A 72,089-nucleotide genomic window follows, 5' to 3' on the forward strand; every position below is an offset into this window, starting at 1 on the left:
CTCTAGAACTGTTTCACATTAGTCACACTAACTACACATTACATAAACTCTAGAACTGTTCCACATTAGTCACACTAATTACACATTACATAAGTAAAGAACTGTTTCACATTAGTCACACTAACTACACATTACATAACTCTAGAACTGTTTCACATTAGTCACACCAAAATCACACATTACATAACTCTAGAACTGTTTCACATAGTCACACTCCAACCACACATTACATAACTCTAGAACTGTTTCACATTAGTCACACTAACTACACATTACATAACTCTAGAACTGTTTCACATTAGTCACCTAACTACACATTACATAACTCTAGAACTGTTTCACATTAGTCACACTAACCACAGAATTCATAACTCTAGAACTGTTTCACATTAGTCACACTAACTACACATTACATAACTCTAGAACTGTTTCACTAGTCACACTAACCACACAGTACATAACTCTAGAACTGTTTCACATTAGTCACACTAACTACATATTACGTAACTCTAGAACTGTTTCACATTAGCCACACTAACCACAATATTACATTACTCTAGAACTGTTTCACATTAGTCACACTAACTACATTACATAACTCTAGAACTGTTTCACATTAGTCACACTAACTACACATTACATAACTCTAGATCTGTTTCACATTAGTCACATTAACTACACATTACATAAACTCTCTAGAACTGTTTCACATTAGTCACACTAACTACACATTACATAACTATAGAACTCTTTCACATTAGTCACACTAACCACACATTACATAACTCTAGAGGTGTTTCACTTTAGTCACACTAACTACATTACATAACTCTGAACTGTTTCACATTAGTCTAACACTAACTACACATTACATAACTATAGAACTGTTTCACATTAGTAACTACCCAACTACACAGTACATAACTCTAGAACTGTTTCACATTAGTCACACTAACTACACATTACATAACTCTAGAACTGTTTCACATTAGTCACACTAACCACACATTACATAACTCTAGAACTGTTTCACATTAGTCGTCAACTAACTACATTACATACTTCTAGAACTGTTTCACATTAGTCACACTAACCACACATTACATAACTCTAGAACTGTTTCACAGTCAGTCACACAATCTACACATTACATAACTCTAGAACTGTTTCACATTGGTCACCTAACCACACATTACATAACTCTAGAACTGTTTCACATTAGTCACACCAATTACACAGTACATAACCTCTAGAACTATTTCACATTAGTCACATTCAACCACTTATTACATAACTCTAGAACTGTTTCACATTAGTCACATTAACTAACACAGTACATACCTCTAGAACTGTGTCACATTAGTCACACTAACTACACATTACATAACTCTAGAACTGTTTCACATAAGTCACACTAACTACACATTACATAACTCTAGAACTGTTTGCACATAAGTCACACTAACTACACATTACATAACTCTAGAATTGTTTCACATTAGTCACACTAACTACACATTACATAACTCTTGAACTGTTTCACATTAGTCACACTCCTTACACATTACATAACTCTAGAACTGTTTCACATTAGTCACACTAACTACACATTACATAACTCTAGAACTGTTTCACATTAGTCACACTAACTACACATTACATAACTCTAGAACTGTTTCACATTAGTCACACTAACCACACATTACATAACTATAGAACTGTTTCACATTAGTCACACTAACTACACATTACATAACTTAGAACTGTTTCACAGTAGTCACACTAACCACACATTACATAACTCTAGAACTGTTTTTACATTAGACACACTAACCACATAATTCATAACGCTATAACTGTTTCAATAAGTCACACTAGCTACACATTTACATAACTCTAGAACTGTTTCACATTAGTAACACTAACCACACAGTACATAAGACTGGAACTGTTTCACATTAATGACACCAACTACACAGTACAACTCTAGAACTGTTTCACATTAGTCACACTAATTACACAGTACATAACTCTAGAACTCTTTCACATAGTCACACTAACCACTTATTACATAACTCTAGAACTGTTTCACATTAGTCACATTAACCACACAGTACATACCTCTAGAACTGTGTCACATTAGTCACACTAACTACACATTACATAACTATAGAACTGTTTCACATTAGACACACTAACTACACATTACATAACTCTAGAATTGTTTCACATTAGTCACACTAACTACACATTACATAACTCTTGAACTGTTTCACATTAGTCACACCAATTACACATTACATAACTCTAGAACTGTTTCACATTAGTCACACTAACTACACATTACATAACTCTAGAACTGTTTCATTAGTCACACCAACTACACATTACATAACTCTAGAACTGTTTCACATTAGTCACACTAACCATACATTACATAACTATAGAACTGTTTCACATTAGTCACACTAACTACACATTACATAACTCTAGAACTGTTTCACATTAGTCACACCAACCACACATTACATAACTCTAGAACTGTTTTACATTAGTCACACTCAACCACATAATTCATAACTCTATAACTGTTTCAATTAGTCACACTAGCTACACATTACATAACTCTAGAACTGTTTCACATTAGTAACACTCAACCACACAGTACATAAGACTGGAACTGTTTCACATTAATGACACTAACTACACAGTACATAACTCTAGAACTGTTTCACATTAGTCACACTTACTACACAGTACATAACTCTAGAACTCTTTCACATTAGTCACACTAACCACTTATTACATAACTCTAGAACTGTTTCACATTAGTCACATTAACCACACAGTACATACCTCTAGAACTGTGTCACATTAGTCACACTCAACTACACATTACATAACTCTAGAACTGTTTCACAAGTCACACATACTACACATTACATAACTATAGAACTGTTTCACATTAGACACACTAACTACACAGTACATAACTCTAGAACTGTTTCACATTAGTCACACTAACTACACATTACATAACTTCTAGAACTGTTTCTTACATTAGTCACACTAACCACACATTACATAACTCTAGAACTGTTTCACATTAGTCACACTAACTACACATTACAGCATACCATTCTAGAACTGTTTCACATTAGTCACACTAACCACACATTACATAACTCTAGAACTGTTTCACAGTAGTCACACTAACTACACATTGCTATAACTCTAGAACTGTTTCACATTAGTCACACTAACCACACATTACATAACTCTAGAACTGTTTCACATTAGTCACAACTAATTACACAGTACATACTCTAGAACTCTTTCACATTAGTCACACTAACCACATTTACATAACTCTAGAACTGTTTCACATTAGTCACATTAACCACACAGTACATACCTCTAGAACTGTGTCACATTACATTAGTCACACCTTACATCAGCTTACATAACTCTAGAACTGTTTCACATTAGTCACACTAACTACACATTACATAACTCTAGAACTGTTTCACATTAGTCACACTAACTACACATTACATAACTTCTAGAACTGTTTCACATTAGTCACACTAACCACACATTACATAACTCTAGAACTGTTTCACATTAGTCACACTCAACTACACATTACATAACTCTAGAACTGTTTTACATTAGTCACACTAACCACATAATTCATAACTCTATAACTGTTTCACAAAGTCACACTAGCTACACATTACATAACTCTAGAACTGTTTCACATTAGTAACACTAACCACACAGTACATAAGACTGGAACTGTTTCACATTAATGACACTAAACTACACAGTACATATACTCTAGAACTGTTTCTCACATTAGTCACACCACTACACAGTACATAACTCTAGAACTCTTTTTCACATTAGTCACACTAACCACTTATTACATAACTCTAGAACTGTTTCACATTAGTCACATTAACCACACAGTACATACCTCTAGAACTGTGTCACATTAGTCACACTCAACTACACATTACATAACTCTAGAACTGTTTCACATAAGTCACACTAACTACACATTACATAACTATAGAACTGTTTCACATTAGACAACACTAACTACACATTACATAACTCTAGAACTGTTTCACATTAGTCACACTAACTACACATTACATAATAACTCTTAGAACTGTTTCACATTAGTCACACTAACTACACATTACATAACTCTAGAACTGTTTCACATTAGTCACACTAACTACACATTACATAACTCTAGAACTGTTTCACATTAGTCACACTAACTACACATTACATAACTCTAGAACTGTTTCACATTAGTCACACTAACTACACATTACATAACTATAGAACTGTTTCACATTAGTCACACTTAACTACACATTACATAACTCTAGAACTGTTTCACATTAGTCACACTAACTACACATACATAACTCTAGAACTGTTTTACATTAGTCACACTAACTAACCACATAATTCATAACTCTATAACTGTTTCACTAGTCACACTAGCTACACATTACATAACTCTAGAACTGTTTCACATTAGTAACACTAACCACACAGTACATAAGACTGGAACTGTTTCACATTAATGACACTAACTACACAGTACATAACTCTAGAACTGTTTCACATTAGTCACACTAACACAGTACATAACTCTAGAACTCTTTTCACATTAGTCACAACTCAACCACTTATTACATAACTCTAGAACTGTTTCACATTAGTCACATTAACCACACAGTACATACCTCTAGAACTGTGTCACATTAGTCACACTAACTACACATTACATAACTCTAGAACTGTTTCACATAAGTCACACTAACTACACATTACATAACTATAGAACTGTTTCACATTAGACACACTAACTACACAGTACATAACTCTAGAACTGTTTCACATTAGTCACACTAACTACACATTACATAACTCTAGAACTGTTTCACATTAGTCACACTAACCACACATTACATAACTCTAGAACTGTTTCACATTAGTCACACTAACTACACATTACATAACTCTAGAACTGTTTCACATTAGTCACACTAACCACACATTACATAACTCTAGAACTGTTTCACAGTAGTCACACTAACTACACATTACATAACTCTAGAACTGTTTCACATTAGTCACACTAACCACACATTACATAACTCTAGAACTGTTTCACATTAGTCACACTAATTACACAGTACATAACTCTAGAACTCTTTCACATTAGTCACACTAACCACTTATTACATAACTCTAGAACTGTTTCACATTAGTCACACTAACCACACAGTACATACCTCTAGAACTGTTTCACATTAGTCACACTAACTACACATTACATAACTCTAGAACTGTTTCACATTAGTCACACTAACTACACATTACATAACTCTAGAACTGTTTCACATTAGTCACACTAACTACACATTACATAACTCTAGAACTGTTTCACATTAGTCACACTAACTACACATTACATAACTCTAGAACTGTTTCACATTAGTCACACTAACTACACATTACATAACTCTAGAACTGTTTCACATTAGTCACACTAACTACACATTACATAACTCTAGAACTGTTTCACATTAGTCACACTAACTACACATTACATAACTCTAGAACTGTTTCACATTAGTCACACTAACCACACATTACATAACTCTAGAACTGTTTCACATTAGTCACACTAACTACACATTACATAACTCTAGAACTGTTTCACATTAGTCACACTAACCACACATTACATAACTCTAGAACTGTTTTACATTAGTCACACTAACCACATAACATAACTCTAGAACTGTTTCACTAGTCACACTAGCTACACATTACATAACTCTAGAACTGTTTCACATTAGTCACACTAACCACACATTACATAACTCTAGAACTGTTTCACATTAGTCACACTAACTACACAGTACATAACTCTAGAACTGTTTCACATTAGTCACACTAACTACACATTACATAACTCTAGAACTGTTTCACATTAGTCACACTAACCACACATTACATAACTCTAGAACTGTTTCACATTAGTCACACTAACCACACATTACATAACTCTAGAACTGTTTCACATTAGTCACACTAACTACACATTACATAACTCTAGAACTGTTTCACATTAGTCACACTAACTACACATTACATAACTCTAGAACTGTTTCACATATAGTCACACTAACTACACATTACATAACTCTAGAACTGTTTCACATTAGTCACACTAACTACACATTACATAACTCTAGAACTGTTTCACATTAGTCACACTAACTACACATTACATAACTCTAGAACTGTTTCACATTAGTCACACTAACCACACATTACATAACTCTAGAACTGTTTCACATTAGTCACACTAACTACACATTACATAACTCTAGAACTGTTTCACATTAGTCACACTAACCACACATGAGTACATACATAACTGTTTCACATTAATGACACTAACTACATATTACATAACTCTGGAACTGTTTCACATTAATCACACTAACTACACATTACATAACTCTAGAACTGTTTCACATTAGTCACACTAACTACACATTACATAACTCTAGAACTGTTTCACATTAGTCACACTAACTACACATTACATAACTCTAGAACTGTTTCACATTAGTCACACTAACTACACATTACATAACTCTAGAACTGTTTCACATTAGTCACACTAACTACACATTACATAACTCTAGAACTGTTTCACATTAGTCACACTAACCACACATTACATAACTCTAGAACTGTTTCACATTAGTCACACTAACCACACATTACATAACTCTAGAACTGTTTCACATTAGTCACACTAACCACACATTACATAACTCTAGAACTGTTTTACATTAGTCACACTAACTACATAATTCATAACTAACTAGAACTGTTTCACATTAGTCACACTAACTACACATTACATAACTCTAGAACTGTTTCACATTAGTCACACTAACCACACAGTACATAACTCTAGAACTGTTTCACATTAGTCACACTAACTACACATTACATAACTCTAGAACTGTTTCACATTAGTCACACTAACTACACAGTACATAACTCTAGAACTGTTTCACATTAGTCACACTAACCACACATTACATAACTCTAGAACTGTTTCACATTAGTCACACTAACCACACATTACATAACTCTAGAACTGTTTCACATTAGTCACACTAACTACACATTACATAACTCTAGAACTGTTTCACATTAGTCACACTAACTACACATTACATAACTCTAGAACTGTTTCACATAAGTCACACTAACTACACATTACATAACTCTAGAACTGTTTCACATTAGTCACACTAACTACACATTACATAACTCTAGAACTGTTTCACATTAGTCACACTAACCACACATTACATAACTCTAGAACTGTTTCACATTAGTCACACTAACTACACATTACATAACTCTAGAACTGTTTCACATTAGTCACACTAACTACACATTACATAACTCTAGAACTGTTTCACATTAGTAACACTAACCACACAGTACATAAGACTGGAACTGTTTCACATTAATGACACTAACTACACAGTACATAAGTCTGGAACTGTTTCACATTAATCACACCAACTATACAGTGCATAACTTTCGAACTGTTTGACATTAGTCACACTAATTATATATTACGTAACTCTAGAACAGTTTCACATTAGTCAGACTAATTATATATTACGTAACTCTAGAACTGTTTCACATTAATGACACCAACTGTACAGTACATAAGTCTGGAATTGTTTTATATTAATGACACCAGCTATACAGTACATAAGTCTGGAACGGTATCACATTAATCACACCAACTATACAGTACATAAGTCTGAAACTGTTTCACATTAATGACACCAACTATACATTACATAAGTCTGAACTGTTTCACATTAATCACACCAACTATACAGTGCATAACTTTCGAACAGTTTAACATGAGACAAAATAATATTTTAAGTGCTTCCATTGATCAATTTTCGTACTAAATTGTGGGTTTGAAACTCCATGAGTCGCATTCGTTACCCTAAAAAAAATCGCAGTCTTCACTTGGGGTTAGCAGATATGTAATAAGAGTAGCTGTCAAATCCTATTATACAGTCTGAGAAGAGTAGTCCAATCGTTGACGGTGGGTGATGTTGACTTCATTCAAGTCTGTTATTTTAAAATTAAGGACGGTAACGCAGATAATAATACCTCCTGTACCTTTGCGCAGAACCAAATAAACCAATCAAAATCGGTTATACATTAGTCACACTGACTCTACGACAACAAGAGAATGGTTTGTCTCACCGACATTATGATAAACACAAAGTGGATTTACCCTTACCCAGAGGTTTTAATAACACTTAAGGTCTCCTCTGTAATTTGAGTTAACCCTAAGAACCCGCATTTTGTCCTTCGACCTACTTCTGTTGGAAGAGCGGCATGTCTTTGTACTTACATTGCTAGAAACCGGGTTTCGGTACCTGTTTTAATTACAAATAGCCCATTATGTTGCTTTGTGCTTAACTACAAATAATTAATCAATAATATTACCGAAATATTCTATTAAAAAATTTTAAATTTATACATTTTGACTCTATGACCCCAGTCACGCAACGCTGGTTCTGTGAAAATGCGAAAATAAAACGGAATTATTATTTTATGTCCTCAGTTTCCAACAACAGAAAACTGTTAAAGTTTCCATGTTTAAAATCACGTGGAACACTCGTATTTCACTTCCGTAAACAACTTATGAAATCAACGTCACAAAATTAGGCTTAATAATCGAGAAAGTTCATATTAAGCAGAGGCCAGGTGGGTTAAGGCGTTCGACTCGAAATCTGAAGGTCGCGGGTTCGAATCTCGGTCGCGCGAAACGTCCTCCCCTTTTCAACCGTGGAGGTGTTATAGTGTGACCACTATTCGTTGGTAAAAGAGTAGCCCATAAGTTGGCGGTGGGTGGTGATGACTCGCTGCCTTCCCTCTGGTCTTACAATGCTAAATTAGGGATGACTAACACAGATAGCCCTCATGTAGCTTTGCGCGAAATTAAAAACAAATAAACTGTATAGATGAACGAAGGCCGATGTCTTACTTTCCCTGTTGATACACGTGGTTTCATGTAATAAACCACGTGGATTCACATGGTTCATCTACTAGATAACTGTTGTACTTCTTCATTCATCTTTAAAATTTAAATTTTGTTTCGAAGTTCTTTGCAGACATAATTAGCTTTAGAATCAGGGTAATCAAATAGAAATTTCGCTGTGTTTGTATCTATGTATGTGGCTTTCGTTTACTAAGTGTCCCGACATGAGTAGGTCAGCTGAGAGAGGTAATATCCTTTAAAGTGTAGGGTAGAGACTGATTGAAATGATCCGGTTATGCACACACACTAAGTTTGTGGTTCAAACTTACTGAAATGATCCGGTAATGTACTCTAAGTTTGTGGTGAGTGTGTGGTTCAAACTTACTGTAATTATCCTTTAATGTACTCTATGTTTGTAGTTCAAATTTACTGAAATTATCTGATGATGTGTCACTATTGTGTGCTGATTTTCACGCCCTTAACTTTGAATTAGAAGAAAGGCAATATCTAAAAGCACCCACCGCACGCTCTTTGGCTACCCAACAGTGGGGCCTGTCTGTCACGCTCGTAACGAACTCAAAACTTCAAAGTGTGTAATGATTTTTTGTGGGGTGGGGGATTGAACTACAGAACTTCGAAAGGATAATCAGTCATGTTAAACAATTGGGCCGCACTCGACCTAGAAAATGACTGACATAACCTTGCAATGTACTCTGAGCGTGGAGTATAGAGAGATGAACTGATGGTGGGCTCTACGCGTGAGGAACATAGCATTAGAAATCGTTGAACTTTTTGTTTAAAATTAGATCCAAACCTCTAATACTTTGCGTTTCTTTCTTTTATATAACAGTAAAAACAATTTATAATTATGTTTGTTCAACCACAGCTATCAAAACTCGGTTTCTCGCACTGCAAGTCCACAGACTGTGGAAGAGAGGACTTTTAAATTCGAATTCCAAATTATGATTTCTGGATCAGCTACTAACCACGAACTTCTGATAAAAGAATATTTACTGACATCAAACAAACACCCAAGAGTAAACAACAATCGTAAATCTTTAAAAATTCTATATTGATTCTTTTTTGTAAAATACATAAAAATATTTTTTTTCTGTGAAGCTTACATCAACACATGGTACAGCTTGCCAGATTTCAATATATCATAACAATTGATATTCTCGGTGTACAGTAATGGCAATATTTATTGAATCACACAAGTGATTGAGTTATGGGCGCCCGCAGGGGGGTAGGGGCACTCGCCCCCACCAAAAATGAGAATCACAATCATTTCTTTATACATTCAGAACTTACATCTATGTTTTTCTCATAGCATAGCCACATCGGGCTATCTGCTGAACCCACCGAGGGGAACTGAACCCCTGATTTTAGCGTTGTAAGTCCGTAGACTTACCGCTGTACTAGCGGAGGACCTGAATTTACTTATGGGTAGTTTATTCATTTCCCAATTTCTTACTACTTTGCCCCCATCTTAAAAACTTTGGCCCTACCTGGAAATATTTTGAGGACTCCTCTGGATACAGAAGTCACAACTAATCAGAAGTGATGAATTTAGTAGTGGTCCAGAACATTATGACACAAACGTCACGCCATTCTTAATAACAATAGCTTGTTTCCTTGTTTTAGATTTTCCAGTGGGTTTTCCGTTGAGACAGTGGTAAGTTTACGGACTTACAACGCTAAACTCGAGGGTTCGATTCCCCCTCTGTGGACACAGCAGATAGTCCAATGTGGCTTTGCTCTAGAAAAAACACATCTTCCAGTGGAACAGCGGTACGTCTGCGGACTTACAATGCTAGAAACTAGGTTTCGATGCCCGTCGAGGGCACAGCACAAATAGCCCATTGTGTTTAAATAAAAACAAACAAAAACCTTATTTCAGAAAAAAATAATTAAAGTTTTATTCCAGTCTCCAGGCAACAATCTAAGCACGTTGCTGTTGAACTGACGTTTAAAATAAAAATGTAAGAATGGTGAATAGAATGTTACGTTTTGGATCGGCATATTCCAGTCGTTAGGGCACCAGGATCGCAACCTATGGGTCACGGGGTAGAATCCCCTCACCGAACATGTTCGTTCTTTCAACCGAGAAGAAGTCATAGTGTGACGGTGAATCCAACTATCCGTTATTAAAATGATAACCCGAAAGTTGGCGGTGGATGGTTTTTGACTAGCTTCCTTCCCTCTAGTGTGTGACTTTAAAATTAGGAAGAGCTAGCACAAACATCCCTGGAAGAAGTTTGAATAAATAAACAAGTAACGAACTCTAGCATTGATGTGGAGAACTGGATATTGACGGATCCCCTACACATTCAAGCAAAACGTACATACCCAGCGAGCCATTTTATCTGGATCGTGTTCTTGGAACACCATATTTTAGTAAAACTCAACCAAATATTCAAATACGCATTTTTTAGCCTGTATTGCATCGTATCCCACTGCAACAAAACTCTGTCGTATTTCTTGAGTTAGGCCCGGCGTGGTCAGGTGGGTCAGGGCGTTCGAATCGTCATCTGAAGGTCGTCGGTTCGAATCCCCGTCGCACCAAACATTCTCGCCCTTTCAGCCGTGGGGGGCGTTATAATTTAACGGCCAATCCTACTATTCGTTGGTAAAAGAGTTGGCGGTGGGTGGTGATGACTAGCTGCCTTTCCTCTAGTCTTACAATGCTAACTCAGGGACGTCTTGTGCAGATTGCCCTCGTGTAGCATTGGGCCAATTTCAAAAACAAAACAAACAATTTCTTGAGTTTTACAACTGTTTTATTTTTATTCTACCAGTTGTAATAAACAAGTTTTTATTAAATCTCGTAATCATGTATTTGGTGAAAACGTTTTCAAATCGCACCAGACAGTTGTGATCAAGGCGTTGTTTATATCAGCAACTGCAAAGTGTAACCATTTTCATTTTTCCCTTTAAAGTCATCCACCAATTAAAATTAGAGTTTAATAGCACACACACTACAAATATTAAATGTCTGTGTGTGTATGTGTGATTAGAAATGTTGCAAAAATTACTAGGAACAAATCTTGAGGACATAATAGTGGTTTTATTTCGTGCGTTTTAAAGCTATATTGGTAAAGTTTGTTCTGGTACTAATAACTCCAACCTGATTCAATTAGTAACTAGTGCTTTAAAACGCCTGAAACAGTTTCATCCGTACATTGTAGGGAACATGATTGTTGTATCATTACTAATCAGAAGATCACGTGACGAGTTAACACGTAACAGGTTTTTTATAACGTATTGACACCATATCTTTTTCATTTTAAAGGCTTGTGAAGGTCACCTTGGCTTTTAAAAGGTTAAAGAGTTCAAAGTGAATCATCTCGTGCCTCTTTAGGTTTTCCTTTGAGGTAATTGCAAATGGGGTCTCATTATAAGTGTGAAATAATAGTATACTAACACTTCCATGTCTAATGTGGAAACGAAGACATTGATAACTGGATTATATATGTTCAGCTCTCCATTGGCTCAGAGGGGAAATTTGAAGGATTATAACACTAAAAACCGGTTTCTGATATCCGTGATGAGGTCTCTGTCTTGGTCAAGATAAAACCCTTTCCTCTGTACCATTATGTGAGATCTGATAACGATAGGTTTGTGGATGCGTTTAGCGTGTCTGATGTTATTGTTTATCCGATAAACTCGGTTAGTCACGTGCCTGCAAAACTTCTGAGAAGATAGAAGGTTTCAGACGTTTCTCGAAAATTAATCTGTTTTCCAGTTCATGTTAAAGAAAGCCCTTCTAACCAAACACTGAAGAAATCTCGCCAATATTTCAACCTGTGCGTATAGCGAAGCACAAAAGATATAAACTAATAAAGTTGCGGTTGGTCCCAAAATATGAAATATGGAAAAATATCCTTCCTTCTGATTACAATGTTTGAAAGGGCGCACTTTTTTTTAGACGTAGTGTAACAATAGTTTTAGTAGGACAGTGTTTTGTTTTCAATTTCGCGCAAAGCTACACGAGGGCTATCTGTGCTAGCCGTCCCTAATTTAGCAGAGAGAAGGCAGCTAGTCATCACCACCAATCGCCAACTCTTGGGCTACTCTTTTACCAACGAATAGTGGGATTCACTGTCACATTATAACACTCCCGTGGCTGATTGGTGCGACGAGGATTCGCACTCGCGACCCTCAGATTACAAGTCGAACACCTTAACCCACATGGCCTTGCCGGGCCTAATGTATTTTATCTTATAGCAAAGCCACATCGGGCTATCTGTTGAGTTTACTGAGTGGAATCGAGCCCTGATCTTAGCGTTGTAAATCCGTAGACTTACCGCTATACCAGTGGGAAACAGGACAGAGCGAAGAAGGTGAGTGGAATATGTCTTCATATAAAACAACTTTAGTGTGATACCAGATGTCGATATATATAAATCCTTCGCGATGTCAGATGTTCTGATTTGAAGATAAGCTATAGCCCAACACAACCTGCTTAAACGTTTTTTTTTTGCGTTGTTTTTGGGGAGGGTTTAAGAAAAAACTAAACCACGTGCTCACATGCTGCAAACGGATCGGTTAAGATGAAAGTTCTTTGTACTTTACAAAACGTTCCCGGATGTCCTTCTAACTGTCAAGGTCAGAGTTATGAAGCGTGCACTTTAGATGCATAAAATGACTCAGGGATAAGACTTTCGTAACACCAGAATGCAGTTCTTTTCGAAATTTATCTTCGACGATTGAGGAAGGCGGAGCTGTCTTCAGGTGGGACAACTTTCTGGACAAAAAAAAAACTTATCTGCTGGCGAGTTTAATCCGGAATCTTGAATTCTCGTGCGTTGTTTATTCTAGGTCACACAAAACTCCCGCCTTCAAATTAAAAATAAACTCCGATATCTATTTTGCGGTGTCGTTTAGACATTTCAAGTCCAGAAATTTATTTACTAACGCTTAAAAAACGTTAATTAGGGACGTGCGTTAACGAAAAGTGAATTTATAAGCACGTTATTGCTTACGTGGAACAACTCACCACTGTGGATCTGATATCTATGGTTGGCGTCCCGTTGTGGCAGAAAATAAAAAACGTCTTCCGCAACTTGGTATCGCGGGTACTATGACGTAATGTGTTTTTCTTTTTCCAGCGCTTTCGAATTGTTCAGAATCCATAATATATTTTATTTTCCCTAATTTAGCATTGTAAGACTAGAGGGAAGGCAGCTGGTCATCACTACCCACCGCCAACTCTTGCGCTACTCTTTATCAACGAATAGTGGGATTGACCGTCACATTATAACGTCCCTAAGGGTGAAAGTACGAGTATGTTTGGTGTGACCGGGATTTTATAAAACGCTCGAGTTTTAGATCTCGTGTGAAAACTGCTACGACTTTTGTATGTAATCCTGTGTGTTAGCTTTTAACCATAAAGGTACCTGGAATCAATTCTTGTAGTACTAAGGAATTATTTTCAGTTTAAATGTATAAGACAAGATGTTGTGAGGACTTAGAAAGTCAAAGAATAAGACGGAATACGGAACAGAAAAACTGTGGACTTTCTTGATTGAAGTAGTTTTGTTTCTGAGAAATTTAAATGCGTATTTCATTAAGGTGTTGTCATTATTTTGTTATAGTTATCGCGTATATTCCTGTTTGTTTTGTTTTGTGTTTGAAACAGAAATAGCTCTAATTATTTTTTACTACATATTTTATTCACTAACTTGACCAAAGCTCTTTTTCATTTTTTTCTCGTTAATGACTGCTTCTCTTTACTTACATGTATATATTGATAAATTTCTCGGAAACTTAAAGAAGAAAATACAAAACCATAAATAAAGTCGATGATAGTGCCATCTCACGGTATAAAGAAAAAGAAATAATAGCTTTGTTTTCTAATTTTCTGAGAGTCCCTCCTGCGGGACACCAGTAACCATACTGACTTACAAAAGTCAAAATAGAGAGTTGTTGTTGTTTTGAATTAAGCACAAAGCTACACAATGGGCTATCTGTGCTCTGCCCACCAAGGGTATCGAGAAACCCGGTTTTTAGGGTTGTAAGTCCGCAGACCAACCGCTAAGCCACTGGGGGGGGGGCAAATAGGGAGTTAAATCTTTTACGGAGAATACGGTAGATGGAGTGATGTAGCTGGCTTTACTATAAAACAAACAAAAACTCAAAGAAAATTTTAACATGGCTTTTTTGCTTAAAAACAAGTAAAGTTTTCCAAGCGATTTTTGTTTTGTTAATCAAAATTTCAGGTAATAAAAATTAAATATTAATTTCCGCAAATGTCATTTTGGTACGTAGAAATACCAAGAAAAATAAACTTCGATTTCTTGTTAATTTTAGTTATAACGAACAAATATAACTCAACAAATATTTCATTTTTCTTGATCTCTGTCAACTGTAGAAAATGGTGGGAAAAGGAACGTGAACGTAGCGAACGAAAGAGAAACAGCGCCACCAAGTGAGACAAGTGATTTTATCCGTGCGATAAAAGGTAAGTACACATAACTTTGGATTGAGCGTTGGCTAGTAGTTAACGTGCTCCAGTAATGAATCCGAAAATTCTCGATTTGCGACCAATTGCCCCCAAAATGCGCTCCGCACATTGGATCGATAGATCACATACAAAAGTAACAATTAAATTTCACTACTAGGTCAGAGAATAGTAGCTTAAGTGTTGGCGGTGGGTACTTTTGAGTAGCTTCCTTCGCTCTAAGATTTTCAGTTTAAAATTAGGGATGGATATACATAGCCAGGCCTTTATTAGGCTCTAAGTTAAAGTTCTGTAACAAATATGTTAACCACGTGGCTATTCCATTGTAAAGCTATAGCTGGTTTTCCACTGTAAGCTCACGAAATGTATTTAGTGTAACGGGTGTATTGGGAATTTCATCTTACAATCTTTGTAGAATATTGTTGTTGGCTCCAGTAACCTTGTAGTTTAATGGAGACAATTTGTGTACTATAAACAGGAAACATGTAATAAGGAGTAATGCTGTGTGTACGTATCTTATAGTATAACCATATCGGGCTATCTTCTGTGGCCATCGAGGGGGAATCGAATCTCTGATTTATCTTTCAGACTTTTCTAAAGATTATTTATTTGTGTTTTTAACAGGCTTACTAAACACATCTTAAATAAAACAAAGTGCAGTTAATAGTTAACATATATCAGTGTCACTGCTATTTTAACAAGATATTTGTGTCTTAAGTGGGACTCCTGATGCAAAAGAATCAGGTTTCGAAACCAGTGGTGAGTATGACATATTTTGTAGCTCTGCGTTAAACAAAAACAAACAAACACAGTGGTCAAAAGATTTATTAGTGTTAAGTGTTATAGGGCAGGAAAGCCCATGTATCAGATATGGACACAACAAAACTAATAATAACTAATTCAGTCTGTTTTGTCTCTAAATTAGAACATAAACAGCTCGCGGTAGGTTCATGTGACAAACAAGATTTCGTAGCTAAAAGATTTAAGCCTGGCTGGAAAAACAGGTTACAAGGCTACTCTCCTTCTGAGACAACTTTGTAAGACAGTTTTTATGATGTATCCTCTAATAATCTGTGCTCATGAGCAAAGGCACTGTAAGTGTTCATTTTGTTTCAAGTTACCAGTTATAGTGTTTCTAAAGAAACAAGCAACTACCAAAGTAATAACTTCAACAAAATAAATAAAACAAGCAGGAAACCAATAAACTGATTTACTTCCCTTAAGTACCATACAAAATCTCAGAGCCATGATGTAGTTAGATTATTTGAAGGCATGTAACCAGTGGGATTTCTAATATAATAACTGAAAGTTTAGAAATTTACAATTGATACAGAAAAGAAAGAGAACTCTACAGTAAATAGATTGCAACAAAGAAAGTAATTCCAGGTTTCAGATAATATGTTTTGATTTTGTTAGCTTTAGAAATTTAAAAGTTGTAAAGCAGAAATTATAGTAGCTAAATGTTACAATTTTTGATAAGACTAACCTTAAAACTTCACTGTTCTCAAACTATTTGAGTTTAAAAATAAGCAACAGACATGTACAAAGACCAGATATTTTCAGCTGTGTTTTCTGAATAGATAGGAAGTTGAAATTTTTCTTCTCTGAAATAAAATTTTCAATTGGAGGATCTATATAAATGTATGAATGACAGTCTGAATGTTTTTCTGTTACTTTATTGAAAATAATTGTCAATAAGATATTTGAAGAAACAAAATTATGAAACTAAACTTTGCAGTACAATTTCTTTGATTAAAAATATATGTAAAAACAGCTTGTTTTGGTTTTTCTCAACCCAAACAAGCCACTTTTACATATAAATTTTTCTCTACAAGTGGGTTTTCTTGACATCACTGACTATAATTTCTTTGATTGTTAGTAATTATTGGAGGAGGAAGATCAGAAATGATTTCTAAAAGTGTTAATAAAATGTATATAAAAAATTAAAAATTTGAGCATTTCTTTTGTAGTTTATATTGTATCTGTTTAGAGGGAGAAGCCGGGTAATGTTTGAAAACTTGAGGTAGGCATGTAGCTCTCTTTATAATCATGAGGTCCTGTGTAAGTAAGTAGTAACACAAAAAGTAATTTAGAATGTATAAGAGTGATATTCAAATGCAAGTAATAAAGTAATACCACCCTAACCAACAATTTTATGGAATTACAAGAGAATGATTGTCACATGCGTTTAAAAAAATTAATGTTATGTAGTAGTTAGTCTTTGAAATTCTTAAAACTGTTTAACACCTTAAAACTTCCCCTTGTGGAGACTGCCAAATAAAACTGATGGTCGAAAGATTTTGAGATGCTTGTTAAAATGTTCTGGGATATTTGTAATCAGTATGATATTATGGTCAGGGTCGTGTAATTCTGTGATAAAATACTTAAGTCCTGTCTGTTGACTTGAAGTTCCCTTGCATATTTGGTCTGGCATGGCCAGGTGGTTAAGGCACTCAACTCATAACACGAGAGTCGCGGGTTTGAATCCCCGTCACACCAAACATGCTCACCCTTTCAGTCATGTGGTTGTTATAATGTAACAGTCAATCCCACTATTTGTTGGTAAAATAGTAACGCAAGAGTTAGCAGTGGGTGGTGATGACTAGCTGCCTTCTATCTAGTCTTGCACTGCTAAATTAGGACTGCTACTTCAGATAGCCCTCATGTAACTTTGCACAAAATTCAAAACAAACACACAATTTATGCATATTTACTCTTATTTAAAAGAACTTTGTAACTTTGAACAGTGACATACTGGAAAAAAAACCTGTTTTGTTTATTGCTAGTAAATTTTGTTATTTTCATGCCATTGAAAAATAATTTTGTTTCTCTCTTCTTCTTTGTTTATTTTTCAGAGGTTTGTAAAGAAAATCAAGGAACAATCTTTGTCACGTTGCCGAGTATCTAGGAGAAGAAAACAAAGTAGTACTAGTCAGGAAGATTCAGAATTAAGTGAAGGTGTAGTACTAGTCAGGAAGATTCAGAATTAAGTGAAGGTGTAGTACTAGTCAGGAAGATTCAGAATTCAGAATTCTCTGTTGGAGAAAAACTAGTGTAGATGATAACATTTGGAAAGTCTTCCACCTCTCGTCTTCAATTATTAATGTAGTCAGGAATATTCAGAATTAAGTGAAGGTGTAGTACTAGTCAGGAAGATTCAGAATTAAGTGAAGGTGTAGTACTAGTCAGGAAGATTCAGAATTAAGTGAAGGTGTTAACATTATTTTAATTTAACTACTACATGAAATAAAAGTAGATAACTACCAGTTCTGTAGTGCCTCACTGGTACAGCAGTAACTCTACAGATTTACAATGTTAAAATTAGTGATTCAATTCCCCTCGGTGGACTCAGCAGATAGCCCAATGTGGCTTTGCTGTGAGAAAAACACATGCGCTATATCAATTAGTAAAAGGTTAAAAGATTCTTACCCAATATAGTTATCATAGAAAACTTTAATTCAACATTTTCTAACTCAAAAATACTTTATAATTGGTTATTTTATCATTTTGTAACATTTTTTTAGTAAAAATTGGAAAGAAAATTTAAAAAATGTAAACACTTGTTTGCATACAGCTTTGAGGGGAATCTCTTGTAAATGGTGCAACTTTAAATTATTTTCAAATTTTCATTCCATCCCAAAACATTGGTTTATAGATAAATAAACTATCATACTTTAACTACATAATTAAACATTTTCTGTTTCTTTCCTTATTTTTATTATTACAGTTTTTCAATTCCACCCTTTTATAATGTCACAGCATGTAGTCTGAACTACAATGAAGAAAAGCATAAAGAATATAGCTACAAATAAGGTTTGAATGCCATTAGATGGAGCATATTATAAACTGTTTTCATCAGTGTGAAGCAAGTAAAATATTTAAGCAGAGGTCCTCAGAGATGAACAGAGGAATCTTGTGAAAAGTTTAGTAAACATAAAACTAAACTAGAGATCTGATACTTTTATTTTTAGTTTCTTTAGGTGTGTTTCTCATTGTTAAAAGGTGTTTTTTGTATTAAATTATATCTGTTTGAAAGCTATGAAAAGTTTCTCTTACAACCAGACATTAGTTAAATTTAGAGGGTAGTGAAGGTAACACCAATATATTATTTTGATTCAAATCCTTATTTATTTTGTTAGGCTTATTGTATGTAAATAACACAAGTAAAATAACTTGATGAAACTTACATGAATAGATGGCAACTGCCTGTTGGAGAAAAACAAGTGTAGATGATAACATTTGGAAGGTCTTCCACCTCTCGTCTTCAAGTGGAAGACTTCAAAATGTCATCCTCTACACTTGTGATTTTACAGCAGTTATCGTCCATTCAACTAAGTCTCATCACGAATACTCTGTTTAAACAAACAATCAAAGAATAGTAAAACAATGTGTTATTTTGTGAAGATAGATTGGTCAAGTCTAAGAATATGGTTAGCAAACATATTTTTAACTACTCTGACCACTGTGGTGGTGATACCTTTGTTAAAGTTCATGATGGTAGGTTATGAATAAATCTTTGTAACAGAAAGAGCCAGAAAATTTGAAAAGTATTAATTACTGAAGAAGGTATACAACAAATCTCAATAAAAAATGTATTTATTTTCATTATGATTGAATATTCATATCTTTTATCGGGCTTGCAAAACTGTGTCAATAAAGCACCAACTATCTGTACAAATGTAGCTGTTCTGTTTTCACAGTTTTCAGAAAATATTTACAGGGTCATCACTGTGACCAGTTGTACTTGGGCACAGTTTATAATTTGTCTAATTAGCTCTTCTGAGTCATTAGGTTTAAATGTTTGTACTTTAACACAGATGTGACACCATTTAAGAACTTTCATGAAATTGTATTTTGTAAACATGAAAATGTAATTATATAAAGCTGTAGGTTTGAATTTGGGTATTTGTCTGTAGTTTGCACTAAATACTATGTAAGTGATTTGGAAGTCAAGATAATGAAATTTCATATCCAGAAGTACTTAAAATATTATAATTGTAAATTATTCATAGTGAAATGGTAAAACACCCTTTATGTTAAAAATGTAAAACTGTGACAGTTATGCTGTACAACATGGTGATTAAATGCTAACAAAGCTTTGTGGAAACTTAACGATAACCACGATGTCACATTACATTTCCCAGATAAATATTCTTCAAGATTTTAATACATTTCACCATTTCAACTTGTGACTGGTTAGATATCTCACAATAATGTTAATATGATATTTTTATTTTAAAAAAATTTCAGGATTGGTAATTTTCAATTTTGTTTGTATAAAATGCATCTTTACTATAAAAATATTGTCTGGTCATTAGTAACTTTAGTGACACAGATTTTATCGTATCATTATTATTTATCTCAGATGCATTGCATGGTATTTTTAAATATTGTAAGTATATATTTTAAAGTGTCTAACAGATTGTATTATTTCTGTATAAAATTGTTCAATATTATTACATTCTTTATGACAGAGACTTTTTTACTTTGAAAATAATTTATGTTTTGCAATAGATTATGTCAAACAACCTCATGTTGGATTAAAGTTATTAATGGTATTTATCAAGTTTTGGACTTCATCATAACGATGACCAGAACAGTTTAAAACAGTTCCAATTTATCTTCTTCATTTTTATGACTTCTAATCGATCAGATATTATTATTTCTTTGTTTTTTCTTGTCACATTTTTGAGGTTTATTTCAGTAATAACTTTATATTTTTCATTTATCTTTTTGTTATGGATATTTAAATATAAAACTTTGTAATTTCTCAAATGTGTGTCAAAATTCTTTATCATGTAAATTAGGGTTTCCCAGAATGGTTGATATTGATCCCCTTGGTTTGGTGAGACTGTAAAGGGGTGAATGAGGACTCAAGTGTTGATAGGAGGACAGAAATAACTCCTGTGCTAAAGTTGGACTATGCATCTAACTGCTCTATGACTCTCCAAGTTTGTATGTCGTTAAAACTGCAATTAGTCATGTAAATGGTTGGACTTCTGAAGAGACAGAGAAATAGGTATAATGTTAGAAACTTCAGGGACTTGAGACTCAAACTCTGAACCCTACAGTCCGATATTCATCAGGCAACTTTTAGAGAAAACCTCATTCTTTTTTCACATTTTATATTTTCTAATGATTGCATCGTAAAAGTTGATTATATTTTGAAGTTTCACTTCTAATTTATGTTCTAATAATTTGAGAATCAGTGATCGCTTTATAAATTTGTAAAGGGGTCAGCATCTCAAAAGGCTTTAGGAAATCCTGATATTATTTTGGTACATTTAGGTGTATGGTATACGATGTACTTGTGCTGTTTATGACCTCCAAGTTCTCATCATTCATGTTCTATGTAAAGTATAAAATCAGTGGCCTTTTTTAATCATTTCAAACCAGTTCATGTGTTTGGTCGAATAAATGTACGACAAAAAATTTGTCATTATCAATTGGTAACTAATTTCTGTGTGTTATGAAAACAATGATTCAGGTCATTCTGAGTCAGACTTAGAAGAACAGCAGTGACACAGCTAGTTGCACCAGTGGTAGTATAACTGAGCATGGAGTCGAAGAAGAAGAGTTGAGTGACTACGGTGAGCACAGTGGACTTAGTGTTGAGAGTGTCACGAGCACTGCTGTTGACTGCAATGGAGGACCAGAAGAAAATTTGACTAGTAATAAGGCAGTTCTGCAAAACGGACTTGATTGTATTAGCAAAAGGTAATAATTGTTAGCATTGGCAAAAATATACAGTTTCTGAATGAAGGTACACAAATTCTTGAATGGCTATAAGTAGGCAAACTATGGCAGCAAGCGTGATAGTTAAGTTTTCCTAAGACCAAGTTCCGTAGCTCTTAGCCATATTCAGTTGTATAAATGATAATTTATAGAACTGGAAAATTAACTTGATTAATCAATATAATCAATTACCTATGAGTATTTATAAATTATGCCATATAAAATAATTCATTAATTGAGTTACTGTAAAATCAGTTGGTGTTGCAAAAGTAATCAACTGATGAAATTAGTCTTTCTTATTTATTACTGTTTTCAGTTATTCCAACTGTCCAAGTCTCATGTTATTATTAAATTCCACTAATTGTAGTTTAGTTGTATTTTTTATAGTTTACTGAAAACTGTAGCTGTTACTGTAAACAGCTACTGAGTTTTGATGTAGGCTTCATATGGTGGTAATTCATTATTTTGATTTTGTGATAATTAAATAGTTTTTTTTTCAAATTGAACACTGATAATTACATCTTTCATCTGAGGTATGCAAGTCTAAAGAGAGAGGAAATTTATTTAAAATTAAAATATTTAATTATCAGAACTCAGTAGTCTTGAAAACAGATATTTTAAATTACAAGAACATTTCTCTGTGTCTGTAGCACCATATCAGTATCACTAGAAGATAAAGATAATACAGAGAATGAACACTTATCAAATGGAGATGTACAGAGTAAATCTGAGGGAAGTAACTCTGTTTCTGGAATAGTGACTCTTCAGTAAGTTTTATTTCTGATTATACTATGTAACATAAATTTTGTTCCTGGACAGTATGTGTTATTTCTTCATTGCTTATGTTGTAAAAGTACAGAAAATGACTATTATTCCCTTTGAACTTTGCTTTTGTGACCTGGATAATGAAATTAACCTATTTTCTATGTAAAATGGGCCCATTTGCACATTTTCATTTACATAAGGTCTGAATGAAACAACATATGAATCAAGATTTATGTGTATTTATACTAAATTTATATCAGAATGAACAAAAATGTTTAGAAGTGAGTAGATTTTCAAGATTTGTGACTGTAATATAAATAACTTTCACGTATCAGCCCCCAAATATAGTCTCCCATTGTGTTTTTGTTATATGCTCCCAGGTCACAAAAGCAAAGTTTGAAGAGAAAATTAGGTCTTTTCCATTTACTTTAGGCACAAGCAATTGGGAAATAACACTTTTTGCCCAGGAACAAGAAAAAGTAAAAATTTTGTTACGTAGTGTTATTTTATGCTCAGATTGATAAAAATAAGTGTCTGGTATTTCAGTTTTAAACTCTTTAGTTTTGTATAATATTTTAATATGATGAATGTTTTGTCAGTCTTTGATATAGCCAACACCAAAATATCTTTTTGTGTAATATCATTCTAAATATAGGTCTCTAGTGGAACAGGAATTGACACCCTCAGTAGTTGAAGTCATTAAAATCATCAACCAAGAAGGACTTTTGCCGGGTATCAAAGTTGTTGCTGATTGGCTAATCATCAATAGTGACATTATTGTAACTTATGGAGAGGTGATTAAAGCTGTTACTTTGTTTGTTTAAATTCTGGTATATTTATGTTAAATTGTAATTTTTTCTGGAGTGTTATTATCTTATGACAAGTTATTTTAAACTGTGGCCTTCATATATGATATCACTATTTTTGCTTCAAATAACCAATTTGTTCTAGCATTTGATTTATATAGATATGTATGACTAATTGCTATTTGCTTATTTGATATCGTATGGTAATTTTTATATGGAATCAAACTTTTGATATGCACTGCTGGCCAAAACCTTAAGGTCAGTGAACATGAAAAAATATGCATTTTGCATTGTTAGACTCAACCACTTATTTGAGTAGAGCTTCAAAAGATGAAAATAAGAAAAGGGAAAATAAAAATAAAAACCTTTTTAGCATTTAATAGGGAAAATGTGAACACTATGAAATTCGCCTAAATACTAGCTGGTCAAAAGTTTAAGACCATACAGAAACAAAGCGTTAATCGGTAAACACATAATGAAATTTAGTCATTTGTGTTCAAGCATTAGCGTTGTCAACATCTCCCACTGACATCTCCTGTGTTACAATGGATAAAAACATGGCAAAGGCTAAAAAGCTGACAGAGTTTGAACTTGGTGGAATTGTCGAGCTGTAAAACAAGATCTCTTAATGTTGCAAATTTATTAAAAGACCCTGAAAGATATGGAACGAGAATTTCAAGTGGTTGGGCCAAGAAAATTTCACCGGTGTTGAGCAGTGTTGATGCAGAATGTAGATCAAGAACAATAAGACGGCATCTGTGAGAGAAAGGCTTTGAAAACCGTAAACGTCTTCAAAGGCCATGCCTCCTTCCACACCATGAAACAGCTCAGTTAAACTTTGCTGAGAAGCACCAAACATGGGACCTAGAAAAGTGGAAGAAGGTTTTGTTCTCTGATGAGAAAAAATTTAACCTGGATGGTCCAGATGGTTTCCAACGTTACTAGCACGATAAGGATATCCTGGGGTACTTTAAAATTTAACCTGGATGGTCCAGATGGCTTCCAACGTTACTAGCACGATAAGGATATCCTGTGGTACTTTAAAATTTAACCTGGATGGTCCAGATGGCTTCCAACGTTACTAGCACGATAAGGATATCCTGGGGTACTTTCTCCTTCCAGTATTATACAGGGGCATCAAACAGCAGCTGGTTACATTGGCATGTTGGAGAGAGCATCCTTATTGACTGAAGGCCCTTACTTTTGTGAAAATGACTGGATCTTTCACAAGAACAATACTGCAATCCACAATGCCCACAGCACAAAAGACTGTTTCATGGCGAATAACGTGATTCTTTTGGACCATCCAGCGTGTTTGCCCAAACTGAACCCCATTCAAAATGTTTGGGGGTGGATAGCAAGGTCTTTGATGTGAAAGAATTAGCAAAAGTATAATATTACTACATATATATAGACAGATAGTCCAACACCTGGTAGTTGTTGTGAACTTACTGGACTGCTTTAAGTTGCTGTAAGTTTAATGCTTGGTATTTTCCGATGCTAGTCCTCCAAGTGTTCAAGGTTTTGTCTGGAATGGACCAGAATGGAAACAAACACAGCCTTTGCCAGAGGACTTTACCCTACGTGGGCTAGCCTCACTTGAGAATTTTCACCTTTAGTTGGAATTTGATACATCCTATGGACTTAGTTCGAAAGAAGAAGTTAGTAATTGTTGATTTAAGTCATATTAAATTACGTGATTTATTTGCTTACATATAATAATAAAAACTCTGAATATGCAAAAGAAGTAATCTAGTAAAAGAAGAAAACTATCACATTTTGACATAATAACCTTCTACAATATAAATATTTATCTCTGCTTAGTTTTTTGTAGTTATTTGGAATTTTTAAAAGAAGTTCTATATGTGGAATTCTGACTAACCAGTTGTTATTTCATCTAGAAACAGTTGAATATGTAGCTTTTTTTGTATTACATGGTTGATCTTTATATTATAAATAATTATTATGTTACTGTGTAGTAAATTAAACTTTATTGGATGATAAAACTTAAGTTTTGTACAAATAATTTAGTGCACTTACCCTGTCACAACTCACATTTCATCCTTCCATAACTTAGAAATAACAACATACTTTTGTTCAGGCAAATCTTTCAACATTTTTCTGCAGATGTTCTTCAGGTAAGTAGCTTAAGTGGGATGTGTGGAAGGCTGTAAGCTTACAACTAACCCTGTAAAAGTGATATATTACAACAGTCTCTCTGTGATAACTTATAGTTGTTTGGCTCTGTTTCTTTGTTGTTGTATGATTGCATAAAGGCTTCTACAAGTCATTATATGCCAGTGGTTTATGTCTATTTAATTTGTGTAACGAGAGTGATGTAAGGTTGTGGGATATAACACTGGAACATTCATTGTAACTGAACAATGTCATATATATGTTGTTACTGCCTTCATTCTGTGTAAACACAGTTACTTTTGTTACTTCAGTATCCAAACTTTTGTCATGAGAACACTGAAACTGGCCAGTTTAGATAAAATGCTTGTGTTTATTTTTTATTTTTTTGCTCTCCAGCTTTCATTAGTTCTCTTAACTTTTTTACAATCATTTTGTGTGTTGTAATAATTAATGTTTATTTACCTGTTAGATATCAGTGGATATGTATTCTGGAATATCATATTATACTACTAATATGTAGACTTTTTGAGGGAAAAAAAAAAGTTTATAAATTATTGTACATAATATTAATGAGATTGTTCAAAAGTGTTAAGTTGAATTTTGTGTTAATCTAGATTTGATTTTTCACACAAGTGTATGAGCTAAAATGCATACATAAACATTTGTTTTTTTCGCTTGTGGTGTCACTAGGTTTTTCTCCGCATACAGTGTCTTCACAATTTTGGCCAGTTATTAGCTAGGCTCCCAAAGACAGGAGTCAATTTTAACTCTGAAAAAGAATGCTTTACTGCAAGTAGCACAAAAAAAAGTTTCAGTGGAGCTGTAAGTACTGAGGCTGTAAGTTTATAACAATCTAAATGTTATTGTGTTATTGTTGTAAGCCCTGTAAGTACTGAGGCTGTAAGTTTATAACAATCTAAATGTTATTGTGTTATTGTTGTAAGCCCTGTAAGTACTGAGGCTGTAAGTTTATAACAATCTAAATGTTATTGTGTTATTGACTAGTTACTGGTGTCCATCTCTAAATGTTATTGTGTTATTGATTAGTTACTGGTGTCCATCTCTAAATGTTATTGTGTTATTGACTAGTTACTGGTGTCCATCTCTAAATGTTATTGTGTTATTGACTAGTTAGTGGTGTTTATCTCTAAATGTTATTGTGTTATTGACTAGTTACTGGTGTCCATCTCTAAATGTTATTGTGTTATTGACTAGTTACTGGTGTCCATCTCTAAATGTTGTTGTGTTATTGACTAGTTACTGGTGTCCATCTGAAAGTACTGAGGCTGTAAGTTTATAACAATCTAAATGTTATTATGTTATTGACTAGTTACTGGTGTCCATCTCTAAATGTTATTGTGTTATTGATTAGTTACTGGTGTCCATCTCTAAATGCTATTGTGTTATTGACTAGTTAGTGGTGTTTATCTCTAAATGTTATTGTGTTATTGACTAGTTACTGGCGTCCATCTCTAAATGTTATTGTGTTATTGACTAGTTACTGGTGTCCATCTCTAAATGTTATTGTGTTATTGACTAGTTACTGGTGTCCATCTCTAAATGTTATTGTGTTATTGATTAGTTACTGGTGTCCATCTCTAAATGTTATTGTGTTATTGATTAGTTACTGGTGTCCATCTCTAAATGTTATTGTGTTATTGACTAGTTACTGGTGTCCATCTCTAAATGTTATTGTGTTATTGACTAGTTAGTAGTGTTTATCTCTAAATGTTATTGTGTTATTGACTAGTTACTGGTGTCCATCTCTAAATGTTATTGTGTTATTGACTAGTTACTGGTGTCCATCTCTAAATGTTGTTGTGTTATTGACTAGTTACTGGTGTCCATCTGAAAGTACTGAGGCTGTAAGTTTATAACAATCTAAATGTTATTATGTTATTGACTAGTTACTGGTGTCCATCTCTAAATGTTATTGTGTTATTGATTAGTTACTGGTGTCCATCTCTAAATGCTATTGTGTTATTGACTAGTTAGTGGTGTTTATCTCTAAATGTTATTGTGTTATTGACTAGTTACTGGCGTCCATCTCTAAATGTTATTGTGTTATTGACTAGTTACTGGTGTCCATCTCTAAATGTTATTGTGTTATTGACTAGTTACTGGTGTCCATCTCTAAATGTTATTGTGTTATTGACTAGTTACTGGTGTCCATCTCTAAATGTTATTGTGTTATTGACTAGTTACTGGTGTCCATCTCTAAATGTTATTGTGTTATTGATTAGTTACTGGTGTTCATCTCTAAATGTTATTGTGTTATTGATTAGTTACTGGTGTCCATCTCTAAATGTTATTGTGTTATTGACTAGTTACTGGTGTCCATCTCTAAATGTTGTTGTGTTATTGACTAGTTACTGGTGTCCATCTGAAAGTACTGAGACTGTAAGTTTATAACAATCTAAATGTTATTATGTTATTGACTAGTTACTGGTGTCCATCTCTAAATGTTATTGTGTTATTGATTAGTTACTGGTGTCCATCTCTAAATGCTATTGTGTTATTGACTAGTTAGTGGTGTTTATCTCTAAATGTTATTGTGTTATTGACTAGTTACTGGCGTCCATCTCTAAATGTTATTGTGTTATTGACTAGTTACTGGTGTCCATCTCTAAATGTTATTGTGTTATTGACTAGTTACTGGTGTCCATCTCTAAATGTTATTGTGTTATTGACTAGTTACTGGTGTCCATCTCTAAATGTTATTGTGTTATTGACTAGTTACTGGTGTCCATCTCTAAATGTTATTGTGTTATTGACTAGTTACTGGTGTCCATCTCTAAATGTTATTGTGTTATTGATTAGTTACTGGTGTTCATCTCTAAATGTTATTGTGTTATTGATTAGTTACTGGTGTCCATCTCTAAATGTTATTGTGTTATTGACTAGTTACTGGTGTCCATCTCTAAATGTTGTTGTGTTATTGACTAGTTACTGGTGTCCATCTGAAAGTACTGAGACTGTAAGTTTATAACAATCTAAATGTTATTATGTTATTGACTAGTTACTGGTGTCCATCTCTAAATGTTATTGTGTTATTGATTAGTTACTGGTGTCCATCTCTAAATGCTATTGTGTTATTGACTAGTTAGTGGTGTTTATCTCTAAATGTTATTGTGTTATTGACTAGTTACTGGCGTCCATCTCTAAATGTTATTGTGTTATTGACTAGTTACTGGTGTCCATCTCTAAATGTTATTGTGTTATTGACTAGTTACTGGTGTCCATCTCTAAATGTTATTGTGTTATTGACTAGTTACTGGTGTCCATCTCTAAATGTTATTGTGTTATTGACTAGTTACTGGTGTCCATCTCTAAATGTTATTGTATTATTGACTAGTTACTGGTGTCCATCTCTAAATGTTATTGTGTTATTGACTAGTTACTGGTGTCCATCTCTAAATGTTATTGTGTTATTGACTAGTTACTGATGTCCATCTCTAAATGTTATTGTGTTATTGATTAGTTACTGGTGTCCATCTCTAAATGTTATTGTGTTATTGATTAGTTACTGGTGTCCATCTCTAAATGTTATTGTGTTATTGACTAGTTACTGGTGTCCATCTCTAAATGTTATTGTGTTATTGACTAGTTACTGGTGTCCATCTCTAAATGTTATTGTGTTATTGAGTAGTTACTGGTGTCCATCTCTAAATGTTATTGTGTTATTGACTAGTTACTGGTGTCCATCTCTAAATGTTATTGTGTTATTGACTAGTTACTGGTGTCCATCTCTAAATGTTATTGTGTTATTGACTAGTTACTGGTGTCCATCTCTAAATGTTATTGTGTTATTGACTAGTTACTGGTGTCCATCTCTAAATGTTATTGTGTTATTGACTAGTTACTGGTGTCCATCTCTAAATGTTATTGTGTTATTGACTAGTTACTGGTGTCCATCTCTAAATGTTATTGTGTTATTGACTAGTTACTGATGTCCATCTCTAAATGTTATTGTGTTATTGATTAGTTACTGGTGTCCATCTCTAAATGTTATTGTGTTATTGATTAGTTACTGGTGTCCATCTCTAAATGTTATTGTGTTATTGATTAGTTACTGGTGTCCATCTCTAAATGTTATTGTGTTATTGATTAGTTACTGGTGTCCATCTCTTTTTCATAACTGTTTCTTTGTACACTTCTCTTTTGTTCTTTTTTTCTGTTTCTGTTATAAGCATTAATGATAAACCAAAAATTTGAATTTGATGCCGAGTGAAGAAATGTGTAAATATTATGATAAGACAGTTAAAGACTAAGTGAATATTTGTTTGAAGCTTCCTGATGAAACCATAAACAACAGAAGAGTTTTGGAGAAATCAGCACATAGTTTAAGAGATATTAATATAAGCTGTTGACCTGCTGTCTTCACAATCGTCAAGCTGTAGCAGAAAGAAAACTAACACTGGAAGTTTCTGTCTGACTTGTATGCACCATTATTCCGAAAACTGAATTGTGAATTTTTTATTAACTTTAGAGAAGTATTGAATTAATTTCATACTTCTGTTTATGTCATTACACAAGAAGAAACCTTACACTAATTACTGAATGATATATATGTATATATATAAATATGTGTGTATAGTTTCTAGACAAAGATGAGACTTGTTTAGTTTAGTGCCTGGGTTTTAACAAGCAGAATAAATTACTTTGTTTTTATTTAACCTGTTAAATTTTATTCAGGTATTTGTTGTTTTCAAGAGTATTTTTAGTGCTAATCTTTTGAATTAATTATATTTCTCAGGGAGTTGAGCAACCTGTAGGTCAAAGAAAACAGATGATGCGGAACATGGCTCATCTGTGGTTGAAGGTAGGAATGTTGTGAAAAATATATTGTCATGACTCTATAGTATTATTACAAATATATGTTAACTGTCTTGTGTTGTATAAAGCATTTCAGTTTATGATGTCAATTTTTTATATATTTTTTGTTCTTGTTTGCAAATTCTACTTGACTAATATTTTAATGTTAGTGAATTTTCCTTTAGTATACAAATTTTTTAAATGATGAAACATATCAGTAATATTTTTTTGATTTATATGTCTAATATTTCACTGATATGGGTATGTGGATCTAGGCTGAAGTGAATGATTTGGAATCTAAAGTAAAAGGAGGAGGATTTCCCCCAACTTTCCCCTTATCTGATTCCTGACATTAGCTCCTTCTGTCAACATTTGGCATTGTTAAAGCAGCTGAGATTATCCAAGAGATGTGTTATTGTTGTGCCATCTGTTGGTAAGTACATTCAGTAGCACAGTTTACTTCTACTATTAGTTTTTGCTTCGTAATTAATAAATAAAACTGAAGGTTATAGATACTCTTGTTGAGTCAAGTTACTCAGCACAATATGAAAGTCAAACATAGAAAATTGTGTTATTCCCTTCTTACTCAGAGAGGTTGTTTCACTATAATTACTTCTAGAACCTTCTAAATGTGTGTTGAAAGTTTTTAATACAAATTTGTATTTCATCTGCTATTTTCTCAATTTTTAACACTATATGGGTGCTGTCTGTTTGACTGGCCTTGTAACCAATACAACAAAACATGATATCTTAATTATCCTTTCCTTCTTTTTAGGATGACTGCAGATTTCAGCAGAAATTACAATTATTTATCCTAAATGGCAACAAGCTTGTAACAGTGTGCTTCTGTTTTTAATTTTGTTGTTTTGTTTCTCTTTTATTCATGCTTCATTATAATCTATAGTAACAAAGTGCAGAGATTTTATTTTAAAAAACAATTAGGATACGTCACCCATCATCTAACAACATATATTCTTTGTGCATTCCTCAAGGCAACAAAATTCTCATTTACCTTTTTTTTTAATCTAACCTATTAAATTTTTAATTTGTACATTTTAGGACTTTTTGGTTAAAGTTTACACATCTATAAAAAAAATAACATGTTAAAGAAAAAATTCAATACTTCAGGATTGAAACCTTTTGATCTTCGAACCTAAGTTGGTTGTCCCAAAATAATTGTATAATTTTCAAATACTCATTCTGGAAATAAAGTTCAAAGAATAAAACAGAATTACTCATACTTATCTTTCTTTCTAACTTATGAAAAGGTTTAAAACATTTCATTACCTAGTGGAATACTGATATCCTTTTACTAAAATGAAACAAAGACATTACAGTCACGTAGGTCATAGAATGGCTTTTTTATTGGTTATAAATATGTAACGTTAACAAGAAAGCATGAGTAAATAAATAATTTAGAAAGAGGTCAGACATTCTTATTTTAATTTCTGGCCTGTTAGTACCTGTAATCAGAGTATCTAATTATGGAATATTGTAACATTTAAAGGGAAGAAAGAAAGCCTAAAACAAATAATTCAGAGCTAAAAGGTATTGTGTGACATGTAGAAATAAAGATTAAAAATTGACATAAATATATCCTTTTTAAACTAATTGAAACTTGAATTGCAAATTATGTATTGATGCCAAGCATTTTCACGTGCATTGACAATAAAGTTGTTTAATTGCATTTTAACTGTAACTCAGTAAAAGTTATGATGTGCACTGAACACCACTATATGACTTGCAATGTTAGAAACCTAGATAACCTTGATTGTGCGTAACCTTTATTGTTATAGTTTGTCTTTTTAGTGATTTTACTCAATTATAAAGAAATAATGTTACAAACCTTTATTTCGCCTATATACCAGTTCATGACTCTTACGTTCCAACTGAGACCCTAACGTTGGTCCAAACGAAACATTGAAACTAATGAAAATTACCAAGGAAGGTGTTGTTTGTTTGTTTTTGCCCACTGGACCTTCAAAAGTGAGTTTAATAACTATTTTCTATTTCACTAAGGAAATATAACAATAGAAAGAAATAACGAAATTAGAAGAATTGTTATTATAAAAACTGGAACTGAATTTTGTATACTTTATTATTACACTAGGTGTCGTTGCTTTATATTATGTTTATGAGTGTGTGTGTGTTTTCGTGTAGCAAATTCACATCGGGCTATCTGCTGAGTCTTAAATTTATGTATAAGGGTAACATTCAATGTCAATTATTATAATTATCTGTTCCAAAATACTGACTCGAAATTAGTATATCACACATAAATAATGTTCTAGATATTTTGAACAATAACGGTGATACCACAGTGTTATGATATAATGTGCCATTTTGTTTGAAATCTGTTTTTTTACTTCCTACTTATTACAACTAATTTAAAGTCCATAAGGCACATATCAAGTATTATTTTATCAGATATACACGACTATTGATCATTTAGCTTAAATCGTTATTGTTTAAAAACAGTAATAAAAAACGTAATAAAATGTAAAGAAGAGTTACAAGATTGTTGGAGATATTTGTTTGTAAAACACATAAAATTTAGCGCCATCTGTTATATTTATTAGTACTTACTGTTAGAATCTTAGGCTTCATGTGCCGTTTTAAACTGCTTGCCCGATCTCTTATTATACTTTAATGTGATCTTTCAAAAATATGTTTAAGCCTTTTTATACAGGCAACAATTTGGTTTATAAGAGGGTTTGAATTCATTGTGTATACACACCAACGACACGCATTTTCCTTCGGTTTCCTAAAATTCGGGTTTTGATTTTATTTTGGTGATTGATATTGACATATTAAACAAATCAAAGAAGTTGTTAAATATGATTGAATTTTGTGATGTGTTCTGATACATCATTGGTTGACGTAACGTTAAAAATTTTATAAACGTAATGTTTATGGCTAACAGAGATGACATAGTATCTGGAAGATATATTGTTTGCTGTGATGTTCCTCCTACTGTTTATTTCTAAACAAACCTACTTTCTTGTTTCCAGGACAGCATCCGGCGTGAAATTTCAACCATATATTTTACTCCAATTCTCTTCACGATTAATTATAAAACTATGATTATATGTATAACAATCTACTTTCCACTGCATCGCTGCTAGTACCTCAAAATCATTTACATAAAAACGATATAGAAGTACTCTGTTAGTAAGTTAGCGCACTAATAATATTGTTCTATTAGTTGTGGACTGTAGGTTATAACATACACAACCACAACACAAGATGAATGTTTTAAAAGATGTCATATTAAAGTAACCATTATTTATACATTACTTCACTGACAACAGAATTATTTGAAACGTTAATTTATTGTATATATTGCTTACTTTCACTTCTATATTCAGTTGTAGAAAGTTTAGCAACAAACGGAAGTTAAATAAAAATACTTTCTTTAAGAACTACAAGACCAGATCCTATATAAAAAAGCATGGTTGTGTATACATATGTCGTTTTTTCACACATGAAATCATGTTGAAATAATTAAAATACTCATTTTCAGTTGGTGTGAAATATGTAATCGTCAATAAAATTATATTGTTTTCTCATATTTTCATTAGAAACAGACAAATTCCGAAGTTTTAGCTCCTTAATTTTGTTGTAAATTATCTTACTTTAATTAAATTAAGATTTTTATCATTATAGGTTTGATTGTTTGTTTGTTTTTGTATCTTGCGCAAAGTTACATGAGGGCTATCTACGCTAGTCAACACTAATTTAGTAGTGTAAGACTAGAGAGAAGACAGCTAGTCATCACCATCCACCGCCAAATCTTGGGCTACTCTTTTATAGTCCGATTGACCATCACTTTATAACGTCCCTTTGGCTGAAAGAGCGAGCATGTTTGGTGTAACGGAAGGTTGGAACTCGTTAAAACTTAATATAACACATGATATTTCTTACTAGACAAAAGATCAAGGTATAGAACAGAAGTACTTTTGATGGAGAGTCACTGAAATAGAAAAGGACTGTTGAAACAGAGTCACGGTTTATAACAGGAACATTAAAACCAGTATATGAACCACAAATATCTCATTTATCATTTTTCAACATAAAAAATCTTGATAAATACCGTTTAACAATAAAATTGATTATATCTTCAAGATTTTCTGGTTTTTTTTTACTCAAAGTATGATTTAATTTAATAAATCCATAAAGTGCAACCTTTATTCTTTCAGAAGGTTTATATCTAACAACCAAGAACAAAGCACAACGGATCAACCAAAACACAAGGAAAGTACAGGTTAACAACATATAGTAAAACGTTAACATAAATGATGTTATAGTTTTAACAACATCACAACCAATCAGAGCGCTGCCAGTAACAGTTGACGTCAAGAATTAAACTACAGTATTCTATAGACCTGCAGTGAGATTCGGACTGAGTCAGTAGAAAGCCGTGAGAGATTATTCGTTATATCCATGTAGTACGTTTCTGTCAACTTGTCTTATGTAGTGGTGGAATAACTTTGAAACTGTTAGTGGAAATGAAGTTGTATAGTGAGGGTGTAACGTATGTACATGAATGTAACGTCAGCACTCACTATGTATATTATAATAGAGTTAATCAAAAGTTGTATAGTGAAACGTATGTACATGAATGTGTCAGCACTCAATGTATAAGTTGTATAGTGAGGTAAGGGTGTAACGTATGTACATGAATGTAACGTCAGCACTCACTATGTATATTATAATAGATAGATAAGCAGTTAGTATATCAATCAAAAGTTGTATAGTGAGGGTGAGGGTGTAACGTGTAACGTATGTACATGAATGTAACGTCAGCACACACTATGTATATTATAATAGATAAGCAGTTAGTATATCAATCAAAAGTTGTATAGTGAGGGTGTAACGTATGTACATGAATGTAACGTCAGCACACACAAAAGTATGTATATTATAATAGATAAGCAGTTAGTATATCAATCAAAAGTTGTATAGTGAGGGTGTAACGTATGTACATGAATGTAACGTCAGCACACACTATGTATATTATAATAGATAAGCAGTTAGTATATCAATCAAAAGCATGGGACACAAGTAGCTATTGTAACATTAACATAAATAAACCTGTATGTGTGATATTAAAGGCCACTACTTAGTTATTTTAACATTAGAATACATATTTCACTTGTTTTACCAAAACTATTTCTTTGTTGTTGTTTTTTTTTTTAATTTTGCACTAAGTTACTCAAGTATTATATATGTTTTAAGTGTTACTAATAATTCAATGATCGACTAGAAATAGGGCCTAGCGCGTTAAGGCGTGCGCTTCGTAATCTGAGGGACGCGGGTTCGCGCCCGAGTCGCGCCAAACATGCTCGCCCTCCCAGCCGTGGGGGCGTTATAATGTGACGGTCAATCCCACTATTCGTTGGTAGAAGAGTAGCCCAAAAGTTAGCGGTGGGTGATGATGACTAGTTGCCTTCCCTCTAGTCTTACACTACTAAATTAGGGACGGCTAGCACAGATAGCCCTCGAGTAGCTTTATGCGAAATTTCCAAACAAGACTAGAAATAGATGAGACAGACAGCAACGTTCACCGCTGTTTCTTGGGCTGCTCTAATCGGTTAATTAGATTTGATGTAAGAGACGCGAAAGTACTCACTGTCCCAAAAAATGTAACTCACGTTATAGAGAATATGCTTTATTATTATTCAGAACTGGTTAACCTTTTAAACCTCATGTGTTTCTAGGTTTTAATTAGTTCATCTTATAATTATTATTGTAGCTATATCTAGTTTTGAAGTGTTGTGTTTTGAGATTATTGTTAACCTCTTAATGTTTTATCAGATAAACCTTTTCTCCTACTTGTTTGTAACTAAGTTATTTCATCATGGTGACTTTCTATATAAGGTACTTTGACCATAACAGCTGGCCACTTTCAAAACATAAACTTATGAACCAGCTTTTAATGGAAGTGGGTTTATTGTTCAAAGTACAACGAACTTCATATTTTAAGGAATATCATAATTTAGTATACATTTTGTTTGACGGAAATAGAAACCCATATAACAGACACTCTGTAATATCGTAACCCACATTAAAGTGTATCTAGACATTCAAGTCCCAAGAGAGATTTTAAACCATACAAATATATAAAACAGGAGATTTGATTCAGTACATAAAGTATTCTGATCTTGGACTTACACGGAGCTCTATATATGTCTATATAAACTAGTATTTATACAACAACACATTTTAATAAAAAAGAAACCTAAACGTACAGAGTAGCTTCATTCTTATGTTATCCTGGGGAAAATGTAAAATTTACAGCATATTAAGAAGAAAGACTGTGTTATAACGTGATATTAACATTGTTGATTTCTGAACGATTATAACTGTAACTGATTATTAAAGCTAATATTTCTATTTAAACTGCTGGCCAAAATCTTAAGGTCACTTATGAAAGGCCAGTTTTATAATATTTTATATCAACTGTGGTTACACGTGACTCACTGATTTTTGTAATAAAAATTGTTGTAATTGTATTATTATACTTTGGATGTTTAACTCAGTTGGAAATTGGCAATTATAATAAGTTAAACTATATTATGAGGTTTGTCACATTAACTTATCAGTGACTTGTGTTAATTTAAATATTATTCACTAAAACAGTAATTAAAAAAGGAAATTACAAACACTAAGGTGTTGAAATTACATCTTCAGATACCACATGTCTACTGAGTGAATATCATGATACTCATTTCAATTTCTGTGACTTGGCAATAGAGGCTAGATTAGAAAATTTCACTAATTACACAATATTTTATTCTAGCTTGTTTGATTGTTTGTGTCTTAAATCCTGGAGTACAAGACACATTCAAGTTGATGGGTTAGTATGAGCTGGTAATTTGTGTTTAGTATGTGGAACTTGTTGGTTCAAGTAATTAGGAAGCTTTCATTGTAACTTAATACTGTGATGTGTGTTGTATTTTTGTTCATTTTCATCTTACACACAAATACTTTTTTCTAGCAATAAGAGCATGGAAAGAAAACTAACAATGAACAGTAGAGCCATAGCAACACATGTAAACCTCTGTAATGAATGTTTTTGAATTACACGTACACTGCTGGTCAAAATCTTAAGACCTATGAACATAAAGAAAAAATATGCATTTTGCGTTGTTAGACTCAACCACTTATTTGAGTAGAGCTTCGAAAGATGAAAATAAGTAAAGGGAAAATAAAACTAAAAACCATTTTAAGCATTTATTAGGGAAAATGTGAACACTATGAAATAAGCCTAAATACTAGCTGGTCAAATGTTTAAGACCAAACTAAAAAGAAGTCCTAAACAGGAGAGGAAATGCCCAACAAGAGGTCTCAGTAGTGAGTTGCACGGCCGTCATTGCGAAAAACTGCAAACATTCGCTTTGGCATGGTCGATGTAAGCGTTTGCAGAAAGCTGGCTGAAATGTTATTCCAAATAGTGAAGATGGCTTCACGAAGGTCATGCACTGTTTGCAACTGACGTCCATTTCTACAGACTTCCCTTGCCATCCACCCCCAAACATTTTGAATGGGGTTCAGTTCGAGTGAACACGTTGGATGGTCCAAAAGAATCACGTTATTCGCCACGAATTTTGTATCATCAGAGAACAAAACCTTCGTCCACTTTTCTACGTCTCATGTTTGGTGCTATTCAGCAAAGTTTAACCGAGCTGTTTCATGGTGTGGAAGGAGGCGTGGCCTTTGGATACGTTTACGGTTTTCAAACCCCTTCTCTCGTAGATGCCGTCTTATTGTTTTTGAGCTGCATTCTGCGTCCGTAAGGTCTTTAATCTGATTCAACGATCGGCTGGTGTCTTGCCGTACAACCCGTCGAATCCTCCTGCTCAACGCCGGCGAAAATTTCTTGGGCCGACCACTTGAAATTATAGTTCCGTATTCCTCAGGGTCTTTTAAGAAATTTGCAACAGCAGTTTTACTACGCCCAATTTCACCAGCGATGGCACGTTGAGAGAGAACTTGCTTTTGCAGCTCGACAATTCTGCCACGTTCAAACTCTGTCAACTTTTTAGGCTTTGCCATGTTTTTACCAAATGTAACGCAGGAGATGTCAGTGTGAGATGTTGACAACGCTAATGCTTGAACACAAATGACTTAAGTTTCGTTACCTGTTTACTCTTTAACGCTTCGTTTCAGTGTGGTCTTAAACTTTTGACCAGCTAGTATTTAGGCTTATTTCATAGTGTTCACATTTTCCCTATTAAATACTAAAAAGGTTTTTTTTTTTCCCTTTTCTAATTTTTATCTTTCGAAGCTCTACCTGAATAAGTGGTTGAGTCTAACAACGCAAAATGCATTTTTGTTATTTTCATTGGCCTTAAGATTTTGGCCAGCAGTGTATGTGTATAGAAACTTTGAAACATGATCGAGTAATTCATGAATATTTCAACTGTCTTTATGTGATGACATGTGAGGTGAATTTGGTTAAAGGTGTTCATTCTCCAAACAACAAACTAAAATAGAATTTATTTGTTGTATTTATTTTTAACCACAGTCAGTTCAGCTGATCGTCGCCTCATAATGTCCTCGAGGAGAAAAAAGTGAACGTAGTCGGCGATGTGTTTCGATCCTACAACATCAGACTTTAAGTATACAACGTTGATCTAAATATTTTCCTCAATTATTATAGATGTAACACAAAACAACCATAAACTCGTTAGAATATACGTTTTGTACAGGTTGTATAGTTCATTTTTTTCTGTCCCGAAGCAGGTAGATATTTTGTTTGTTTGATTTTTGAATTTCGTTGAAAAATACAGGAGGGCTGTCTGCACTAGCCTTCCCTCATTTAGTAGTATGAGACTAGAAGAAAGGCAAGTAGTCTTCACTACCCAGCGCCAGTTCTTGGGTCACACTTTTATAAATGAATAGTGGGATTAACCGTCTTATTATAACGGACCCACGACGAGCATGCTTGGTGTGACCTGTATTACACTCAGATTACCTCATGACCATACTGTGCCGGTAGACATACACTTCGTCAACAGTAACGAGATACTTCTCTTTCTTACATGGCAGAATGCTTGGTGTGACCTGTATTACACTCAGATTACCTCATGACCATACTGTGCCGGTAGACATACACTTCGTCAACAGTAACGAGATACTTCTCTTTCTTACATGGCAGAATGCTTGGTGTGACCTGTATTACACTCAGATTACCTCATGACCATACTGTGCCGGTAGACATACACTTCGTCAACAGTAACGAGATACTTCTCTTTCTTACATGGCAGAATGCTTGGTGTGACCTGTATTACACTCAGATTACCTCATGACCATACTGTGCCGGTGGACATACATTTCGTCAACAGTAACGAGATACTTCTCTTTCTTACATGGCAGAATGCTTGGTGTGACCTGTATTACACTCAGATTACCTCATGACCATACTGTACCGGTAGACATACACTTCGTCAACAGTAACGAGATACTTCTTTCTTTGACTTACATGGCAGATTACCTCATGCTTGGTGTGACCTGTATTACACTCAGATTACCTCATGACCATACTGTACCGGTAGACATACACTTCGTCACTTCGTCAACAGTAACGAGATACTTCTCTTTCTTACATGGCAGAATGCTTGGTGTGACCTGTATTACACTCAGATTACCTCATGACCATACTGTGCCGGTAGACATACACTTCGTCAACAGTAACAAGATACTTCTCTTTCTTACATGGCAGAATGCTTGGTGTGACCTGTATTACACTCAGATTACCTCATGACCATACTGTACCGGTAGACATACACTTCGTCAACAGTAACGAGATACTTCTCTTTCTTACATGACAGAATGCTTGGTGTGACCTGTATTACACTCAGATTACCTCATGACCATACTGTGCCGGTAGACATACACTTCGTCAACAGTAACGAGATACTTCTCTTTCTAACATGACAGAATGCTTGGTGTGACCCGTATTACACTCAGATTACCTCATGACCATACTGTGCCGGTAGACATACATTTCGTCAACAGTAACGAGATACTTCTCTTTCTTACATGGCAGAATGCTTGGTGTGACCTGTATTACACTCAGATTACCTCATGACCATACTGTACCGGTAGACATACATTTCGTCAACAGTAACGAGATACTTCTCTTTCTTACATGGCAGAATGCTTGGTGTGACCTGTATTACACTCAGATTACCTCATGACCATACTGTGCCGGTAGACATACACTTTCGTCAACAGTAACGAGATACTTCTCTTTCTTACATGACAGAATGCTTGGTGTGACCTGTATTACACTCAGATTACCTCATGACCATACTGTGCCGGTAGACATACACTTCGTCAACAGTAACGAGATACTTCTCTTTCTCACATGGCAGAAGACGTTTGAACCGATGAACTTACTCAGATATTAAGAAATTTTCTTGTTCTGAGGTTGTCAGAGAACCGAGTTTTGCTCGTGTTTTGTGAAAATGGAAAACAAAAATATTTTGATGGGTACAGCAACATCGATGTTTGTGTGGATTATTTGAAGATTTATAAAAACAAATAAGATTGTAATATTTGTTGATTTGTTGGTTCTGAGTCGTAAAACTAGCAGACAACACAGCAACAGCGCACGTGAGAAAACACCACGAGCCAGTAGATCTAGTTCTAATGCCCTCTCCTGGAAATCGAATTCTCCGTCCCAGAAAAGATGATCACCACAAAGATCGATTTAATTGAAGTTATACACGACAATACATAGGCTGTTAACAATATAACGTGATAAGAACATATTTAGCATTGACAATATTTGATAGAACTATTGAACATATAGTATAATGTCTGTCTGCTGATAAAATTATGTAAAATATAAATTGGTTTGCACATGAAGCGTAATATTTTAATGGTATATATTATAAGTGTTTCACAGAGAGCGCTAGTGTAGACAATTACTGATAGTGTATAACAACATCTACTAAATCTTCAGCACTACAAAGTGTATCAAATATTATTTATTTTTGATTAATAGTTTAACAATAAAATACATCAGAATATTAACAACAAACTATAATGATTTAAGATAAATAAGCAACACTAGTTTATATGTGACTAAATAATAACATTAATTTTAAACATCTTAGTATCAGACATTTTTACTGCCTAAGACATTCAATACAATGAAAAACACATTTTCCATTATTTACCAATAATTGAAGTTCAAGGTTCATCTTTATTGACAGTTCAACTATATATGTTTTAAAATAGACTCCTAACCTTAAAGTGTCTCGTTACTTAATAAAGTAGATATATTGTCTGTGGTTAATCACTTAACTCTAATTAACACTGCTATTCATTATTCATCATTAGTTACATAAAATAAGATACTAAACGACTTCCTGTTCTTAGTAATTTTTATTTTGTTCACAGTTTCAACTTTTCAACTGTATAGGATTCTAAATAGACTAACATCAGAAAAACACATCGTTATATCACAGTGTAAGAATATGTTTTGTATGTAATAACTGGTGCATAATAATACTGTAGATACTTCTGTATGAGAGATGTTTAATTAAATACCAGATGACTTCCTGTACTTGTTTGTTTGGTTTGTTTTGGAAATAAGCACAATGCTATACAATGGGCTACCTGTGCTATGCCCACCATGGGTATCAAATCCCGGTTTTAAGCGGTGCTTTTTGTACTTTAACACATTTGTTTTATTTCATGTTCCGGCATTAAGATAATCACATGTAACTTGCTGTATAACCAAACTCAGAAACTTATTATCCGTATAATAATAACACATTAAACTTGCTACCCATTATAAGACATTACACTGTATTTGGTTCAGTAAATGAAAACTCACAAATCCTTTAAAATGTACTATTTCACACTTATGTATGTCGAATTATATAAATATGGTCAGTGTCTGAAGAAACGTTTCCATGTGTAAACTATTTTCAGTTCCTACTCTAGGTCCTCCAGCGACAAACTCCAAACAACAACGTTTGTTAAAAATCTGTTGGTTTTGTAAATACTTTATTAACTTCTAGAATCTACCATGTAAGCGTGGAAAGTTATTAGTGTTACGTTAAGTATTGTTCTTCAATCGCTCTCTTCCCAGTGGTAAGGAATTCAACATCAGCTTTAGTGTTTCTTCACATGATATGAATTGTTTTTTGTCTTCATCCAAACCTTTTTCATTCACAAGTCGTTAAGTGTCGCTGTTGTCGTTAAGAATAAACGATGGGTTCAATACACACGTTTTACTTCTACTATTTGTTTAATTCATGAAACTAAATTCTAAAACAGCTAACCCATCGTCTTCACATAGTCTCCTATGGCACAGCGGTAAGTTTATGTAGTTACAACGTTCAAATGCGGAGTATTATTCACAAGTGAACAAAGCAGATAGACCAGTGTGGCTTTGTTCTTATAAAAAAACAACATATTTTTATTTCGAAACATGTTTTTAAATATTTTATTGGCAACTACTTGGTTAAAAGCTTAAAAGTCACTTAACTTCAGTTGAGAAACTGATAACATCGAAATCTTATGAAGTTAAAATTCAAGTTTCGATCCTTGGTGTGGTCATAACTAAAATACACATTTGTCAGTTTTGAACTTAATAACAAACAAACACAATAATTATTTTTATTATATATTTTTATTGACAACAAAATTTCATATGGATACTAAAGTATCCTCAGAATATATCGCTTCCTTCTTCACTTTAAACCATATGCTTCCTGCAATTCAAATTCCAAAACGTCTACTTCCAAATATACCTATAGCTCCACCTCCACCAAGTGCACCTAGAAATCCACCTCCAGCTCCATGACCATTAGGACAACAATATGAAGGAGGAACATCACAGTGAACAAAATTTGTTGGACATGCGATGCCATTTCGGAAATTCCCCACTAGTTCAGGTAGTAAACAAAGTGACGTCATTAGAATATATATCGCCTGTAATATTTTATAATGATTTTTAAATCGTCACTGTTTATCTACTTGTGAAGCCTAGCTAATAAACATTATATTCATGAAACTATTAAAATTACGTCAATACCAAGATCAACCGTTGATGTTACAGAACACGTCACAAAAAATAGTCATCTTTAACAGTTACGTTAATTTGACTAGTTTGTCAGTAAAAATCTATTATTATTAATGTATAAACCAATCTACTTTCTTGTTTCCAGAACAGTATCTTATATCAAATTTCAACTTTCCGTTGCGTCACTAAAAGTACATAAAATTTCTCTATAAAAACACATTAAAGTGATTCTCCGTTGGTTAGCTTGCACATTAAATACCGTATTTTACGCTTTAGTTAGAGGCTACATCGTGGAAGACGAACCCTAATTTGTGACAGAATTCTAATAAAAATTGACTTTATAACTAACACTTTAATATATCCTTGATTTTCTTCAATTTACTGAGTAAAGACATAATATATTCCACAGTATATCGACAATATTAGTTCAATTGTTTTATACTACTGAAGATACTTGTAGTTAGTAAGTAGTGACATTATGATCTGTATGAGAGGCCGATTTGAGTAGATCCCAAGCTAACCTCTTGTCTTAACCCATCACTCTTATCTTGGGACACTCATGGGGGATTTTAAGATTTTTAAAGAAAATATGTGCGTATTACATTGTATAGAATACGGTATATTGTTCTCAATGCTGTGGATTGTATGTCATAAAAAAAAAAGACCACAGCACAAGACCAATCATATAAACAGCTGTCGTATTAATGTAATTAGTATTTTATACACTCGTTAATTTACAACAAACGTATATGAAACAGTTATCTGTTATATTATTGTCTATATTACTTACTTTCAGTTTGATATTCAGTTGTAGCAACAAATGCAATTTAAATTAAAATATTTACTTCAAAAGTTATAAGAACAAATTTTATAAAAATGCATGGTTGTGTCACCCTGCGTTGCTGTTTTACACATGTAATCATTTTGAAATAATTTAATTTCTCACTTTAAATTGCTGTGAAATATATAGTCGTCAAGAGAAGTATTATTTATTACATTCTTTCATTATAAACAATAATCGAATGTTTGGATACACGTTGTTATAAACTTACTTTCATTAAATATTATGTTACATTCCGTTTATAAGAAGAAATAAACATTGTGGCAGTTTCTTAAACGATAAAGACAAACGTAACTTATAATTGATATTTCTATCATACCATTTAAACTTTTTGTATGAATTTGGTGTCAAAGAATTCATACTCTCACCTGGAGTTGATTCCAACAGTGTTGTAAACATCAAAAGTATAATAATTGTTGTAGTCTTCATTTCTCTGATCTGTTAAAATCAGTATTAATGTGGTTAGTGAAATGTGACTTTTAACAAAGCCTAAAATAAAAGATCGACACTTAGTACAGCACATGAATTCTATATCTTACTAGCTCCAGATATATGATAACAGAGGTAGTTTTTATAAACGGAAGTAGAGAGTTACAGAAGAAACAAGTTCCCGATTTATCACAGGAACACTGAAACCATTACAATAACTGGACAACATCTAATGAAAGATTTCTATATGATAAAAATTACATTTTGTAAATACCGTTTAACAACAAAAATAATTTTATATCGATTTTTTTCTTTTCTTGGAGGTTTCTCGAACTTAATAAAACATGAAAGTAAAAACTTCTTTATTAAAGAAAGTTTATATCTAAGAACAATACCAGATCGATCAACCAAAACACACAGAATTAAAGTTTAACAATGAATAGAAAAACGTTGAAGTTATCATGCCTGTGTTAAAATATCGACTTTTGAAATGAAAACAAAATATTAGTTTGTGTTAACATGATAAAAATAATTATTCAAATAAGTACTTAAGATCTGTACTTTGTTTAATATTCATTATAATTACTATTATAAAGAAATACTCTCAAACAAGATATAAAAATTATATTACCAAGGAGTGTTCAATTATTAGGTACTTCAACTACGTGTTATCAAAGTGTAAATATACAGTTAGACTAGGGTCCTGATACTCAGCTTATATAGTCGTATTTTTAATGAGATGCACAGTTCTGAGAACATCACAACCAATCAGAATGATTCCAGTAACAGTTGACGTCAAGAATATATTACAATATTATAGAAACATGTAGAGAGACAGATTGAGGCAATAGGAAACAGTGAGTGATTATTTGTTATTTACATAAGTGGCTGCTAAAGTGGCTCATGTAGTGGTGGAAAGACTAAAACTGTAAGTGGTAATGAAGTTGTGTGATTGGGGTAGAATGGATAGTAACATGTAAGTAGTGGAAAACAATTTGTGTTTCATGTATATTCACAAATGGTTTATATATCAATAAATCGTGTGGAACACACGTAGCTATTGTAACATTAGAACAAACGAGCTTCGATGTGCGATATTATAGGTAAAACGTAGTTATTTTAACTTTAGAACAGACAGGTGTCTATAGAGACATTTATTTAACCATAAGTATACAGGCTAACTAAATGATTTTTATATCCTAATTATGTTGACACGCTGTCTGTTTCTTTGTTTAACTTTTAAATTTCCCACAAATTTATACGAGAATTATCTGCGCTAGCCGTCCTTAAGTTACCTGTGTGAGATAAGAAGGAAGGCTAATAGCCATCACCATCCACCATCAACTGTTAGTTACTTTTTATTTACAAATTCTGGGATCAACCGTTACTTATAACGCATCTTTAGCTGAATGGGCAAACAAGTTTCATGAGTGGAGGATTCATATTCGTTACCTCAAGAATTCGAGTCACTCACCACCTAGCCGTATCAGGACGGTATACATACACTTAGTTCAGTGTGACGACATACTCTTGTTTGTCACATGACAGAAGTCATTTGTACAGTTTTATGATACACTACAGTTCCAAACATGTGAAACTCTTATCTAATTATTTATTATGGTTAATCTGTTGTCTTCTTTACTTGTACATATTTAGAAAATTTAGAGATTACAAAATTTTCTTCTTCTGAGGTTCTCAGTGGACAAAGTTTCTCATCATTTTGATGTTGTTTTTGTGTGGAAATAGAAAACAAAAATATTTTAATGTCTTCAGTTACCTAGTGGCTCGGGTGAAGATTTTTGTAAACAACTATGAAAGTAACGTTGAAACGTTGGTTTTAAGTGGCAAGATTTCAAAGTAACCCAGGTATAGAACGTGTGAAAAAACACCATGAGCCAGGACATTCTGTTCTCACGCGCTTATCAGGGAACCAAACTCTCCGCTTCAGAAAAAAACTCTCATCACAAAGATTGATTTTTTTAACGTTATACCCAACAATACCCAGATTGATAACAATGTAACGTGATAAGAACATATTTAACATTAACAATACGTGATAGAACTGTTGAACATATAGCATAATATCTCTGTAATGATCAAACTAGTGTATAATAAAAATAGGTCGGCAGTCGCTTGTTTCTTTTGGAATTTTTCGCAAAGCTACACGAGGGTTATCTGTGCTAGCTGTCCCTAATTAAGTAGTATAAGACTAAGGGGAAGACAGCTAGTTATCACCCCCACCACCAACTCTTAGATTGTTCTTTAACAACGAGTAGTGGGATTGATCGTCACTGTATAACGCCCCTGCGGCTGAAAGGGCGAGCACATTTGGTGCGACGGGGATTCGACCCTTATATTATGAGCCGAACGCCTTAACCACCTGTCCATGCCGGGCCTTTTTTTAATTCATGAAGCTAAATTCTAAAACGGCTGACTCAACACCTACACACAGCTCCCTAGAGTACAGCATAAGTTTAAGTAGTTACACAACAGAAACACCATTGTGACTTTGTTCTTATAACAAACAAAGTGTTCAGATATTTATACTGTTCTGTCACAGTAACAAAACATTTTGTCGTATATCTTTATTAGTATGAAACAAGAAAATCTTCACAAGCAGTGAATATTAAAAATATACAATAGTACTTATAATATGAACCATGATGAGCATCTATATTTAACATTTACCAAAAATAAAACTTTTATAACACTTTTTGTTTCTACTAATAATTTAGTTTTAATAACTGATTGAATCCTCTCTTGCTTAGCTGTTAGCGCGATAATTTACCTCACACATCACATGCCACTTGTTATTTCTGTTTACACTTAATGATAAAAAATTCCGAATAAAATATTTCACTAGAAATTGCTTTTGAAATGTTTTGTAGAAATCTAACAATTGTTGTAAATATTGTGTTAGCCTCTAGAATTTACCATCTTGGAAACTTAAAGCGTCAAAACTTCTTAGGTTAACTTCAAAAATTGCTTTTTAAAAGGTAGAGGGCAGTACGAAAATTGAAGTGTCATTCGATTATTTAAAAACCTTAAAAAACGATACATTTTTAATTACTGTTTTTGTTTCTATAATTACGCCATCTGTAAGAGTTTTAGTGCACTAATATGTTCTTTTTCATTTGTTAATTTCGTACGAAGCTAGCTGTCCCTACTTTTGAAATCTTAGACAGCTTGTAAAAAACCACCTTCCTTCCTAACTGTCGGAATATACCGGGTTTAGTCCAACTGTCAGACATTCATAACCTGAGGTAATGGTACAAGAACAAGGGTGTAGACTTTTCTTCCACCACCGACAAAATTACACCTGATGGGTCTGTGAGTGGGTGTGTATTTTCTTAAGATCGGGCTATCTTCTGAGCCCACCTAGGGGAATCGAACCCCTGATGTTAACGTTGTAAATCCGTAAACATACCGCTATATTAGCGGGGGGCAATATATTATCTGCGCTACACACACTGCGGGGGGAAATTTCCATTAAAGGAATGTTTTGTACATTAAATTTCTAGACCTCCCCCCTTCATGTTTCTCTACACATTTGTCAAACACCATTAATGTCTGTTTACAAGGAATTCAGAGAGACATCCTGAGAAATCAAAATATACGGAAGTCCGAAAAGTTGCATCCAGTGTCTGTGAGGAGTATATTATTAATTCCTATTTGAACTTTTACATCACGATATAGCAGACAGGATAACACAGACGTTTGTAGCTGAAGGTATTATATGGTGTTTAACAGACAGGATAACATAGACGTTTGTAGCTAAAGGTATTATATGGTGTTTAACAGACAGGATAACACAGACGTTTGTAGCTGATGGTATTATATTATATGGTGTTTAACAGGGTTGAGCTTTGCATTTTCTTTTATATTTAGCTAAACCTTTTTCATGCACAAACAAAAAATCTCCTGGAAAAATAGCACTTGAAAATGGTCTGTAATTAATTTTATTAGAATAAATAATGTTATTTATAAGCCGAATGTGCAAACTAAGCTCATAAACGAACAAACAGTTCATATATTTAAGAGTAACATCAACAATCTAAAACAATCTATAGATCATGACGTCATCAATTCCTAACACTGATATCTGCTAGAACTATGGAATATAGAATATATCCAAGCTAATTGTTAGATAAAAATAGAATACTGAATATCAGATAAATCTTGGGATATATTTTATACTAAACTACCAGTTCCACTGTACTGTATAGGTAGAATGTTGAGGAATTTGATTACTTTAATGGTTCAATAATAAACTTACGTTTACATCCGAGTTTTATTACATATTTTGAATAAAAATTATTAATTATTATATGTGTCAACTTAACTTATAAATTTAAAAAAATATATCAAGTTTCATTTTTCTTGCTTTCAAGATGGCGAAAGTATAGCGCTCCACAGATGAATACAAGTAGTATTTCAGACAATTTTCTTTTATTTAAACTCAAAATTTCATATCGTTTTTGTACAACAAATAGTTGAGACACTAATTTCTTTACATCAGTTTAAAGTGTCTGGTGTAACAGTTTTCACTAATAATCTTCCTTCCTTTTCTTTAATGTTTGATTTTAAAGTTTTTATTTTTATTTAAAACATTTCTTTCCTTCAACCCAGATTCAGAGATTTAAAGATATTTTTTATCCAAGGAATACATTTCTCCAACACCAGCAACTTTGGTTTGAAATCCACTTTTTGGTATCAGTTTCTTTCCTCCAAATTCAATTCCTTCATAATATAATAAAACAACATCTAATGTTTATATTCCTTATATGTCGTGCGTTGCTTCACATTTATTGTACTTTGACCTGCTCTGTTCTTCTTGTCTTTAACACATTTGTCATTATGTTGTTGTTCTTCAACTTGATGTTTTAAAAACATTTGAAATTAGTCTTTAACTTTAGGCTGTAACCTCTAAACTCTTTCTTATTTAATAAAGACTGTTACTAAAAATAAAAATATCTTCACCATTCGTCCAGGAAGTTTACATTGGTCATTCTCACCTTTTCCAAGGGTTATAATTATGCTTACATATTTACATGAGTTGATATGTTCACCAGTTGCTCCAGGGTGAAAAGCGTTATATGTTCAGGTGAAGTTAACACTGGCAAACTGATAATACGTGCAAGAGACCATAGTGAACAAATAGATGATGAAACAATTTGTTACAACAATATCTAGAGAGACATGTCTACTTCTGTAAAATATCTGTTTTGTAAACTCTGGTGGACATATTATTCACTATAATGTAATGAATTTTTATTCATTAAATAAAGGTAAGTATTCATGTAAACACATTAAAAATCTCCTTCTCACTGTCCAACAGGGTCAAAATATTGTGTTAAAGCTTAGAGGGCAGTACAATCGCATAATCCACTGTTGTCTTGAATTGGCAGTCAATGTGTTAACTAACCATCTTTTTTTTCAATTTTAATTTGTTTTATACAATTTTAAATACAATAATAAGTTTCATGAATTCTCGTGTTAGTCCCAATAATGTATATAAACGTTCATATAATTCATACGATTCAACTGTTTTATATTACTTATTCAGCATAATTTCCACATATCTGTTTTGCTGAACACGTTGTTGTACTTCCTGATACATATTTATAACACGCGTGTTTCAGCCCTTGTCTGTACACTGTCACACTTGTACTTAGTTTTATTGGAAGTTTGCCAGAACTGTCTTCATCGTTTCGAACGTATTTTACACTTTTTGTATCACAAATATCTTTATATATTAACTGTTTTACAACTCTTTGTTTTCATAATTTACAAATGGGAAACACTCCATATCCAGCATATTAAAAATACAAATTTGGTTTATATTTTGTAATGATAATACTATTACAAGTGAATACTCAAGTATCATCAGCGTTAATCGTTTTATTTAACATTTTGAACCACCAGCTTCCTACATTTCCTCCACGTCCAGTGAAACAATAATGGGTAAGAGGAACATGACAGCAAACACAATTTTCTGTATATTCGATAACATTTCGGTAAGTCCCCACAGTTTCAGTCAAGAACAAAATAACATTATAACAAGACATTCCACTATTTTTAATATTCTATACTCTAAAATTTATATATACAGATCTCACAAAATAACCATGCGTAGGTTCTCGATGTCTGAGAGGACCTAGCGATCCATCGGCCTGCCACGGAGTAATGCAGCCAAGACACCCTGAGTTTCTCGCAACGCCAGGCGGCGCATGCCAGCTTGCCTCAACAAGGAGGCTTCAGACCTGCTCCCAGGGCCCAGTGACAGACTTGAGAGAGCAAAGCCTCCATACAAGGACAATCAATTTGTCTCCAACCTCATCCTCAGCAAGGAGGCAGACGTTGAGGCTCCACACATCAGGACCCCGAAAAACGGGGACAAAATCCCAGAATGAGGTGAGAAGTGCCCGATGGTCGGACACGTTAAACGAGACATTCCCAACCTGGTGAACTGCAGCTCCACTGAGGCTCTGCCGATGGCCAGGTGTTACATATAACCTGTCAAGATGACAAGAAACGCCCTAACCAGTCCAAGTTGCCACAAAAGCAGACCCCACACAGCACACGCCAAACATCGGGAAAGTCGAAATCCGACAGCACTGCACACAGAGACCACGTACACCGAACACCAGAAAGAGGATCACCCCTAATCTTGTCGAGATGAGACCCCAAGACGCAGTTGAAGTCGCCACCAAGGACGATATCGGCCTGTGTAACCATGAACCTTCCAAGCCCGAGAAGAAAACCTCCCGCTCCCCAGACTGTGCAAGCGCTTAGACATTGACAAGACGATTCTTACGACCCCCAGCGAAAACATCAACGCACACAACCCGCCCCTCAGCATCACTATGTAACGCGAGGATGGTGCCATTAAAATGCGGGTGAAAGAGGATTCCCCACACCCCGTGCACGCGTCGTGCCAAACGACCAGAAGGAACGGACAGGATAGCGAGAGGAAAACGAAAAGTGGACCCTCCGAGAAGCAAAAGGAGCTCCTGCAAAAATACTGTATCAACCACAAAGCGGTTGAAGAGGGATAATATGTAAAATTGTTTAACAATCTCAAATATTTCTGGATGTTTAATGTAATGCAGGAAAACCCATCAACCAATCAGAGGGAGGAATCAGTGACGTTGTTGCTTTTACTGGACAGACTGAAGCAGGGGGGCGAGTGGCTCTTGAGGTATTTTACACAAAAGTAGCCATTTCTCTCTACGTACTGTTTCAATACGTGGCTGTTCATTGTGGTCTCTTCTACAGGCAGTCTCTCAGTATTACCTTCATCATTTCTTCAACTGTATTTATGTTTTAATTCTGATAGTGGATAGTATACAACATTATTTCGTGAATGTGATATAAATTGTATCTGTTTTCCGGAGAAACATGACTTTGACATGTATAACTGTCTTTCTCTATTCTAACTATGAGATGTATGCTACTCTCGTACCTTGGACCCCTACCTTACGTTTGTGTCAAATAGGTTACCATAATTACTTGACAACCAATTTTAGAAAATAGAGTTTAGAGATGTATTTAGTGTTGAATGAAAATAAAAACTTTAATTACGAGCTACAAACGATAAAAGAGCGTCACCTAGTGTAATAATCTAGTAAATAGAAAATTATTTCTTTTTTGTTATCAAGTATTTTTTCTATTTGCTGTCATGATTAATATTTCCTCTCTCATTTATCAAATAGTTATTAAATCTTTTAACTAGCAAATTAAGGTAGCGTTGATTAATTGGAATCTTTTTTTTTTTACAAATAAAACCAAAGTATAACCATATATGTTACATAAAATTAAGGACATCTAGTTTTCTATAATTATAACCAATATGTTTAAATCATGTCGTGATGTTTCTAATATTCACTGGTTCTGAAGAGTTTCATAAGAATAAAGATGAACAACAGAATGTTTTATTTCTCTGACATGACGGAACTGTATAAATATCTGAAGACTTTATTTGTTTGTTGTAAGAACAAAGCCACACTGGTCTGTCTGTCTTGGGAATAATACACACATTTTAAATGTTCTAACAACTTAAACTTACCGCTGTGTCATAGGGGACGATGTGAAGGCATGGAATTAGCGGTTTTAGAATTTAGCTTCAAGAATTTAAAAAAAATAGTGAAGGTAAAACGTTTTCAACCTTACTTTAGCACTTAACGACAATAGCAAAACGTAACGTCTTAAAAATCACAAGATGTTGAAGACAAAATAAACTTGATAAGACGTGTTGTGTAAGGGAAGAAACAATAAAACTGTTTTCCACCGTCCCTAATATTTAGTTATTGACCACAGGGAATAAAACCAGTCAGTAGCACCTTCCAATTACCTTTAAGAAAACATGATTGACTGTCCATCTTGTATGGCATTAATAATTTATAGAGACGAGGAATTAGAATGTACTATCATTGTTTGTTCTCCAACAGCGGTGAGTTTCTATAATTTAAAAAAAAAAAATGTTTTTCAGACCAAGTGAACTTTCTCCAGTCCTCGTCGGCCTGGCATGGCCAAGCGCGTAAGGCGTGCGACTCGTAATCCGAGGGTCGCGGGTTCGCGCCCGAGTCGCGCTAAACATGCTCGCCCTCCCAGCCGTGGGGGCGTATAATGTGACGGTCAATCCCACTATTCGTTGGTAAAAGAGTAGCCCAAGAGTTGGCGGTGGGTGGTGATGACTAGCTGCCTTCCCTCTAGTCTTACACTGCTAAATTAGGGACGGATAGCACAGATAGCCCTCGAGTAGCTTTGTGCGAAATTCCAAAAAACAAACAAACAATCCAGTCCTCGTTGCAGTTTAAATAATATAAAAAAACATTAATTTCAAGATGTTTCTTTTACGATAAATGGTGAAGCGACTGATGAAATTTTATTAGAAATATAAAAAAAATTATATATTTAAAGTGCTGGATATGAATAGTTTCAAATTTGTGATTTATGACAGAAAAAATATTTATAACTTAAAATGTGTGTGTGTGTTTTCTTATAGCAAAACCAAATCGGGCTATCTCCTGGGTCCACAGAGGGAATCAAACCCCTCATTTTAGCGTTGTAAACACGCAGACTTTCAGCTGTACAAGCCGGGAACTAACTTAATATATAATGATATTTGTATCATGAATAATATAGAAGACTTTCGATAGTTTGAAAAGAGTACTGGCAAACTGCCAAGAAAAGAAAATGGAGGAGTGTAAATGAAAGGTCAAGGGTTAAGTGTGTTCTAAATGATTTATCAGGAAGTAAAACAATGTGTTGAACAAAACAGATGAATAATATTTATACAGAGAAATATATATGTTAAAAATGGTTCGTTTGGGTTGAGAAAATATTTTACGAAGAGGAACGAACAACGTTTCGACCTTCTTCGGTCATCGTCAGGTTCACAAAGAAGGAAAGAGGTTACTGACCGGAAGCTGACCACGTGTTTGAAAGGAGTTGTGTAACTGAGTGTCGGAATGTAGAGGGCGGTGTTAGATGTTTGAATATATAATTTTATTTATTTTATTATTTTTAATATAAGTATAAAGGCGTTCCTTTGTATTGGTTTATTTTGGGTTTAAGTTGTTGTACAAGTAAGGCTTTAATTTTTCGTTTGTTTATGTTTGTTTCTTTATTTAGTATTTGAGTGTTTTCTATGGTTATGTTGTGTTTATTTGACTTACAGTGTTCGAAAACGTGTGAAGGTGACTTTTTGTGTTCTTTGAATCTGGTTTCCATTTTTCTACTTGTTTCTCCAATATAGAAGTCGTGGCAGTTATCACATTGTATTTTATAAATAATATTGGTGTGGTGTTTGTAAGTGTAGTTTTTACATAGTGCCTGGTTTTTGAATAAATTTGGTATTAACTGGAATGTCATATTTTGTTACTAGTTTTTGCCAAATGTTGGTTATTTGTTTGCTGATGTCAGGAATATATGGTATACAGCAGTATATGGTTTCGTGATTTTTTGATTCGTGAGATATATTTACTTTAGTTGGTTAATTTTGCTTTCTGTCTGGGTGTGTACGTATAATGTTTTCTACGGTTTGTGAAGGAAACTTATTGATGTTGATGAAGTATTGTTTTATTTTGTCTAATTCATCGTTAATTTTATCTGGTGAACATAGTTTTATGGCTGTGTTTATTTGGTTTCTTAGTATGTTGAGTTTTTGTTTTGTTTCATGTGCTGAGTCCCAAGGAATGTATAGTCCAGTATGAGCGATTTTTCGGTGGATTTCTGTTTTAAATTGTGTGTCGGTTCTTGTAATTTTGAGGTTAAGAAATGATATTTGATTGCTTTCTTCCTGTTCACATGTGAAGTTAATGTTGATTCCATGAATGAAATACCTCTTCTTACAGTATAGATTCTGACCCTCTATTTTCGGCCACCTGATTCGACTTGAGAAACTTTTCTCAACTGATAACATGTTGTGTCAACATTATTTGACCTTTAGAAAACTTATGATACTACATGGAGGTATGGAATTTAGAGAGATCTCCACTTATGGGGGTTACGAGGTCATCTGCACATTCTTATTAAACTTTTTTTTCCATAAACAGGCGATTCCAATTTTGTGTGGATTCGACACTTACCCGTTGTTTTCTACAGTAACTTGGAGACCTCTATATAATTCTCTTACAAATTACATGACACATAAAAAAGAGTAAAATAGTACATTTTAAAAGACTAGTAAGTTTTTATTTACTGATCCAAAGATAGTGTTATGTCTGATAGCTGGCAGTCTGTGTACTGTATCATTATTATACGGATAATTAGTTTCTTAGTTTGATTATATAGCATGTTATATGTAATTGTCTTAACTCCGAAACTTGAAACAGAACCAACCTGTTAAAGTGCAGAAAATACCGCTAAAAACTGGGTTTCGTCACCTCTTGTGGGCAGAGCACAGATAGCCCATTGAATAGATTTGTGCTTTATTCCAAAACAAACCAAACAAACAAGTACAGGAAGTCATTTAGTGTTTTATTAAACGTCTCTCATACAGAAGTATCTTCAGAATTATTACGGACCAGTTATTACATACGAAACATATTCTTACACTGTGATATAACGATATGTTTTTTATTGTAATTATATTCAGAATCCTATACAGTTGAATTCTCTAAAAGTTGGAACTGTGAACAAAATATAAATTGTAATGTATAGGAAGTCGTTTAGTATTTATTTTAGGTATCTGATGATGAAAAATGAATAGCAAGGTTATAGTAACCAACATACAACACATCTACTTTATCAACTCAAACAAACTTTCCCGTATGGAGACTATTTTGAAACATATACAGTTGAACTATCAATAAAACCGGACCTTGAACTTAAATTATTGGTAAATAATGGAAAATGTGTTTTGATTGTATTGAATGTGTTACCTGGTAAAAAAGTCTGATAATAAGTTTTAGTTAGTCACATATAAACTAGTTTTGTTTATTTATCTTAAATCATTATAGATTGTTCTTAATATTTAGATGTGAGTTTGATTGTAAAAAAAAACTTTTATGAAAGATTAAAAAAATAATACACATTAGGGTCCAGTAGGTTTACTAGAGTGTTAATTATGTTTTGTTGTAAAACACAATATCTAATTCTCAAAAATAACGCCCTCTGTTAGAGAGTCATAATATTTACTGTTAGAGTATTACGCTTCGTGTCTATTTTCAATTGCAAGCCAATTTTTATTATTCACGAGTTTGATCATTACTCAGACATTATACTATAAGTTCAACATTTCTGTCAAATATTGTCAAAGTTAAATATCACGTTACATTGTTATCAATCTATGTATTTTCATGTATAACGTTAAATAAATCGGTCTTTGTCGTGAGTGTCTTTTTCTGGAGCGGAGAGTTTGGTTCCCTGATGAACTGCTGAAAATAGAATCTACTGGATCGTGGTGTTTTCCTACACCCGCTGTAGCTGTGTTACCTTGAAGCTTCCCCATTCAAAACCAACAAACCTGTGAACGTCGCATTCATGGTTGTTTTCATAAATCTTCACATAAACCACGATGTTTCAAGTCATAGTAAAATATTTTTGTTTTCTGTTTGGACAAAACACGACCGAAACAATGAGAAATTCATTTCTCTGACAACCTCTGAAGAAGAACATTTCTTGATCTCTAAGTTTTCTAAATATGTACAAGTAAAGAAGACGACAGGTTAATCATAACAAATACTCAGGTAAGAGTTTCAGATGTTTGAAACTGTAGAGCTTTGCAAAACGGTACAAATGACTCGTGTCATGTGACAAACAGGAGTATGTGGTCACACTGAACTAAGTGTATGTATACCGTCCCGTTATGGCCACATGGATAGCGATCTTAGCTCGAATTATAAGGGTCGCGAGTTCGAATCCTCCTCTGATAAATCTTGCAAGCTCTCTCATCTATAGAGGCTTTACAAGTGACGGTTAATCTCGGTATGGCCAGATGGGCAATCCCACAATTTGTAAGTTAAGATGTAACCAACGGTTGGCGGCGAATGGTGATGATTATCTTCCTTCTTTCTGGTTTCACACAGCTAAATTAGGGATGACTAGCGCAGATAATTCTCGTGTAACTTTGTGAGAATTTTAATAGTATAACAAAGTAACAAACAGCCCGTCTACATGATTTAGGGTAAAAAAATCATCTATGCAGCCTGTATACCTTAGTGAAATAAATGAAATATCTATATAGACACCTGTGTTGTGTGTTTTATGTTAAAATATCTAAGAAGTGGCTATGTTAGCGTTCATTGAGGTTCGTTTATTCTAATGTTGTAATAGCTAGGTGTGTTCCAGACAATTTATTTGTATATAAACTATATGTGTATATCCGTTATATGTAAACTGTGTGTGAGGGTTTTCAAACAGTTTTGACTACTTACATCCATTCTACCCTAATCACACAACTTCCATTTACAGTTTTATAGTTATTCCACCACTACATGAGCCACGTTAACAGAAATGTTTTACATATAAATAACAAATATTCACTCACAGTTTCCTACTGGCTCAGTGTTTATCTCTCTGCATGTCTCTATAATACTGTAATTTGGTTCTTGACGTCAGCTGTTAATGGAGTCATTCTGATTGGCTGCGATGTTCTAAGAACTGTGTATCCCATTAAAACTATAATAGTTAAGATTCAGTACAGTAATCTCATTTCATGTTTACATTCCAATAAAATGTAGCAGAAGTACCTAATAATTAAACAGTCTTGGGTATTATAATATTTATATCTTATTAGAAAGTTTTTCTTTATAATATAATTTTAATGAATATTATACTAAGTACATATCTTAAGTACTTGATTTTATAACTCTTATTATCATGCTGTCAGAAAGTGATATTTTGTTTTCATTTTACAAGTCGATATTTCGGGACATACATGGTAACTAACGTTTTTCTATCTACTGTTAAACTTTCTTTCTGTGTGTTTTGGTTGATATCTCGGGTCTTGGTCTTGGTTGTCAGATGTAAATTTCTTTAAGAATGAAAACATCAAGGATTAGAAAATTCTCAAGAAAAATTAATTTTATTTTTAAACGGTATTTAGAAAGTGAAATTTGTATGGTTGAAAAATTATACACTAGATGTCGTTTGATTATTATCATGGTTTTAGAGTTCCTGTGATAACTGTCAAGACTTTTATATTGGAGAAACAAATAGAAAAATGGAAACCAGATTCTAATAACACAAAAAGTCACCTTCACACGTTTTCGAATACTGCAAATCCAATAAACACAACATAAACAAACGCAAAATTAAAGTAGCCTTACTTTTACAAGAACTCAAGCCCAAAATAAACCAATAGAATGAAACATTTTTACACCTATATTAATAAATATAATCAAATATCTAAGCACGCCCTTTATATTCCTACACTCAGTTACACAACTCCCTTCAAACATGTGGTCATCTATTGGTCAGTTGCGTCTTTCTTTCTTTGAGAACATGACTATGACCGAAGAAGGTCGAAACGTTGCTCGTTCCTTTACGTAAAAAATTTTTCTCAACCCAAGCCAGCTGTTTTACATATGTATTTTTCTCTACAAGTGGGTTTTTTCGTCATCAATGATGATGTACGTATATAGAAAGGTGGGAAAATGTTCAAGGAAATCACAAACACTTCAACTGTAACGGTTATAAAGATAACAACTATGATTGTAATGTTTCTTGATTATCTGTAATGACGATAAAACCAACTTGTAGAGAAAATTATTAAGTGCTTTCTCTACCCATACCAGCCGTTTTTATATACATAATATTTCTTGATTGGTTGGTTCAGAGTGGTTAGGTTTCATTAACGACCCACCTACACGAACGTAGATAAACACCATGAGCCAGTAAATCCAGTTCTCACGCCCACATCTGGAAACAAAACGCTCAGCCCCAGATAATATAGAATAATCTGAATATACTTTAAGAGGACTTTGAACATTTTCAAAAGATAGTTTGACATATTGCAGGTTACAAAATTCATATATCAACCTTACACACATTTCATATATTAACATAATTTATTGCACTGTTCAGTTAACTGTCGATTTTGCGAAGATAGTTTACATTTGGAGTAGGTACATATTTCTTAAAAGTAAACATTCCATGTGAGTCTACTAGTGAAGGTAATACCAATAAATTTAACTGTTTGTTGACCTTGGACTTGGTATTATATAATTGGAGATTTACGTTGTTAGCTTTCTTCATGTTCCTATTCAGAGTCCTTACAGTATGATTTAAACAGATCTAGCTAATTTTTAAAAAGGAAGCCAAAGGTCTTCAAATATTTATGTCGTTTCTTTACGTCAAAAAATATCACAGTCTGCCATTTAAAATTCATTATTATTACAAAAACAAACAGTTCAGAATATGAACAAGATACAATTATTTGACATTGTGAACAGGAACAAGAAGATATTGTTGAAATAATGCCACTATTGGTGATTGTTTTACAACAACCCTTCTTGCAACAGAGTAGCGAGAAACATCTTAAAATTATCGTTCAGGTATCATAATAATATATTGCTGCTTGAGTGTTTAGTGAGTTATTGTTTAATCATTAGAACCAACTTGAAGCAACACAAACGAGAATGCTCATATTTAATATTTAACTAAATGTAAACAAGTATACATGTAAGAATGTTTAAATGTCTTGTATAACATCTTCCAAACTAAACAAAATGTCTCCTGTATAACGTAATGAAGGAAACAAACAAACAGCTGACACATTTTAAAGATAGATAGATAGAGTATTTGTACCGACAAAATAAATTATAATTACAGTTAACCATCAGGTGAGACATGAACACCATGTGTTCACGAGAGTAAGAATTACACTTTTACATTTTAGTTTCTTGTTGAGAAAGTTCGGTAACTTTTGTTATCTCGTATAGAAATAAAAACTACACGTAATTTTAAACTAGAATTAACTGTTTCTAATTTTGATATGATACACTAGTCAACATCGTCTTCCACCACCTCTTGGTCAACTCTTATTAACCGAATTGTGGGATTTCAACGTCATTCGTATTGTGTCTTCTGTATAGAAATGCTCCATAACATTATTACACTAGGTGTTTTAAAGTATTCTCACATTCTTTCATTCTGATTTAGTTTCGTTTATAAGTGAGTGTGAGAATCATTTTTCATTATTTTTGTCAATTATTATAATTATCTGTTGTAAAGTACTGACTCTATATTATAGTATCAAACATAAATTGTTTTCAAAATATTCTGAACCATAACGATGACATCTCAGTATATAAATCAAGTATGGATAACACCTGAAGATTAATTAATAAAGTTTGTTTGTTTGTTTGTTTTTGGAATTTCGCACAAAGCTACTCGAGGGCTATCTGTGCTAGTCGTCCCTAATTTAGTAGTGTAAGACTAGAGGGAAGGCAGCTAGTCATCACCACCCACCGCCAACTCTTGAACTACTCTTTTACCAACGATTGACCGTCACATTATAACACTCCTACAGCTGAAAGGGCAAGCATGTTTGGCGCGACGGGGATGCGAACCCGCGACCCTCAGATTACGAGTCGCACGCCTTAACACGTTTGGCCATGCCTGGCCAAACCATTGTTGTAAAACATGCTTTAATCAAAGTAACAGCTATTTGCCTCAACACACTTATGCCAACGTGTTACGATGTTGTCTATGTCCCTGCTGTACAATTAAGAGTTTCTATGGTCAATAAACTCCTGAAAGCTTCTTCTGCAGCTGCTTGGTTTTGAAAGCATTTATTGTTCAAAAAGTTGTCTTGATAAAGTTAAATTATGTAGGGGAATAAGGTAGATGAGGCAGGACCTCAGCTACTTCCATTAATGTGTTTTTATCTAAGGATGGCTTCCTTCCACAACCTTAGTGGTATTCAAGACTTTCATCTCCATGTCGAAGCCTTTGGAACCAACACTGAACTGTACGTTCAGTAACAGATCTATGGTCGAATGTCTAATTGATGTTCTCTGTAGTTTCGGTAACCTTTCATCCAAGTTTGAAGCCGCAGAGAAAAATCAGACAAAGTCCTTCTTGTTCATGCTGCCTAGGGAGTTGCGAAACTTACTCTGAGTAGAGATGAAACAGCAGACAATTAAGACACCTTGTAAATGACAAATGTTAGATTAAACCAACCGACCATTGATAAATTACTTAATATTCAGCTGCTAAATGTCATCATGATAACTCCATGAGTTATTTATTATTCCTAGGATTAACTGTATTATCATTCTTAGCTATTTTAAACTCTGTACATTTATGGATGTATAATGTTTTACTAGTTAGAATAAGTTGACGGAATTTTTATACTACATAATAAGTAAAACAACATGATATTTATACTAAATATTTTATATACATAATAAGTAAAACGACATGATATTTATACCACACATTTTATATACATAATAAGTAAAACGACGTGATATTTATACTACATATTTTATATACATAATAAGTAAAACGACATGATATTTATACTATATATTTTATATACATAATAAGTAAAACGACATGATATTTATACCACATATTTTATATATATAATAAGTAAAACGACATGATATTTATACTATATATTTTATATACATAATAAGTAAAACGACATGATATTTATACCACATATTTTATATACATAATAAGTAAAACGACATGATATTTATACTACATATTTTATATACATAATAAGTAAAACGACATGATATTTATACTACATATTTTATATACATAATAAGTAAAACGACATGATATTTATACTACATATTTTATATACATAATAAGTAAAACGACATGATATTTATACCACATATTTTATATACATAATAAGTAAAACGACATGATATTTATACTACATATTTTATATACATAATAAGTAAAACGACATGATATTTATACTACATATTTTATATACATAATAAGTAAAACGACATGATATTTATACTACATATTTTATATACATAATAAGTAAAACGACATGATATTTATACTACATATTTTATATACATAATAAGTAAAACGACATGATATTTATACTACATATTTTATATACATAATAAGTAAAACGACATGATATTTATACTACATATTTTATATACATAATAAGTAAAACGACATGATATTTATACTACATATTTTATATACATAATAAGTAAAACGACATGATATTTATACTACATATTTTATATACATAATAAGTAAAACGACATGATATTTATACTACATATTTTATATACATAATAAGTAAAACGACATGATATTTATACTACATATTTTATATACATAATAAGTAAAACGACATGATATTTATACTACATATTTTATATACATAATAAGTAAAACGACATGATATTTATACTACATATTTTATATACATAATAAGTAAAACGACATGATATTTATACTACATATTTTATATACATAATAAGTAAAACGACATGATATTTATACTACATATTTTATATACATAATAAGTAAAACGACATGATATTTATACTACATATTTTATATACATAATAAGTAAAACGACATGATATTTATACTACATATTTTATATACATAATAAGTAAAACGACATGATATTTATACTACATATTTTATATACATAATAAGTAAAACGACATGATATTTATACTACATATTTTATATACATAATAAGTAAAACGACATGATATTTATACTACATATTTTATATACATAATAAGTAAAACGACATGATATTTATACTACATATTTTATATACATAATAAGTAAAACGACATGATATTTATACTACATATTTTATATACATAATAAGTAAAACGACATGATATTTATACTACATATTTTATATACATAATAAGTAAAACGACATGATATTTATACTACATATTTTATATACATAATAAGTAAAACGACATGATATTTATACTACATATTTTATATACATAATAAGTAAAACGACATGATATTTATACTACATATTTTATATACATAATAAGTAAAACGACATGATATTTATACTACATATTTTATATACATAATAAGTAAAACGACATGATATTTATACTACATATTTTATATATATATAATAAGTAAAACGACATGATATTTATACCAGATATTTTATATACATAATAAGTAAAACGACATATTTATACTACATATTTTATATACATAATAAGTAAAACGACATGATATTTATACTACATATTTTATATACATAATAAGTAAAACGACATGATATTTATACTACATATTTTATATACATAATAAGTAAAACGACATGATATTTATACTACATATTTTATATACATAATAAGTAAAACGACATGATATTTATACTACATATTTTATATACATAATAAGTAAAACGACATGATATTTATACTACATATTTTATATACATAATAAGTAAAACGACATGATATTTATACTACATATTTTATATACATAATAAGTAAAACGACATGATATTTATACTACATATTTTATATACATAATAAGTAAAACGACATGATATTTATACTACATATTTTATATACATAATAAGTAAAACGACATGATATTTATACTACATATTTTATATACATAATAAGTAAAACGACATGATATTTATACTACATATTTTATATACATAATAAGTAAAACGACATGATATTTATACTACATATTTTATATACATAATAAGTAAAACGACATGATATTTATACTACATATTTTATATACATAATAAGTAAAACGACATGATATTTATACTACATATTTTATATACATAATAAGTAAAACGACATGATATTTATACTACATATTTTATATACATAATAAGTAAAACGACATGATATTTATACTACATATTTTATATACATAATAAGTAAAACGACATGATATTTATACTACATATTTTATATACATAATAAGTAAAACGACATGATATTTATACTACATATTTTATATACATAATAAGTAAAACGACATGATATTTATACTACATATTTTATATACATAATAAGTAAAACGACATGATATTTATACTACATATTTTATATACATAATAAGTAAAACGACATGATATTTATACTACATATTTTATATACATAATAAGTAAAACGACATGATATTTATACTACATATTTTATATACATAATAAGTAAAACGACATGATATTTATACTACATATTTTATATACATAATAAGTAAAACGACATGATATTTATACTACATATTTTATATACATAATAAGTAAAACGACATGATATTTATACTACATATTTTATATACATAATAAGTAAAACGACATGATATTTTTTGTTACAAAATACAATAGATCTTATACTAACGTCTTATAAGAAGTGTAAATAATTATAATTGTGCTTTGAAACGAAGTTCACATAATAGTAATTGTTAATGTAAAGAGTTTTGTTCTCAGTAAGTTAATACAAGATGAAGTAAACACTAAATAAAGTTTTAAGTATCAACAGGCTGCTTGGTTTATCACATGCTCATCAACTTGCATAGAAGCTGACTTGCACTTAAATAATATATATATATATATACACATATATCAAGTCATAATATTGTTTACTTCACAATCAGATTTTTGTAAACTGTACGTCATTAAAATTTTTACTAACCCTTTTTTTCTCAAAACAATTTTAATTTAAAAAGTTGTTTTTACAGTGCTGATGACTGATTGTTGCTCCAATGATGTTTTTACATAAATGTTGAGAGTTTGTACACAACAATAATGACCGTTTATATTCATTGTTGAAAAATAAGTTAACTTTGTTTATCAATACAATAAATTATTATTTTTTCTTACCTCAGGTTTGTGTTTTGGTAAACGCTCCTGAGGACGTTGTAAAGCGAAACGTTGATTGTTTAATTAAATATGAACAATATTTTGGTCATTTATTTCTAGTATTAATGCTTTCTGTAGATAGAAATGTACTACAGAAATTAAATACATTTATTTCATAGTTCTTTAAGTGTACTGAAGTAATTTAGAACAATTTCTAGTGTGTTTATTCCTGTACCTTCTGCAGTCGGTGCTTTTGTGAGTATTCCTAAGCTAAATTATATAATTCAGGTGAGAATCATTTAAGATGTTTACAACACATCTTTTTAGAAAGGAACACAGAAGGTATAAAATAATTATAATAACCTAATTTTATAAGGTTACTATTAAAGGTTTCTGTATTAACTTTGTTTAAAAATACGTTTCAAAATATTCATGTGACTTTGTTTATCAATGCTGAAGTTATGTGTATCGAAACAGCATGTGTATTGTGTGATGTTAAACCTAAAATATTTCATATTATCAGTACTTGTTTTGTTTATCGATATGCATATGATGTTTCATATTTTGTTTTATATTACAAGTTGCATATCAAATGAAACTATGATCACATCGAAACAGACACATGTAAATTAATTCTCTGATTTTTGTTTATAAAATGATAAATTGTCTCACTAGATAAAACTATTAATAAAATGTTCAGATCGAAATTACAGATACTTTTAGACCACTATTAATCTTTTAGCCCTAAATATCTGAATATTCACATGTTACTCGTACAATCATACTTAGATCTGCATAAGGTCGAACCGGGTGCGACCTATAGATCAGCTTGTGCATTGGAAGATCCAAGATTCGTGTCACGATATACTACTGAATGCTGAAAACTCCAGTTGTGATACGTTTTGATAGAAACATACAATCCCAATATTCGGTTAAGAGTAACTGTACAGACAGCGGTTACTACTGTCTGGCTGTCCTTTATTTAGTAATCATTTTTAAGCCAGTGATAGCTATGACTAAAGTTTTGGGGATCTGTCCCAGTTCTTTCACCCACGTATTGCATAAGATGTCATCAGGATTGAAAAACCAAACACTTACATAAGTACTTTTATTACCACTTCTTAACTTAACCATAAATTGATGTTTAACCCTACAAAAGTACACATGTATTTACTTATTAACTACATACTAAGACATAACCTTACAACAAAAGTACTTTAACATTTTTTTCTTTCAAACTTCATATGTGGACTTGATTTTTATATAAACACGATAACGTTCTTTGTAACATATCACATTGAATCATCGTCCCATTTAAATTTTTAAAATTGATTAACCAATTTAATGAGACGTGGTTTAATCACACAGTTTGTTGCTGAACAGATGATGGTTGTCTTCTTTACTCCGAATGACAACATCTACATACAGCTTGTTCCAATATTCTGATCATGTATGGTGCTACAGTCCTTCAGATCAACCTTTACTGCCTCACATGTTAACATTTAATAACACCTATTATTTAGCTGTGTTACAGCAGCCAATAAGGGTTTGTAAATGTAACAATATCTGCAATACATTTGATCTAATTCGATGTAAAATCCAGAGAATTTGTTTCCTTCTTCTATTTACTTGTATTCTGTTTTCAGAGTATAGGGACATTTCTGTCAATACTCAGAGATGCGTCTCCTGGTAACATAGTGGTATATCTGCGAAATTTGAAACCGGATTACGATACTCGTGAAGGCAGAGCACAGATAGCTCATTGTGCAGTTTTGTGTTTAACTACAAACAAAAACTTGGAAGTTTTTCTGATGACTGTCAGAGCATACTAATAGCGCATAGAGGCCCATGACTATCATTACAGGTGTTGGTCTTGGTTTTTATAAAAATATAGTTCATTTTTAGCATCGAATTTTACTGCTAAGTGGGGGGAAGGTAATTCATCAATTATATTATGCAGTTTTTCTACTGCACCGAACTTTTCTGTTAATGGGTAATTTTATTGGATAGAGTTGGATGTTCGTTTTCATCTATTTATAAAAATGTAAATACCAAATGAGCTTCATTTGAAATACATAAGGCGCGGCCCCACCTACCCCGACCTCTTCATCTGATGCCTCTTTCTGCATAAATTACTTTTCATGACATATCTGTTAAAATCCCGTTAACTTCACAAACAGTATTGGTTTCCATAACTACCTGTTCATCGTTTTACGTCTCCTACATAAGTTCTTCGTTTCATTACATATTTATTAACATGGATGGACATGTATGTTTTATTCTTATTAACCAAAGACTTAATTCCTAAAAATGATCAGTCACGTGCCATCTATAAATTCACATGTTTTTACTTATTAGAGTCAGTACTACAAACACTGATATTTGGTTAGGCATTGCGTGGAATATGTAAACAAAATAAGGTGTTGCTGTCATGAATGAAAAACCAAGGATCAGTTAGAACCAGGTAGATTGAGATATGTAGTACAGGATGAACATCAACTTAGGATTAGTTAGAAACTGTTAGATTGACATATGTAGTACAGGATGAAAAACAACTAAGGATCAGTTAGAACCTGGTAGATTGAGATATGTAGTTCAGAATGAACAACAACTAAGGATCAGTTAGGACCTGATTGATTGAGATATGTAGTACAGAATGAACAACAACTAAGGATCAGTTAGAGCCTGATAAATTGAGATTTGTAGTAAAGGGTGAACAACAACTAAGGATCAGTTAGAATCTGGTAGATTGAGATATGTAGCACAGAATGAACAACAACTGAGGATCAGTTAAAACCTGATAGATTGAGATATGTAGTACGGGATGAACAACAGCTAAGGATCAGTTAGAATCTGATAGATTGAGATATGTAGTACAGAATAAACAACAACTAAGGATCAGTTAGAACCTGGTAGATTCAGATATGTAGTACAGGATGAACAACAGCTAAGAATCAGTTAGAACCTGCTAGATTGAGATATGTAGTACATGATGAACAACAAGTAAGGATCAGTTAGAACCTGACAGACGGAGATATGTAGTACAGGATGAACAACAACTAAGGATCAGTTATAACCTGGTTGATTGAGATATGTAGTACAGGATGAACAACAGCTAAGGATCAGTTATAACCTGGTAGATTGAGATATAACGTACAGAATGAACAACAGCTAAGGATCATCTAGAACCTGATAGATTGAGATATGTAGTACAGGATAAACAACAACTAAGGATCAGATAGAACCTGGTAGATTGAGATATGTAGTACAGGATGAACAACAGCTAAGAATCAGTTAGAACCTGTTAGATTGAGATATGTAGTACATGATGAACAACAACTAAGAATCAGTTAGAACCTGTTAGATTGAGATATGTAGTACAGGATAAACAACAACTAAGGATCAGATAGAACCTGGTAGATTGAGATATGTAGTACAGGATGAACAACAACTAAGAATAAGTTAGAAGCTGGTAGATTGAGATATGTAGTACAGAATGAACAACAACTAAGAATCAGTTAGAACCTGGTAGATTGAGATATGTAGTACAGAATGAAAAACAACAAATCTATCGTACATTATTTGTGTAGTCATGGTTACGCGTAACGGTAACCAGAAAACATCACTAAGATGTTAAAACTATTGAAACCAGATTATTATAATTTTTTCGCACTATAAGATTCTGCATTGATTTCATACGTTTAAATGCTAATAAGACTTGTAGTCTTTTAAAGATGTTATTTTTGTAAACTCTGTCGCATTCCGCACCCACCACATTTTCACATATCTCTTACAGTTAAGTAGAATTTGTGTTGCAGTAAAAATTATGAATTACGGACGAAGTAATTCGAGGCACTAGTGTTACCAGGGTATAGAGATTCTTCGATCTGATGGTCGACATATAATATTCGATAATCCCCAGAGTTCTTAACACTTCGTACAGTCTGCATACTTAACACTTGGTACAGTTTGCATACTTAACACTTGGTACAGTCTGCGTACTTAACACTTGGTACAATCTGCATACTTAACACTTGGTACAGTCTGCATACTTAACACTTGGTACAGTCTGCGTACTTTGATATTTACGAACAGCTTACTTGAGTGCATATTGTTAAACATTTTCAGTCGACTTGTTTGTGCTTTGTTTTCGGAATTGTGCACAAACTAAACAATGGGCTATTTGTGTTCTGGTCACCTAGGGTATCGAAACCCGGTTTCTCTCGGTGTGAGTCTACAAACATACCGTTGTGTCACAGAGGAGGCTCAGTCGACTTGTAATTGAAAGCGTCGTTTGTTCTTGTATTTATACTGAGACCATAGAAGTTAATCGAAAATACACTTCGATCATGTAGAACACGTAGTCAGAATATTTGTAAAGACGCGCCTTGTTTCATCTCTGGATGTTCATGTTAATGACAAATTGATGAGATGAACTTATGTTGAAAATCTCGTGATTACAGATAAAGGTCAGTATCCAAAGAAGAAACCACCATGTTTAAACTGGTTTCACTTTTTATAGTTGTACAACTCTAGCTTTTAAATAAAAAGACTTTGGAAAGCTCTTGAATCTTGTTCAGGTTTTATACGTGTTAAGATATTATATATGTGACTAGATTCTGAAACTTTGATGTGTGCTGCTTAGGAGGTTTGTGAAGATCTTTATTAGTTCCAACCAGTAAGAATGTTTAAGTTCCCTTTGTTGTATGGTATATTACCGATGCTGTTCTTAGGTAAACATCAGTATTAGATCGACTAATGTATTTTTCTGTGTTGTTTTTCTATCCTTCCGGTGATAATCTGTTCATATTACTGTTATTGAGATGAGATATTAAGCGAAGATACAAAGGGACATTGAGTAGTTGTCCGTGACAACACCTGGTTTTGTAAGCAGGATATTTTTTGTGGTATCTACTCTATGGTGTTCTGAACATTGAGTAAAGCATTTTGTATGACAAGTTATTGCTGCCAGACTTCGTCTCAGATAAACATTAGACACAAGTAAAGTTGAAAGTGTAATATTGATCCCTTCCGTAGAAAAAGATCTATTATTTATCGCAGTCCTGACTGGATTTCTTTTCTTGAACAAAGTTGAACTGACAACATCTGATGTTCCACTAGATGTACAAAGAAACATCCAGATTCATAACTTGAGGCTGCAGTTTTCTGAGCGTATAAAGAAACGAATACTGTGTTGAGTAAGCTGAAGATTTTCATCAAATCGGACAAGAGATGAAGATAAATATTTATACGATGAATAATATTCAACCAATGGCATGGAGCTGTAAGGTTTCTTATTCCAGAGAGATTCTGTGAATAAGAAATAAACTTTTATTCAAATTTAGAAAGACTGTATAATTTACTACTGCATTTCAAATAAAAACTAACACTACTTTCTACAGAACATCGTAACTCCCTGATGGTGATGTTAACTAGTTGTGTTTACTATAGTCTGTAGCTGCTAAATTAGGGACGGATACCATAGACAGCTCACGAGAGCAGCTTTACATAAATTTAGAAACAAAAACACATCTTCATGAACCGTCATGAGATTGTATAATTATGTTTCATCAGAAGATGAAGTGTAGATGTTCTACTTAACTTATGATCGTGACGAGTACAGACATCAACAACGTTTATGAATGATAAATAAAAACAAGTATATTCTGTGAATCAAACATCGTCAAAAGGAACAACGAAAAGTAAATTTCAGTAAACAGTGTTAAATATCTCTGTTAAGTATTCTCGTCCTGAAACTAGATTTGTAAATACGGAAAAACAAAATATATACAGAGAATCAGTTATTGTACAAAAAACACATCTTCATTATTTTCAAATATTTACCGAGAAACAAGTTTACCTTTGTTTATATTTCAAGAATAAGCAGACATGTAACATATCGAAAAGATATATCGTATATTTCATACAAAATTGTATAGAATGAAAATTGACATAGTTTCAATCTTATTATGTATGTAAACCCAAAAATAATAATTTTGATACACATATAAACATGCGTTGAGTGTTAATGGGTGTTTATTTATTCATACACGTTTTGTAAAGCCCTTCATCATTTGCATACAAAAAATTAATAAACCATGTATCCTCCACTGGTTCAGTCGAAAGTCTAAAGGCTTAAAACGCTGAAAGCCTGTGTTTGCCCACATGTGGTGGTCACAACACAGATAGCCCAATCTGTTGTTTTTTTGCTTAGCTAAAACAATACCACGTGACGTGTTAGTTTACTGTTTCAAACGTATAAATACACCGACTTACTGATATCAATGATCATGTTAGTACAGGTACACTGTATACAAAGTTCGTGTAAGCTGCACACCTTGCAACATATGATTAAGTTTTAACAACGAATTAAATGTTTGTTTATTGCTATTTACTTAGTGTTATAGATGTATTAAATTTATGATTATAGTGTGTGTGTCTTTACACGTGTGACAACTAAGATACAATGTTCAATTTCCTGAATTCTATTTCTAACACACACTTTCACTGTTTTCTGGTGTATTCCAGAACCAGAATATCTGAAATGGTTACAGTTTATCCTAACAACAACACTTTTATCCAGTAAGAAAACATGACATGAATAACAAGTGCTGGGTGATCAGTAACTTAGTCAGTTAAA

The 72,089-nt window shown here is 32.9% G+C and overlaps 1 protein-coding gene and 2 long non-coding RNA genes across 10 annotated transcripts; 2 read left to right on the top strand and 1 right to left on the bottom strand.

Moving 5' to 3' along the window:
- The first annotated feature begins 13,437 nt into the window (after positions 1–13,437).
- LOC143242506 (uncharacterized) lies at positions 13,438–22,226 on the top strand. 8 transcript variants are annotated; one of them, XR_013022827.1, is made up of 5 exons: positions 15,612–16,361; positions 18,458–18,560; positions 18,599–18,737; positions 18,776–19,015; positions 22,090–22,226. It is a non-coding gene; the product is annotated as an uncharacterized LOC143242506 (long non-coding RNA). The 8 variants fall into 8 exon arrangements; XR_013022832.1 differs by lacking the exons at positions 15,612–16,361; positions 18,599–18,737; positions 18,776–19,015; positions 22,090–22,226 and adding exons at positions 13,438–13,482; positions 15,513–15,602; positions 21,410–21,712; XR_013022825.1 differs by having other exon boundaries at positions 18,599–19,015.
- Positions 21,895–34,281, top strand: LOC143242292 (uncharacterized). The gene is made up of 9 exons (XM_076485654.1): positions 21,895–21,906; positions 22,111–22,319; positions 22,988–23,104; positions 23,758–23,896; positions 26,735–26,881; positions 30,801–30,866; positions 31,135–31,292; positions 32,728–32,845; positions 33,871–34,281. The coding sequence occupies exons 1-7, from the start codon at positions 21,895–21,897 to the stop codon at positions 31,207–31,209; spliced, it is 765 nt and encodes a 254-aa protein (XP_076341769.1). The 3' UTR covers positions 31,210–31,292; positions 32,728–32,845; positions 33,871–34,281.
- Positions 34,282–43,495: 9,214 nt separating this feature from the next.
- On the bottom strand, positions 43,496–45,896 carry LOC143242985 (uncharacterized). The gene is made up of 3 exons (XR_013023542.1): positions 45,809–45,896; positions 45,117–45,186; positions 43,496–43,770 (listed from the first exon to the last, which is right to left on the bottom strand). It is a non-coding gene; the product is annotated as an uncharacterized LOC143242985 (long non-coding RNA).
- Positions 45,897–72,089: the final 26,193 nt, after the last annotated feature.

The sequence above is a fragment of the Tachypleus tridentatus genome, unplaced genomic scaffold, assembly GCF_004210375.1.
Source record: "Tachypleus tridentatus isolate NWPU-2018 unplaced genomic scaffold, ASM421037v1 Hic_cluster_2, whole genome shotgun sequence".
NCBI lineage: Eukaryota > Metazoa > Arthropoda > Merostomata > Xiphosura > Limulidae > Tachypleus > Tachypleus tridentatus.

Excerpts from the sequence above, each read along its gene's own strand:
- LOC143242292 (XM_076485654.1), top strand. Across the intron at positions 23,105-23,757 it reads TCTGGAATAGTGACTCTTCA|GTCTCTAGTGGAACAGGAAT; the intron begins GTAAGTTTTATT and ends TTCTAAATATAG. Across the intron at positions 30,867-31,134 it reads TGGCTCATCTGTGGTTGAAG|GCTGAAGTGAATGATTTGGA; the intron begins GTAGGAATGTTG and ends ATGTGGATCTAG.